The 71,252-nt window shown below is 34.9% G+C and overlaps 8 protein-coding genes and 1 long non-coding RNA gene across 11 annotated transcripts; 8 read left to right on the top strand and 1 right to left on the bottom strand.

Moving 5' to 3' along the window:
• Positions 1–15,705: 15,705 nt before the first annotated feature.
• LOC18035896 (F-box/LRR-repeat protein At4g14103) lies at positions 15,706–17,936 on the top strand. The gene is made up of 3 exons (XM_006426468.2): positions 15,706–16,659; positions 17,410–17,556; positions 17,640–17,936. Exons 1-3 carry the CDS (start codon positions 15,706–15,708, stop codon positions 17,934–17,936), a joined length of 1,398 nt encoding a protein of 465 aa, XP_006426531.2.
• Positions 17,937–22,823: 4,887 nt separating this feature from the next.
• Positions 22,824–25,451, top strand: LOC112096780 (protein FAR1-RELATED SEQUENCE 5-like). Its single transcript, XM_024180469.1, has one exon. The coding sequence runs from the start codon at positions 22,824–22,826 to the stop codon at positions 25,449–25,451; it is 2,628 nt and encodes an 875-aa protein (XP_024036237.1).
• A 7,711-nt stretch (positions 25,452–33,162) lies between these two features.
• On the top strand, positions 33,163–38,315 carry LOC18036123 (general transcription factor 3C polypeptide 3). Its single transcript, XM_024180720.1, is given in 14 exon segments — positions 33,163–33,390; positions 33,478–33,585; positions 33,672–33,853; positions 34,407–34,602; positions 35,022–35,279; positions 35,432–35,578; positions 35,778–35,859; positions 36,114–36,227; positions 36,338–36,531; positions 36,754–36,877; positions 37,082–37,196; positions 37,437–37,627; positions 37,718–37,830; positions 38,054–38,315. Coding segments are annotated over 14 exon segments (2,277 nt in total). The 5' UTR covers positions 33,163–33,192; the 3' UTR covers positions 38,309–38,315.
• A 1,929-nt stretch (positions 38,316–40,244) lies between these two features.
• LOC18036012 lies at positions 40,245–43,201 on the bottom strand. The gene is made up of 6 exons (XM_006426466.2): positions 42,895–43,201; positions 42,250–42,380; positions 41,793–41,882; positions 41,274–41,326; positions 40,943–41,045; positions 40,245–40,729 (listed from the first exon to the last, which is right to left on the bottom strand). Exons 1-6 carry the CDS (start codon positions 43,154–43,156, stop codon positions 40,604–40,606), a joined length of 765 nt encoding a protein of 254 aa, XP_006426529.1. The 5' UTR covers positions 43,157–43,201; the 3' UTR covers positions 40,245–40,603.
• Positions 43,202–43,467: 266 nt separating this feature from the next.
• On the top strand, positions 43,468–48,233 carry LOC18036011 (DEAD-box ATP-dependent RNA helicase 20). Of its 3 annotated transcripts, none has more exons than XM_006426461.2 (10): positions 43,468–43,688; positions 44,294–44,559; positions 45,070–45,249; positions 45,362–45,523; positions 45,694–45,848; positions 46,157–46,249; positions 46,527–46,612; positions 46,719–46,945; positions 47,412–47,642; positions 47,802–48,233. In XM_006426461.2, exons 1-10 carry the CDS (start codon positions 43,633–43,635, stop codon positions 47,858–47,860), a joined length of 1,515 nt encoding a protein of 504 aa, XP_006426524.1. In that variant the 5' UTR covers positions 43,468–43,632; the 3' UTR covers positions 47,861–48,233. The 3 variants fall into 3 exon arrangements, with proteins under 3 accessions (XP_006426524.1, XP_006426525.1, XP_024036617.1); XM_006426462.2 differs by having other exon boundaries at positions 47,799–48,233; XM_024180849.1 differs by lacking the exon at positions 46,157–46,249 and having other exon boundaries at positions 47,799–48,233.
• Positions 48,234–48,937: 704 nt separating this feature from the next.
• On the top strand, positions 48,938–52,976 carry LOC18037040. Its single transcript, XM_006426459.2, has 3 exons — positions 48,938–49,159; positions 49,342–49,557; positions 52,519–52,976. The coding sequence occupies exons 1-3, from the start codon at positions 49,117–49,119 to the stop codon at positions 52,836–52,838; spliced, it is 579 nt and encodes a 192-aa protein (XP_006426522.1). The 5' UTR covers positions 48,938–49,116; the 3' UTR covers positions 52,839–52,976.
• A 3,210-nt stretch (positions 52,977–56,186) lies between these two features.
• LOC18036987 (3-epi-6-deoxocathasterone 23-monooxygenase) lies at positions 56,187–60,258 on the top strand. Its single transcript, XM_006426457.2, has 8 exons — positions 56,187–56,659; positions 56,767–57,091; positions 57,610–57,759; positions 57,848–58,105; positions 58,650–58,739; positions 58,846–59,031; positions 59,123–59,247; positions 59,915–60,258. Exons 1-8 carry the CDS (start codon positions 56,403–56,405, stop codon positions 60,015–60,017), a joined length of 1,494 nt encoding a protein of 497 aa, XP_006426520.1. The 5' UTR covers positions 56,187–56,402; the 3' UTR covers positions 60,018–60,258.
• A 3,758-nt stretch (positions 60,259–64,016) lies between these two features.
• LOC112096779 (putative disease resistance protein RGA3) lies at positions 64,017–66,532 on the top strand. The gene is made up of 2 exons (XM_024180468.1): positions 64,017–66,411; positions 66,519–66,532. The coding sequence occupies exons 1-2, from the start codon at positions 64,017–64,019 to the stop codon at positions 66,530–66,532; spliced, it is 2,409 nt and encodes an 802-aa protein (XP_024036236.1).
• A 72-nt stretch (positions 66,533–66,604) lies between these two features.
• LOC112096833 lies at positions 66,605–67,667 on the top strand. Its single transcript, XR_002904675.1, has 3 exons — positions 66,605–66,994; positions 67,419–67,491; positions 67,602–67,667. It is a non-coding gene; the product is annotated as an uncharacterized LOC112096833 (long non-coding RNA).
• The last annotated feature ends 3,585 nt before the right edge of the window (positions 67,668–71,252 follow it).

Here is a 71,252-nt window from a genome sequence, read left to right as displayed (position 1 = left end):
AAATGTTTGTTGGATGTCAAGTCATCGGTGCCTTTGGCCGAAATTGGTTTGAGAGGCAAACTGATGGGTGGAAGCAAGGTGTGACCTGCGTCCCACTTCCAAGCATATTCTTGAGGTAATTGCATCATGCCTGGCGCATAAGTGGACATATAATTTTGTACAGACATCATACTGTCCACATAGTCTTCAATCTTGCGCCTCATATATTTGATTCCCTTACAAGCATGAGCACATGGAATTCCTGAGATCTGCCATAATCCGCAACTACATGACATCGCATCCATGTTTAGCTCATAACATGATGAACAACCATCAGTCAGTTCCAATAATGTGCCAGTCTGCTTACGTACGATGAAGCGCCGACCATCACTACAACGGTCGTGAATGATATCCTGAACTGTGGGCGTTACTTTCTCCCTATACCATTTCCAGACAACCATCCTTCTGCGTTCGAAAATTTCAGCCGCTGAGCGTGCAATGGCCGTAAATCTTCTAGTAATGCTCATCTCCAAATAGTGGTCAAAGGAAGTGCGAAGTTTCTCAGTAATCGTTAATGTCACACAGGTACACTTAACCCAATGAGGCATACAAAATAGTGCCCACCTTTCCCAATTTGAATTCTTCAACCAGTCATGGCATTCTTGACTTCCAAGAGATATCAATTCCATATAGTTATAGAACCTTGTAGCACTCGTGGTGCGGCAAGCAGACCAGAACAAGTGCTGTACAGGTGCTGTGGGGAATCTCCGGACCATTTCGTTGAAAATCCTGTGGCAGCACTGTCGGTACACAGCTCTAGGAAGGAATTCTTCAACAGCGTATTCAACACCGTTGTCTCCATCACCCAATATGCATAGACCTTTGCCATTCTCCAAACGCAGCGCGCTGTTGATATTCTTTAAAAAATAAACCCAAGAATCCAAGTCTTCGACCTGAACTTCGCAGAAGGCAACTGGTAAGATCCCATTATTTCCATCAAGTCCAGCTGCCACCAGCATGACACTGTTGCACGGATTGTTAATTTCCCAACCATCAACAGCTAGGATACCTCGGCAATGCACCTTGAATGCATAGGATGTACGTGCACAGCATACAAACACCCTCTTGAACCTTTCTTCTTCTCGTGATTCATGGGTCTCAGTTTCCACAAGCACGATGTTGTCCCTATCGATCCTTTCCATTTCTTCCTTGAACTGATGCAGCATTGCATAACCATCGTCATAATCCAGGCCCAATATCTGTTTTGCTCTGTTTGCTGCACAAAACACCTTCCACTCAGGGCATTTAATCCCATACATGGATTCAATCTCATTTCTGACCTCTGTTGTGCTGATACTTGGCTGTTCTTTCCATCGATGAAGAAACATTGCTGAAATCCACTTTGATGCAGGGTGAAATGCGTGGTCAAGTCGAGGGCAATTGTGTTTTGGTGAGAATTGTGTTATAACAAAACCCTTACCACGGACATCTCTGATTGCTGTAACCTGCCAGTCGCAAGAAAGATCAGAACACTCGCAACTGACAATGTGAGATCGGTTTTCCATAATGCACAACTTGAACTGTTCACGAATTGCATACACTTGAATAGCATTCCTAAACTGGGTCACATCTTTAAATCGCTGGCCGTGATATAATACTAGTCTACGATGTACACTGTCATCAAATATGAACCAGTCACCCACATATTCATCCAATTGGTTTTCTACCAATCCGTACAAATTGTCCTTCTCTTTTTCTGACGAGTATCCTTCTAATTGTTGTTGATCATCGTTTACGTCTGCCAACGTGTCTCGTTCATCATCCGAGTACCACCCTGTTGGCCAACGTGTTTTAAGAAACACAGGGGTTTGTTTATTCCCTTTTAGATGTTCCGTGCAACTTGGGTTACCCTTGCGAAGCACCCGGCATTGTTGATCTACCAGTTCGCCCTTGCCTTTTGTACTGGGAAATAGCTCCTTGGACACTTTTCTTTTATTTTTTTCATTCTTAAACTGTAATGCCTTTTGCAATTTCGCCGTGTCAGTATCCAATATAGCCGTTCGTCTATTTGTTGAGCTACGGGAACGAACATATTCTGGCGAACAGTTGGAGAGGCCAGCGTGATTCGTAGAACTAATAAGCCTGCGCTTCTTTGGCTCTTTTATACCTTTGACAACAGACTGCTTATCCTCTTCCATGACTAGCTTTGAATTTGGTTTATCTGTTTATTAAATCACCACAAGCATGAGCAAATGAAAAAATTGATATGCTGATGATCTTCCAAGACGGCCTAAACTGTGAAATGCGGGATAGTTTCTTCAAATAATGCACATAACTGGCCATCTTCCCAAGTAATCAATGGTGTGGCCAAATATACATTTTAAATGCAAGGTTAATATGACAAATTTAAACCAAATGCACATTGCTGTTCAACAGAGAAGTTGTAAGTAATAGCTAACGTAACAATTATTTGTAACGTAAACATGCGTCTACCGTACGATTGCAAACCTGATTCGTGCTACAATAAACTACCCATACAACAGTTTTAAAGTGATTATTACATTTCCGTCACATGCAATTTCATTGCCCAGCGGAATGAATATATGTGAGACAGACTTGTCATGAAAAAACATGAGCACGATATAATTTTGATGTTTACCTGGTGTCACTCTGTGAAGATGTATTCAGCATACTCTCCTTCTTTGTGGCGTTGTTGGCTCCCACTCCTCAGTTATTCCTTCGAATCGATATATGGGTTTCACATGTAGTATTTACAGGATCCTGTTCATGCACAGATTTATGAAACTCCCTATGATGGCATTTTGGGGAAGAAATTTCCTCTCCTGCGCAAATGTCGTCCATCATTTCAGCTTTTTTTTTTTGGATTAACCTTCCAAAGCAACGATTGCCACAAAAATAAATTAAAATGCCGGAAGTTTGCAATTTTTTTCCTTTCATTGTCAGTGGTTGCGTGGGAAACTGTACTTGGCCGGCGCATTTGTCTGCTACGAAGCTTCGATGAGCTATCCTTTTTCCCAGATTTTTACCAACACTCCCTCGCATTCGGAAAAAACCTACCATCATGGCAAATAGCTCCCCTATTCTAACCAACTAATCCCTACTAGTGGGTGGAAACCATGATATCACTTTGTCAGTAAATATCCTAATCTTCAAGGACCAACGACGTAATTGTCACATGCACGTTTATCCCGGCCCGTATCAATAATACATAATGTCAGGCCCCAGTCTCGCGCCTATGCAGTGTAATTTGTGAACTTCGGGGGTTTTATAAGCCGTGCAACATATGTTACCATCAATACACTTAGGGGAATATCACGTGAATTCCAAGTTAACAGTGGACGTAAGGATTTTGTAACAGCATTTTACTTAGTATTTGATTTGTTTTATGTTGTATTGGTCACAACAATCTCCTTACTATTCCCAGATTATGCTTTACAATTCGTTCCACAACTATGTTCAATTCCTAATAAATTGTACAACTTCTTCATATTGTTCCAAGATAAAATGAACATTAGTATTTCACATAGTGCTGTTTCAATCTTGTATATTCGAAATTTGTTGAGAGGTCTTGATTCCCCTCATTTGAATACATATAGACTTTAGATAGCATGACATTCGATAGTTAAATAATTAGAAAGAAAGCAGTGCATCAATTAAACAAATCAAGAAAAGTAAACAAACCTTACAATTTACTCATCAAACCACCATAACTATTTTGGTATGGTATTAATAAATAATATAATGTTGCCTAGTTATTTTAATGATACGATGACATGTAATAGAGAAACTTGTGATAAATAAAATATTTCATGGTAAATTGTTATTTAAATTCAGCTATTACATGAGATTCATATTGGAAATAGATATTACATTACATTCAATTAAAAATAAACATTTTGTTGAAGAATGAAATTACTTTATTCTGCAACAGTTAAGAATGTATCACTATAATTCAATAAGTTTGGGCGAAATAAATTGAGTGTACTATGTTATACCTATAATGAAGTGACAAATTTGTATGTTATTTATAACAGTAATTTTACTGTACAAGACATATTTCTTTGCGGGTACTTATTTATACTATGATCACAAAAATTAGATTCGTAATTATGTGTATTACCTCTGCGAATATAAGGTCGACTTAAAAGAAAAATCGGAAATATCAATCTATGAAACTGGCTGCTTGAAGTGATGTTATCGTTTTGTCCTATGTTTACATACAAATATAAGATGTGGGGGACCTACATCATATAATTGGAAAAAAAAATATTCCTTTCAAACTATTCTAATTATTACATCTTTACCGGGAAAACTATGGTAGCACACTGGTATCATACCACTACTGGATCCAGCCATGTGCATAATTTCCACAATAGTCACTAGAACTGGATCCAATGGCTAGATCCAGCTACCTAGCCAGTAGATCTCTAACTATAGCTTGATCCGATGGGTAGGTGCAACTCCATCCCATGGAAGCAATGTTCCACCATACCTAAGTCTCTTATAATGATAATGTTCACTACTACAATTATGTGCATGTGCCCCCATAAATTAAGTGACACAAATTATTAAATTCGCGACAACATAAAATTAGTACATTTCCATGGATGTTTAATATGGTTGATAGGCAAAGCTTATGTTACATTAGTTGTATGTTACAGTTATAAATTCTTAAACCCTTTGAAAAGATTAATAATTATTAAAAAAGTCAATAAGTTTTAATGTTTTACATTATATCCCAAATTGTTTATACTCCAGGTTGTTTGCACCCAAGCTGCAATATTTCAAGTTTTTTTGAAGTTCTTCATTTATATTTATAGCAAAGTTAGTATAAAACTGCTCAACAATTTTATCTATTTTATTTAATTGAAGATATAACTTGTTAAATTTTATATCTATTGAATTGTTATTCATTATATTAATAATCTCTTGGTTTAATATATCATGATTTTTAATGTTGAAGTATTTTATGAATTGTTTATCTTTATTACATTCTTTACTTAGTTGATCACTTGATCTCTTAACTTTTTATTTTATTTTATATTCCTTCATTGAAATTATTAATTTGTAATATTTTGTTTACCATTTCTATATCATTTATAGAAAAATTTAGAATTTGTAATTAATTTAATAAATATAGTAACAGTCAATTTAATTGATTATTTATCCACATGTTTGAATCATTGATACGATCAAAGAATTGGAATCATTTTATTAGAGGCTTTGGTAATTTATTCATTGTACCATCTTTTTAAGAATTCATTAAATTTATAAGATATTTATTACATATAATGTCTATTATAATTCATGATACTAAATATAGATTACAAAATCTGTGTGATGGCATTGCTGATATGTATTTAAGAACGAAAATAGATTGAATGTGTGTTTGTGTTAGAAGAAAATTTTAGTTTATGTCTCAAGAGAGACAAGAAATTAAAAATGTAAGCGCAAAAATATATTCAAAGTTTGTGGATCTTTATGAATATAATAAGCATATAAATCTTGGCTGAAAATATTGAAAAAAATGTATAAAGTTTAAAAATAGGACAAATCTATGGTACCACAGCTGGATCCAACCATTGGATCCAGCCCACAGTTGTCACCAGAGCTAGATCCAATGGCTGGATCCAGCTGTGGTACCATACAACTGTGGCACCATAGTTGGACCCAAATAAATAAATGTAAAAAAGATTGATGAAAAAATCATTTAGTTATAAAAAATCAATGAGGACGTATTTGAAAAAATAAGTAAATATAATATATGATTATAAAATTAAAATTTTTTTATAAATATGTATTGCACATGTATTTTGTTTTATGTTAAAAAATTTTTTCCATTGGATTTAAGGAATATCAAAAGCAATGGCCTATATTCATTGGTTGTTTGTTACATTATATGTAAGGTAAGCTTTGCCCAGTTGATAAATTACGATATTTATGTACGGTTGTGTTTACTATTAATTAAAATTTACACAAAAGTTATCTCCCTCTTTTTGCACACGTCCAAACACGGCCTAAGATGCTAGCACTCGTTGGTTATCGTCCACATATAATTTTAGTCAATGACAAGATTGTCATTGCTTTTGACAAGTTCGCCTCACTTTTCCTTCTGTTAGTTCGAAGTCATCTTCCCGGAGTTGTTGCTGTGTACAGCACGTCGCGTCTCCGGTCGAAACTCCAACTAACAGGAGCATTCACAGGTTCGGCACTTCTCTCTATGCACATGATCTTTTCAGTTCGATGCTTTCCTGCTTTGATGCTTTGTTTTTTTACAACTGTGATCAATGTATTGGGAAATATGGTAAAATGTTTCGGTGCTGATATTATGATCCCATGGCCGGTCCACTTCTCTGACCTGCGTTAACGTCCCCCCAAGCGTCCACGTGACCCTCTTCCAAACTTGTACAACCTGTTCACTTGAGCATACAACTTTTGAACGTTTGTTATATACTTAATATACATCTCCATGGTTCAACTTTGTTAATGAGGACTATTAACACATTATTTCAGTTCCCCCTATGTTATTGTACTTATGGTGAAGCTTCGGTTTAGGGGGTTATACTATCAGTCGCACCACGGTTTGATAATGGTCCACGATTAATTATAGTTCACAAAAATGTATCTTTTGAGGGACGCAGCTTCATTTGGGTGTACAAACAGTCCTTTCTCATCCCAGCACCTCCATTATCGCTTTCTAAATCAGTACCTCATTCCTCTTTTGTGGGTCATTTATAGCTTGCATCTTCGATACGGATATCTGTTATCCGGCGGTAGTTGTTTCAGTTTAAAAGGGCTGAATTGCGGTAATGTTGTCGCGATTTGCCGCTTCCAAACTCCAGGCCACATCCAATTAGGAAGTGTTGATTTTTTTTTCTTGTTATTCAAATTTTATTTTTTGTTTTGCTGTAAAATGACATTGTTTTTTACCATGGCTTTCCTCAAGGTGGAACAGATTTCTCACCCGATCATGAACTTCCACATAGCGGTCAATCTTGAATCGCGGACGTGCCAAGTGCTGTTTACGTCGTCGTTCGTTGATGTGTTTCTCACTTGGGACGGCTTTCTTTCAAATTTCACTTTTCACATCGAGGCCAACGAGGCGTCCATCATGTTCGGCTTGGCACGGTTGGTCTACAATCGCATGCGCTACCATTAACGTCCACACTGAAGATGCACATTTCTAGATGCTGCCACTTATTTGAAAAATGCTCACATAGCGAACTCATTTTCCTTTTCTCGTTAATGGTAGCGAAGGTCTTATTATTATTTTTTTTTGTCCTCGTAATCGCATATAAGGGGTAGCATCTAGATTGTCAAAAAATGAGCTGTTGGTGTTGCAGACTTGCATCAATAGCGTTTTCCTGTTTTGTCAGCTTGGTTTTTACAAATATCACCCTCCGCCCAGAACGTTGTCACCTTGTGGATTAATAAAATGACGTCTTTTTCGGCCACAATTTCAGTTTGCAACCATGCTTCGTTCTATCCTAACTAAGGGGAACTGACTTGAATTAACAGTGTATGTTTCTCAACACATTCAACACCTTAATGCGCACTAAAATAGATGCCTTCAACGATATAGTGCATGGGAGCTACTAACAATATTTTACAGGGAGGTCAAATATTTCATTTTTCTTAGCCCTAACAATCCCCTTACGAATCATATCAAACACGACGATCAGCATGATTTGTGCCTAACGTGCATAAAACAAACACTGTAGCCCCACTTTCAGGCCACGATGCACAAAAACAATGACTATATACCTTAAAAAACACAATGCAAATTTACTGGTCACACGTGTTTATTGCCGGATTAGCTCTAAATTTAAACATATACATGGAAACTATTTATACTTTAACACCCACCATACTGCTACCCATGCTGAAACTAAAACCACTGCCTCTTCACTCCTGGATCGGCCGAGGTCCTCACCGAAAACCACCATAAGTATAGCACAACCAACGCTCTTGCCAGTATATTCGCGATAATGATCCCAACAAAGCAGGCCACTACATGTAAGCGACTGAGACGGTAGGCTCCTGTCCTTTCCTGCACATACTGACGAAGACTGTGCCATTCATCGTTATCCGGAGTCCACCAATGAAAAAACTTGCAAGTGTCGCAGCAAAATAAAAGTCGTTGTGGGTTCTTTGACGATTCAGAAATCCGTATTACAGCTCGACGGCCATCATAACAGTTGCAATATCGATTTTTCAACTTAATCCACCTACGACAATGTCCACCGTCCTGGTTGTTACTCATTTTATTGGTGCTATTGGTAGACGAAGACATGCGAAAAATGGTTTTCTTGGAAGAATATTGTGCACCCTCATAGATGCAAGACGATAGAAGGCGGTATTTAAACTCCCATTCATTGCTGGGACATTTCCACGTAATGGTGCACAACGGGAAGATATTAACGGTCACTTTAGCTAATAAGCAAATGCTTCTGTCTCATCACAAACAATTCAAATAAATTCGATATTCCGTCAATACCCTTCTCGTTTTCCACTGCTGTAGTCAATGAACCTGATGTGTGCAAGGCCACAGGAAGCTTCCCAATTGAGAGATTACTTCCCATAAACCAGTTTGAACTGTTGGCTGTGGATGTAAATGCCGTGATAACTTTTGAACGTGTGGATTTAAGTCATGGGTCTTCCAACTATGCACCCTGTGTATGCATGGTTCATTATGGCATGACATAAAGTCAATTAAATTCTGACATGTGTGCAATAAGCATTGCAAAGTAACCGGTTATTCCGGTTGAATTTACAATTGCCCTTGTTTCTGTGTTTGTGTTCCAAGTTGCGTACACCATGTCACTAGTTCTCTAGTTACTCTCTTATTTTCACAACTGTTGCTCAATAATGTGACAGATTATATGCTGCATGTCACAAGTACTGTAATCTAAATTATATTCAGTAGAATACAACCCTTTAATATTATACATTAGTATATGTTAATTAATTTTATTATAATTTATGATGTTTTTATAAAAAAATTCTTAAAAATTACGAAGCTCAATAATTTTAATTAAAAAAATAAAAAGATAAAAATAATAATATATTATCACAAGTTATAGAAATAGGTAATAATGTTATATATTAAATTTGATTTATGTAGAGATAAATAAAAATTAATTAAAGATATGGATATTTTATAAAATATCCATATATGATATTAGGTAAAAAAATTAGCTTAATAACTTAATAATGAATGAAAATTTTCATCAAGTTGAACAAACAAATGTACAGCCCAACTTAACTGATTGAAATTAGTCAATTAAGTCATTAAATAAAAGAAAATTACTCTTTACACTAATATAATCCTAATTCCAATGTACGGTTGTTTTTTTCCAAGTGATACATTTTTTTCAATGGATGGCAACTGAATTGAAATCAACGGAGATAAATATGTTTTGAATTATAAGACCTCTTTATAGACTCAAAGTCATTAGGGGAAGGTCATGAACAATAAAATGGAGGACCCATGACTTTAGATTAGTGGAAACTTTGTTCAATATTGTAATATAACATAATCTTGCAAAAATTGATAAAATATATTCTAAAAAGATTAAATGTAGTTGTTTAGATTCAAACCAAGCTCTCCATAATTACTATATTATAGCCATCATGTTTTATTTCAAATATGGTTACATTTATTTTAATGTCTCTTTTAGAAGGATCGTGAGGTATGCTTAAAAGAAAAATTAATGGCCTGAAATGGGAATTTGGCCAGATCTATTTAGATTTTAAATAAATTTTAAAAAAATGCTTAAAAATTGTATATCGCAAGTTCCAAAATGCAATGTCCCAAATCTTTCATACTTAATATTGAGATGAAAATTATGAATAAGTTGGTAGCCGCGACACAAGAGTCTGCATGATGACGATGATGGTAACAACAATCTATCATCATTAGAAATGAAATTTTTTCGTAAAAAAAACTAGGTGGGTAGTTTTGGCCCCAAAAGGATGATAAATGAAACTTTTCCTAAGAGTTAAGATGGTAGATTACCTACCTAAATGTTAATTATAGTGTTTTTATATGAATATTATTAAAGAAATAATATAAATACATAACATATTTATTTCAAACGCAATATTAATATTAAAATTAAAATAATATTAACATGGTTTATGTACATCAATCTAATTAGTCAATGGTTATAATTATGATTTAATTGAAATTGTAATGGTAATGGGAATTGTAATTGTAGTTGGAATTGAAGTTAAACTTATAATTGTGTCTTAGTGGAATTGCAATTGTAATTGAAATTGAAATCATAATAATAATTGTAATTGGGATTAATTTGTGACTGGAATTGTAATCACAAATCTATTTTGAGTTAAAGATGGTAAATATTTAGAATTATCCATAATATCCACATTCATCCATATCCAATTTTAGCTGCTTAATATGGATATGGATAACTATCGATATTTGTGGATTTTTTTTTTCAAATTGACAAATCATACAAGATATTAATAAGTGCCCAATGTTATTATTAATTTGGGAATAAATTATGTCATTGGATTTATGTGTATTTCCTAAACTCATTAATATTAAAAGCTAATTACATTTATATTTTATAAAACAATAATAAATTAACATCACCAGTGTTACTGTTCTGCCACGGTTTGCTACAGTGGTGCCGTCACAAACAGAGCTAATGGTGGTAATTGGTAAAACAATCTGACAACCCTTGTTAGATAAGGCCCACGCTTAACTTCTCTCCCGTTGTCTGCTTCTTCTTTTTCGATTATCTAACCATTGATTTACTTTGAATTTGCATCGAACGGTGTAAATTTTTTTATTATTTTTTATTCACCTGATCTATTAATGCACCTGAACCATTGTAGTCGTGGCCTTAAGTCATACCACGTGTTGGGGGTATCGAAGAAAGAGGCACGAACATATAATTATTGTGGACCTGTCTATGGTACAGATTCCGTAACAAACGTCTCCCCTCATCCCACCATCCCATTTGATAGTTTTGTTTGTCACTCCACATCCAACCATATCCAACGGCTGATGCTGCAGTCGTCGCCACGTGGGTGAAGCGATGTTCTTCGTGTCGTGTCCTTTCACCGGTGCGACGGACGGGCTCGCTCAACGGCGGCCACTACATAAATGCATGGCCATCCACAGGAAACAACCCGCCGCCTCATGTTCGTTCATCAAGAAGACACTGACTGGAACTATATCCCTGACAGAATGCAACTGCTGTGAATATTGGCAATTAATAACATTCAGCGCATTTCACCCCACAGGAAGCTTCATTATCGTGAGTCACCATAAAAGCACTGCAGACAGGATAGTAGTTGTCACTGTCAGTTTGTCAGTGGAAAATCTTCAACGGCAAGCTATCTAAATAGTAGGAAGGTTTTTTGTCGCCCATAACCAACCTCTTTCAAAGGCGGGAGTTAATTGAAGGTTGGAATTTTTAAACGAAACAACAGAAACAATTACCTTCTTATGTCTCACTGGCCTTATAAAATACCCATATATTTATGGATTACTGACATTAGTGAAGTGACGATATTACGTTGGTTAAGAATTCCCCCTAAATTCAAAATAGTTGGATGAATTTTATATCTGTAATGTGTATTATTATCAACGAAGGTGTATATTGCCACCATTGACGAATGACCTTAACATAACCACATAGTACGAACATCGCAGTTGATCGTCATTTTTTTTAGTTCGCACCTACATCTCAGTTTCCCCAATACATGGCGACGGTAACGCCAACAACGCCTCCACCATTCACCTTTGTCTTGGAGTACATGGGGTCAGCAATGATGATTAAATCCATCAGGCCCATGCACTACACTCTTCTCAGATTGTGCAATATTGCAGCTCTCGTGCTGCAGACTAGAGAGTCTCCTGCGGTTCATTATTTCCATCCTAAAGTCGTTCTCCCGTGGGATGGTCGGATGGTGGACGTCAACACAGACGATGCGTTGAAAAACATTATCCGCTTGTCCATCATAAAGGGATGCTGCAGTCTCCATGTTGTAGTTCGGTTTTCCGTTAACACTGCTCACCCTCCAACACTTGGGCCCCCCTCAAAGTTGTGCCATACTAGAGAGGATGTCCCGGTGGTCAGGGATGCGGTGGGCCATTCTGACCAAAACCCTGCAGCAACCACGGCTGTACAACCCATTATACCACGTGCCGAAGTTGTGGGCGTGAAGCGAAGGTACAGGTGTACGGTGTGCAAGGCCGACGGACATGGGAAGCGCACATGCAAGCTAGTAAATCCAACTCCGGCCACGGTAAAAAATTTCTTCGAACCAGTTCTGTGATTGCAAAGCTTTGAATTAATTGGCTGTCGTTATTATCGTACTTTTGCATAGGTTTTTTTTACCCACGTGTTGGGGTAATCAATTCATCATTTTTTAACATGTATAGTGGCATTGATCTTTTCTTTTTTGTCTGTATAAACGCTGTTGACTTCTAGCAGGGAGGCGATCAGTGCCATGGATCCCAATCTAACGGCGTTGGAACTACGGTGGAGACTGCTGATGGAACTGCCCAATGCGCCACTTGAGTTCATCACCTGATTCTGCTGCATAGGGAAGCGTTACATTAAGCAACTTCATTTGGGGTGTGCCTCTTTGGTTGGTAGGATATGTGAACATAGGGAAAATGTGGACTTATATATTTTGTACTGTATTGTTGCCTTTTTTTGGTCGACCAATGAAGCATACGTACAAGATATCCCTTGGATGTTGCCACTATCGTTTTTGTAGTGATTAGAACAAGTTCTTGTGTTGCGTTAAAAATCACGTTATTTGCGTTAAGTACATTGGTCCACTTACAAATTTGTCAATTGTTCAATGCGTGCATCGATTTGTCTTTCGGGACGCGTGGCTCTTGCTATATATAATCGTATCATGCACCTTAATCATAATATTACTATCAAAAGTATCATAGTATTCCATGGTGAGGTAATTGGTGGAGCCATTCATACGAAAGCAGGTTTAGACATGAGTTATTTGCATGTTGCTGAAAAGTTTTTAACCACAAGCTGTAAATGTTGTGTTCTACTGTTTTATTACATATTTTTTAAAAAATTGCAGATGCATGTTGTGAATTAGGTTTTTGTAAGTAATTTAAATTTTGTAACATAATATATTTTTTAATTAATTTCGAAGCTCTCAAACAAATGCATAAATTACAAACTACAAAACAGGTAACATATAATGAAAATAATTCCACTTCAGTCATTGAATAACATTATAGTATTACATATAAATTATTTTTTACAATACAAAATAAACAAAATGTCAACAACTTCATCTAAACTCTTCTTAAGTTGAAGCTCTATTGTGTAGTGTCCTCAGAATAACATAAAGAAGTATGCTGCAAAAATAAAATAAATCAAATCAGAAGTCTTGAAAGAAGAAGTATAAATAAAATGTTAAAGATCTATAAAAACAAAAGATCACTTGATCAAAAGCACATGTGCGAATTATTAGAAACCATGTTCAAAGAGTTAAATAATAATAACATAAAAAAGTTTCTCAATTTTCACCAAGTTCATACTTGCATTAAGAAGGTCATGTGCATAATTCTTTCGTCCCTAGATTCGCTTATCTCAATGCACATGAAGTTCTCGAAATTCCTTTGCTTCTTTTGTCTGTCCGCAAATGTCCTCTGAAGGACAAGTAGTTAATAAGTAATTGGGTATAATGTATAAATAAATAAAAAAAACACACGAACGAAACTAAAGTTAAATAGAATCGTCATAATAATACCTTGAGATCAAGATTAAAAAAGCAGGGACAAATGTACAAAGAGAAACATATAAAATTTATATATCAATAAATATGTACAAAGAGAATCATAGAGTTTAATATAAATATTAATGCGCATATATATTAACACGTATAAACTCGCAGCAAAAAAAATGTCAAATATGAACATTCGGACTTGGCCATTGCACCTACATGACTAAATTAAAATAAAATGAGGTTTTTTATTTAAATATATATATATATATATATATATATATATATATAATATGTAACACACTATTAACATTTAGTTTTATTTAGGTATCACATAAGCTAATTTATAATTGTAAGCCTATGGGTAAATTACAATTATCATTTTATTTGTTAACTATGGGTAAATAAAATTATCATTTTATTTGTTAACACTGTTACTAATGATTTTTTTATTATTTTGCAATAATAAGCTTATGGTTAAATAATATTAAATGGATAAAATTGTAGTGCAACTGTGGTACCGTGCCACAGTTGCACCCAACCATATTAGATTTCCACTTATTTAAGTGAACCCCACTCATTTTAGTGGATCCAACGGTTGGTGCAACTGTGGTACGGTACCACAGTTGCACTGTAGACTGACCCATATTAAATAAAAAAGGACATAATTGGAAAATGGAAAAATTTGTAGTCACATTGCGCACATGCCGAACGAAGTCATCATACTTCCATGGCCCCAGGCAATCTAAAAAATGATTTTTGTGTGTCCGGCCGAGTATGGAAGGATCTAAAGTTGACAAGCACTACAAGAGACAAATGAGGCAATGAAAAAGGTTGAACTGAAAGACCATCCAAACGTGTTCAATCCAGAAAGACAAGGGAAGTGAGAAACCGACTGACCTAAACAATGGGCCCACAATATTATTGTTTCAAGCACCGAGTAATTGTCTGAAGCAAATATTTCAATTTCACATGGCAGTTGCCAGTTGCCACAACGGCACAAGGATTCATAACGGATTGCACTCAAGCCGTAATCTCGAGACTGACAATGATCAATATAGTCACACATCCCGGGAATGTACAGCCCAGTGGCCAATAACATAACCACCAAACAAAAGAAGCATTAACTCACTACATAACGACGACAGTTCCCAGTACAAATGTATAAATTTTTTTTGTGTTTTTTTTCCCCATTGTTGCCCCTAACATTACGTTAGACAGCTGAACCCTTCTAGTTTGACATCAACAGAAGGTCGTGGTGGACTTGATTACAGGACACGACGACTTTCCCTTTGCAGATTAACAAATCGACAACGCTCCTGCAAATCCACTAGACAGCCAACCGGGAAATTCCGCTGCTGGGACGATTGCTTCTTAGGTAAGGATCTTTACTTTCTATCATTTCGGTGAATTGTTTGGTTCATTCGCGAATGTGCCATATTTGTTTTATTTTCACGACGATAAGTTAACAATGGTGGATCTTTGTTAATCAGTCTGAACCTAAAGACTGAATGCTTGTGTTGGATATATGTTAGGGAAATTCATCGTGATGCTTACAAAGGATATGGTTTTAGGATATATCGTTTTAAGTTGGGGAATAATACTAAAAGGATTACCTAATTGGTGCAATGTCTGGACTTTTAGCTGTATTATTTTTTCTCTCTACACCTGATTGTAATTGATTAATCAACGACCTCAATAGATTATATAATTTTCAGGATGAGTCAATAAAAATTCCATTTTTTCTCAATCTATGCTTGAATGCAATTCATACTGTAACTGCTTAATTAAACCTTTAAATTATTTATAAATGTTAACTATGACCATGTGTGTGCAACTGTTATTTTAACAACCTGCATTGTACATCTAAATAACGTCTGTGTAAATAGTTTGATTTTTGTAGCAAATTATTATGAATTTAAATGTATTTAATGGTCCCACAGGCCAGGGTGAGTTGCCTTCAGGATGAGGAGATCAACTGGTTCGGTTCCGCGGATCAGACGGGGAAGAGTGCTAAAAAAAGTACCCGAAGACAGGATCAGTGCATTGCCTGATTCTGTGCTGTCCAATATCCTAACTTTTCTGCCACTCGAAGATGCAGTGGCCACTTCAAGTCTTTCGCAAAGATGGAGGCATGCATGGACCTCAGTTCGCAACCTCTGCTTCGACGATGGGGGTCCCATGGGGGCTGCTGCCGACAATCCTGACCTGGTGGATGAATTTAACAACTTCATAGAATCAGTGATGGCTGGAACAGACCCCGTATCAATACATACGTTCTCGCTTCGGAGTGTCAACGCTATACGTAGGGATCGGTTTCCTTTGTGGGTATCTCAGGCAATAATGCGGAATGTTCGGGAGATGGAAATCGATATTATCCAATACGCACCCATGCAGTTGCCCGGTTGTGTTTACAGCTCGATGACGCTTGAAGTTCTTCGACTACACACTGCATTTCGCTTAGCAGATCCTCCGGATGGTGTGTGTTTTCCCCAACTGAAGATTCTTCAAATATATATTACCCATCCTGAAAACCGAGTCACAGAGAAGCTGTTTTGTAGTTGCCCTTCACTGACGGAACTCAGTCTGACAGTTTTGATACAACCAGATGATCCTCCAGCGAACTTCATCATTCAGTCGACAACTCTTAACACATTGACGTTTGTGGTTCTCTTCGCCTCGTTGCGAGGGATGTCATACCACCATCGTGCTGTCATTATGGCGCCAAATCTCCAACTAATCCGTATTGTTGATAACATGTTGATGGAATACGAGGTTCATGAGATGCAATCCATCCAGCAAGCAACTTTAGATCTTCAACATTGGGAATCGGATACAGTTGATCCACAACGTGCTCGCAACCTCATCGAGGGTGTCGCGACAACAGCTTGTCTGATCCTTTCCGGTGGCGTTCTTCTGGTACGCATTCTCATACTATACCAGCATCTAATTATTCATCTACAGCACCGGGTAATTTGAGGTTGTAAACTACCATATAAGGGGTAACATTTGCAATGTGACATATTGTATCAATGTAACAACGTGATCGCACACATGCAATTAGTATAAAGTTTAGTATAAGTTTGGTTTGACATTTAAACTGGGCAAGTAAGTAATTGCATGTAAATGGATTATATAGTAGTTTAAAATGTCATTATTTCCACTGTCAAATTGCGAATGTCAGAAACATGATCCTAAATTTCACCAACGTAAAACAATGGTGGTGGTTGAGTCCTTGCAGGGTAGCAAAACAATTACCACAAAAAGATGATATAAATGTTTGTGTGCTGTTTGAACTTTGTGATGTGACATGAATTATAGATTGTTAACGAAGGTTACATGTGGATGATGAATAACGACATCTATTGTCATAAATTTATACAATTTATGAAACTCTCCCTGCGCCGCTGTCCTCAATCCGAATGTGAGAGATAGGTAGACAGAGATTGATATACAATTTTTTCATCTGTTATGACTGTTAGGATTTTGTATTGATCATCCGACGGACATCTTAGGATTTTGTATTGATCATAAGGCTGAGATGTATTGTTTTGCTTGAACTGTTAAGGAATGTCAGCAAGCCTTGGACAATCGGTTAATTATTTGTTACTTGAAAGTGACAGTACGTTGTTATTGTTGTTGTTTGTCTAATAACCAATTACACCGCAGGCACTTAAGCGGGCATGCGAAAGGCAGTCCCTGAGTCGGTTTGACAACCTCACCTCTTTGGATGTTGAGGTTCGACGAAGTGGCTGGAAAGGTCTGCATACCATCCTCACTGCCACCTACAACTTGCGTACCTGTATATTAACAAAGGTCAGTAAGACAACAGTCATGTGCAGTCATCAGGAACTGGGTTCAATATGTTAACCATGGGTTTGCCTGTTTTAACTGATCAGGGAGATTGGTTCGACGTAAACGACCACGCACTTGGCTGGCTGGAGACAGAGAATGTGCCCCATTGCTTGAGTGAACGCGTGACAAAAATAAAGATGAAAGCATTTACTGACGGAAAAGATGACGTACGCCTGGTGGAGTACTTCCTGTGGCATAGTAAAGTGTTGGACAAGTTCAGATACCACTGCCACGGAAGTGTTCAAGGTGCCAGATTGCAAACACTCTGCCGTAAAATTCTCAACTTTCGAATACAGTCTCCTACTGTTAACATTCGGGTCACTAGGGAAACACTCAACTAGATGTGTTTGGTGTTATTGGGGCCGATTTATGTCATTGGATTTCGATATGCTGCGGGACTTCCATTGGAGCTGGAATTAATGTGTAATATTTCCATTGGATGAGTTTTCTGTGATATATTTATGTGCTTTTGTAACTGCGATCAAACACATTTGCAACTGCTTTCCTTGAGTTCCCTTGGGCAGACTGATTTATATTATGTAATGACCCATATCCTTTGTTGATGCACCTGAATGATTGATGATAGCTGAAACAGAAAGCCAGTTATGCGACCTGCCCGTTTGGTAATCGCTGCTGTAACGAAAATGTAATATTACTTATTGACAACCTCAAACCGTAACAGTAACTAAGTGTTAAACGTTGTATGTGACTCACGTAAAAATTTTGGAGTGTCCATGAATAGTTGTGGTTTTATAAGGAATAAAAGGAGTTCCAACTCAGGAATGCACAAGCGTAGATGAAACAAAAAATGGGTGGTGTTACAACGTGCAAAATGTTGATGAAGCATTAAACATCCGTTACCAAGTACACATTATAGCAAATGCCATCAAATAATAAGTGGCAAGCAAGTATTAATGTCACGCCTTGGATTAGTAATGCACCACTTGAAGTTAGTCCTCATATTAGGGCACATGACAAGGGTCCGCCTACCGTGTAACAGATTAACGGCACCACTGAATTTTTTCTGTTTTATACAATTACACAACACTACCCTACATTTTAAGGGTCACCCTAAAATGCTACAGTTTATTAAGGGTAATTTTTAAAAACCTCCCCTGAGGTTGGAGGTTGTTGCAAGTACATGGGTTCACATTATTTTATCTGTAAACGATCCCGTACCATAAGTTAAAAAATTTATTGACTAACTGTTGACTTTGAAAAGACAATATTACCCATGTTGATAATAATTTAGCGACTGACACAACTAAAGTACAAGGGCTGAAACGTATGATGCGTAAGGGGAACTGCCTATATTTTTTTGACATTTTCCCCCTTTACAATTCCAAATATTTACAATTTCATAAGTAATTAAAACAAATATTTTAACCAGGATCAAGTTATGATATGTCTTTAACATCTTAAAAAAAGTAAATTTAAAACTTAATATATATATATATATAAATTCCCAATATAACCATTGGTTAGCACATTAATTTAAGGCTCACAAGCGGCACACATACACACAATTTGCATTTCTTCTTCCCCTTTACTCTTAGGCTGTGTTTACTTGCTGGAGTGGGAGTGAGGAGTGTGGATTCCTCCCACTCCAGCGTTTACTTCCTTAAAATGGCCACGGATTGGGAATCCCACTCCGTGGGCCCCACTCATTTTTGGAGTGGGGAGTGGGAGTGGGACTCCCATTGGGGGAGGTGGGAGTGGGAATCCACTCCCACCTCTCCCCTTTTTACCTTTCACTTTTAATTTAATTTAATTTAATTTAATATTTTATAATTAATAAAATAAAATAAAATAATATTTATTTAAATAATAATATTATATTTAACTAAATAATAATTTGCATTGATTCTAAGTTAAAATTATTTTTAAATAATATTATTATATTAATAGAGAATTAATAAATATAATATTATGATATTTATTTTAAAAATAATAGTACTATATTTATTTAATATTAATAATAATAAATAGTTTATTCTAAGAAAATATTAATTTTGTACTAAATAATATTATATTATTATTTTATATAATAATAAATTTAATATAATTATATTAAATAAAATAAAATAAGGTTTCATTTTATATTAAAATTAAAATTAATAATTTATTGTTCATAATTAAGAATATTAATAATTATAATAAATTTACAAATATAATAAAATAAATATTATTCATTAAATATATTTTTTTATTAGTTTTGTAATTAAAAACTATAATTCTTTAAATAAGGATTTATAAGATATTTAAAACTATTTACTCCCAATCCAAGACAAAGTAAACACATAAATTGGATTCTGATATCTATTCCATACTCCCATTCTAGTGTAAGTAAACAACTTACTCCCACTCCCACTCCACACTCCAAATCCTAGGATTCCCACTCCTCATGATTCCCAATCCAATTCAAAAAGTAAACGCTACCTTAATGGATTTTGGAAGCTCAAATAACACAAGCAACTTTTACTGCCCATCCCCATCATTACCCATTCAACATGCATCATGAGCATTTTCCAACAACCTCTATAAACAAAAACATATTTGAAATAGACCTACACATGAATGGGTCCGCCTAACGTGCAACAGTTGCACGGTATCCCATTTTTTGTCTTTTTTCAACTCAGCCAATGGATCAACGGTTAAAGTGTTCAACGGCCAGGATGTGTTCAATTGGCTATTAACACTTAAGTCCCTACTGTTTATTACAAAATCATAAAAGTTAAAAGTTTTTAAATATTTACTTACATAATTTCTGTTGTTTTAAATTTTTTAAAGTTTGATCCATTGACTTAATTTGATCATAAAAATAATTGATGGTGTAAATATAATAATGTAATATCACATACAATTTTTAAACATATGAAAATTTGATAAATGTAAATAATATTTTTTGATAAATAATATATATTTAATGTAAAATAAATAAATTGAATATGTTTTAAGAATATAGGTTATTAACCTTGATACTTTAGAAAATTATAAAATAAAAAGGTGAAATTTCAAAATAAGAAACATGTAAAAAGTCTTAGGTTGTAAAATTTTATTATTTTAATATTACAAAACTTTACTCTTTTATTACATTTTTGTTTTTAGCATTAGTTGACATGTTAGTTTATTTATACATACAATATGTTAATTTACCTATAAAATATCAATATATATATAGCCCAACAAAGTTATAGAAAGATAAATAAAGAATAACATAAAAGGAAGTTAGTTTATTTTTTTAAGAATATTTCAAAAGCATTTGAGCTTCATATTTGTTGAGAATTATCATTTTTTTAAGATATTTGAGCTTGTGAATCTTGTTGTAATGATAATTTATTATTTATTCTTGATTAAAAATAATTGAATAGTAAATTTATTGATTTCCAAATGCTCTTTCAAATATAGGGTAGTTGGTTAATTTTTATTGTATTAGCCTAAACTTTGTGATGATAGCTAATCAACCATTGTAAAAGATCTACCACGATTATTTTTACTTTCTCTACATCCCTCTAGACCATCATCAATAAAAAAGTTAAAGGTCCGTTTGGCACACTATATTATGTTATATTATATTATATTATGTAATGCACATGTATTATATTATATTATATTACATTAGCAGTATATTATAATAATTATAATAAAATTATACAACATTTGGTAATTGGTATTATCCTGTACTGCATTAATTTTGTACTAAAATTAAACTAAAATTATTTAAATTTATTATTAATTATATTAAATTATTATTTGCATAATTATTTTTACATAAATATAATATGATATAATAAAATAATATTATAGTATAATTTATTTTTTTTATTTTTATTATAATTAATAAAAATTAAAAAATAATTAAAATATATGTAATGCTTAATTAAGGCAAAATAATAATAATGACAGTGGTATTATTTAATAGTCAAAACAAAAAAAAATTATAAAGTTTAATGATGATGACGACGACGACGACAACATTAATATAAATATAATAATTAGAATAATAAGATTAATAAATTTATTAATATTAATAAAATAATAATTCAATAATAATTCAGTAATAAATTTAATATATTTTAAAAATAGTGACGGTAATAAAATTAATAAATAATAATAATAATGATAACTGATAAAGCAATCATAACAATTAAAATAATAAATTTTAATAATAATAATATTATAATAATAATAATGACATTAATAAATAATAATAATAACAGTTAAAAAAAATTTCAAAAGTCATTTTATAATTTTATCCAGAGAAAAGGACCTATACTACCCTAAATTTATAACTTATAGTATCTATTCAGTTTTCTTATAAATATAGGGTAGTGTAGTGTAATTGTTGGAAAAAGACAAAATTCCGTGGTACCCTGTTGCACGGTAGGCAGACCCCACATGAATTAGTGAGTTGTCAAATGTAAAAAAATTTAAGAAATACAAACTTTTACTATCAATCCCCGTCATTACCCATTCAAAATGTTTCGTTACCGTTTTCCGGCAAGCGCCATACACAAAATCACAGCGAATTGACTGAGAAAAACCAGAAAATTTATTAGAAAAATACTAGCATAATTTTGATAAATTTGCACATATGTAATTTTTTTTTTAATATTGTAAGGAAAGATAAAAAACTTGATCATGGTGAACATAATTGTTTTATTTACTTATAAAATTGTGAATATTTGTACTTGTAAAGGACGAAAATGTTAATAAAGTCAGTGATTTACGCATCATAAGCTTCAGCCCTTGTACTTTAGTTGTGTCAGTCTATAAATTATTATTACGGGTAATATTGTCTTATCAAAGTGAACAGTTAGTCAATAAAAATAAAAACCCCAGATAAATTATGGTACGGGGTCTTTTAAAATTAAAATAAGTTTCCCCATCTACTAGCAACATCCTCAAACCTCAGGGGAAGTTTATAAAAATAACCCAGTTTATTATTTTCTTCGGGAATGATATCACGTGTCTTAGTGGCCAAGGGACGGGGCTGAACTGCTGGGCTGCGGTAAGTGAAGGGCTCCCTCGCGTTTTAAAAATCCTTGCACGCGGGAAAAGACACCAACTTGAAGCTTCTTTGTGCCGCCTACCCTATTGAAAGAAGTTTCGTAGAAGGTACTGAAAGCAGAAGAATAAACTTGCGGACAAAACATATTTTAACAGAGGAAGAAAATATCTCAACCACCTGAAATTTGACGTTATCTGATGGTGAACCTATGACCACAATGACTGATTCAGACGAAGGATTGTATGACGGAGATGATATGCAGTACCAGATTAATGTAACTTCCGACGATGAACGCAGCTCAGATGCATCAGCTCACAATGAAGTGGAGACAGACAATGAAGGGGCAGGAATGGTGGCTGAACCGCAGTTGAACATCGAAGGCGACAACCGTGGAGGAAGTGGTCAGTTGGAGAACGATACTCAACAACAGCAGTGTACTGAAGATTGTAGTGAGGCTGAGAGTGCGCTTCCGGAAATGTTAGCAAAAGAATTCGCAAGTGAAGAGGAGGCTGGCATATGCTACCAAGAATATGCAAGGACAGTTGGCTTCGGCATTCGGAAACACAATAAACGCAGAAATGTGAAGGGGAATATCACTGGCAGAACGTGGGTTTGCAGCCGACAGGGATTCAGGGCTGCAAAGCACATGGAAAACAGATGCAGAGGGCGAGAAGCCAAGGCTGTTACAAGGACGGGATGCAGAGCACAATTTCGAGTTATTTACAATGAAGATACTGGCCGATGGGCGTGTAGTTTTCTTCAACGCGTCCACAATCACAACTTAACACCGCCTCAGCTAGTGCACCACATTAGGTCTCACAGAGGAGTGACGGGTCCCGACTTGTCAGCAGCTTTATCATTACATAAAGTGGGCGTGAAGCCATCTCAAATTCACGAGTTTATGGTTGACAGATCAGGAGGTTACGACAAGGTTGGGTATAATAGGAGGGATGTTGAAAATAGGCTGGCTGCCACGAGGCATGCATCGTTGAAAGAATCAGACGCTGAGACATGCCTATCATATCTTGATGGAAGAAAAAGCTCGGATCCGTCATTCTTTTATGACTTCACAATCACTAGTTCCAATCGACTTGGGGACTTGTTTTGGTGCGATGGCGGATCATGCGCAGATTATGCATTATTTGGTGATGTTATTGCATTCGATGCAACTTACAAGACCAATGCATATCGGAAGCCTTTCGTGGTTATTTTGGGGATAAATCACCATCGGCGAACAATTGTATTCGGGTTTGCTCTGTTGTCAGATGAGACAGAACACACGTACACATGGTTGTTAGAGACATTGATGACAGCAATGAACAACAAGCATCCGAGGACAGTTGTAACCGACGGGGACAAAGCAATGCGAAATGCAATAAGCAAGACATTTCCAGAAGCTTCACACAGGTTGTGTTGCTGGCATTTGGTCCGAAATGCTCAAACAAATATTCAAAACCCTGAATTTACAACGGAATTCCGCCGCTGCATGATGAACGCTTACACAAAAGAAGAATTTGACCGAAAATGGAAATTGATGGTGGATAACCATAATGTTGCCGCAAATGAATGGGTTGTTAAGATGTTTGAAGATAGACATATGTGGGCTGAGGCTTATTTGCGTGGAAAGTTTTTTGGGGGAATGCGAAGCACTCAAAGGTCAGAAGGAATGAATGCGTATCTAAACCATTACGTGAATAGAAGGCTCCGATTGATAGAATTTGTTAAACAGATGGACCGACTAATGGATCGACAAAGGGAAGCAGAGGGGAAGGATGACTTTAACAGTTCTGATGGACGTCCTGTTTTGGTTACACATTTAAAGATGTATGAGCAGCAAGCAGCTGAAAAGTTCACAAGGGCCATGTTTCGCCTCGTACGAGAAGAAATCGACAAGGAAGCGTTGTTAACTACAGAAATGTGTGACCGGGATATAATGTCAACAACGTACAGGGTTAGGCGGTTTGGATCGGTTGGAAAAGAGGTGAAAGTAGTGATTAATGAGACCAGCAAAACCTTATCCTGCACCTGCAAGTTGCTTGAGACAATTGGAATTCCATGCTCGCATTCATTTGTTGTGTGCAAGGCTCAGAATATGACAGAAATTCCAAGTTCGATGATTCTTTCTCGATGGAGTAAAGCTGCAAAGATAAAAGCTCACACTTCGTCCGATATAAGTTGTAATAAATCACATTACATGACGGAGCAGGCTCGTATTGGCCAAATATATGCAGCATGTCGAAGTTTGCTAAGATTCGCTGGATTAAGTTTGGCCGCATACAATGTGGCAATTACAGATATTCACCAGTTGACTTTGAAGTTGCAGGCAATGTCTCACACCGAAGAACCAGCAAGGCAACCTTTAGCGAGGAGAGACACAGTAGTACAAGATCCGGAAGTTGTTCTTACCAAAGGTTCAGTTAAAAAAACGAAGATGGGACAACCACAACAACGAAAATGTAGCAGATGTGGTCAGCGAGGGCACAATGTTAGAAAGTGCAAAAAACGAGGAGGGACAAGACAGCAGCTGGATGACTGTTCAAGCCATTGCATGCAATTTTTTTGTGGTAGTAATGTAATGGGACCAAATGCGACAGACGCAGCAGACACAAACCAGGCGCCGCAACAACCCACACGATACCTTAACGTTATGTCGCGGCAGCAAATAGGAGAAAATGGTAGACAATTTTCTCCTACATCAGAGTCATGGTTCCAGCAATTTTCAGCCAGTACAGCAAGTCAATCAACCGACCCAACTCTAAACACAAGTGCCTTTGCAAGTGTATCCAACTGCATTGCAACCTCATCTTCTACACCAACTAACTACGCCCACATTTGGAATTTGTAAAAGAATATTGGCGCTACTCCAAAAAGATCTAGAGGTTGGGGATTTAATACAACTATTTTTTTGCTCCCACTGTATCCGTTAATTTTGCAACAAAAAAAAAGAATATTTAAGAGGCAGTTGAGAAACAATTTTTATACCTATGCCAAGCTTAAATAAGCACAACTTGCGTAACTTCATTCAATCCCTCGTTGAGTTCAATTACTACATAAAGCATCTTCCTCAGGACTACAACATAAAATGAATATTTCAGTAACTTGGCCAGGCCAAAGTATCAGTATCATATAATATGCAGAATTCAGAGAAGATGTTATTTCAGCTAACAGCATGTACTGATATAATACTCCAGGAACAGCCGTCTTGACAAATTAAAAATTGACGGCAATGTAAACTCATAAATGATTAAGTTCAGTAGTGAGACACTGCGGCATCCACGATGGAAACTTTATTGTTATATGCCAGCAACAAAACATAAGTTGTTTATCACTCACAATTGTCAGTGGTTGATTGTGCTTTTTGGAATGATGAACTGCAACTGTCAAACCCAGTAATTTTTTCTTTTCGGAAAGCATGGATGCACTTATACAATAGAACGTCAAATCAAATGCAGCTAATGGCGGCGACCATGCCCCATTTGGCTCGCACTCCGAAGCTGTCGTACGCGCTTCTTTTCAATCGCTTCATAAATTGAATGGGCTTCATCGTCAACACGCGATCGATGCTTCTCAGCCTTCAAACGAACATTGTCCTTCAAACAGTTGAAACTGTATGTCATGAGATCTATCAGAATGCGTGCCCTCTCACTATCTGAATCAAACTTTATCTGAATGAAATGAACAAACACAATAAGTACAAGGCAGCAAAAATTGAATGGATACATAATTAATATTAACGGCCTGGGTTATAGCATTGAACAGTTAAAAATGTTACGCACCTCTGCCTCCGAAAGGCATGACCACATTTTATGTCTCTCCATCATCAACATAACATATAGTGCACAATCAGATTCGTTACGTATACTGGCCTGCCTGGTACAAAGCTGGATTACGAACTCGCTCATGTTTAACCTTCCCGATAAACAATTTGAGCCACAATGTTGCAACGCCATCTCAATGAATTGTAGCTGCAGGAACATCCGTCAATCGATAGATTGCAGTAATAACAATAGTAATATTTGACACTTCCTTTTAAAACAAAGGAGGATTATTTACAACAACAATGGTTCATTTATAAGTAATTTTTTTTGGCAACAAAGTACACTCGATTGGCATCTACATTGGTAACTCACCGCTCGTTTGCATTCAACAACGAACATTTGTGACTTCATTGCAGTGGGCAGTGGATCCCATATCTCCACCCGCATTTCGTATATTAATACAACCAATAAGTACCAGTGTGTAAAACCATGGTTCACCGGGACAAAAATCTATTGATGATTGCAATACCAGGGTGAAATAAACTGACAGATAACATCAAAATTAACTAAAAACGAGGTTTGCTGATTGCTTAAGTAAAAAATGCTTACTTGCTTACACGAACCAATATTCGCCAGGTATAAATCACCACTGATAAATTGTTTAATACCAAAAGTAAGGTCTGTGGGGTCCCCACTGATGTTATCGTGCAACTGTACAGTTTATAGAACATCAACGCTATCACAGCCGAAACTAAAATTATAGGCAATGGAAATAGTGGGTTGCCAAACTTGAATAACAAATATTTGTAATGCTCTAGTTAAATGTAATTACAAGAACAATATCTCAACTTACATGCATAGTAAACAGATGCACCATATTGAATGAACACACGAAATTTTATGTTAAACTGTCCCTTAGGGGATAAAATTTTAATATTGCAATATAACACAAAGTCCTTACAGCAGAATACGCTGGCAGAAAAAGGCTGAAATTACTGTTTCCCACGTTTACACTCGCATTCGCAGATAACAATTCTGAGACAGCAGAAACAATCTGAAAAGTACGAGTATTAACACTTGCATGTAAGGGGTATTCACTTCATTCAACATATAAACAAATAACAAAAACGTCAAGCCCCATTAAATTCCAAGAGCAATCATTATAAAATGTGTATGTATTATTCATACAAGTACAGCACTTGACAGAAGGTGGTTGTACCTTCACATTGATTGTACTTCTAGGAGAGAGACACATAATATCATGTCTGCTGATGCAATTGAAGTTCGTCTTAAAAACTATTTCCCTGCAACGGAAAATCTATCATGCAGACATTTTTGCCATAATTATTGATTTCCTACAATTAAGTCCGTTTATTCGAAGCTCAAACACAATCAAGTAACTTTTTATATGAATGCCAGTACTAATTCAACGACATAAGTAATACGTTACCCCTTATTCAAATTTTCATCCATGCAGAAGTTAATCAACATCTCGTCATCAGTACTCAAAGGTCTTTGCATCACATATGGTCCAACCCGATAACGTGCTCTGCCAGCACCTATCTGATTAAGTGGTGACTTTGGATGGACTACATTCCCAGTCTTTTTATTCGGTTCTGAACACTTCTGCACCACAGCAGGCTCCTGCAACATATTTTCCTCATAATAATTACAAAATTATAAAACATAAATTACATTCGGTTAACCAAAAACAACTAAAAGAAGATGCAAATTTCAGATTTAACTTTTATTAGTTACAGATAACCTCAATCCTTATGTTACTATGCAAGCTTTCACTGCATGGTGGGGACGTCTGAGTCTCCATGACAAAATCTGCTACATCAATTAAATCCATATGTTGTGCATCTTCACAAACATCTTTTTCCTTGATTTCATTATTCTGGTACATACTGCCACTTGCTGCACTTTTGTACAATTGCTTACTCTCACAGTTGGTGCAAACTCCCTCTCCTTTGGTTGCATCACTCCAGTCCTTCCCCTTATCGTTATTGCCATGGTTACTGCGGCACGATCCATCCGTCTTTAAATTTTCAACATATCCTGATGGCCTACTTGATATCACTACTGCCTTATCCAATTGACTAACTGACTTTATTTTCGTCATTCCCGGGGCTGTTGTCATCTGTCTAACATCCGAGTCTCTAAAATCTTCTTCCACAGCCATACTGCATCCATCTGACCTTGAGTTCGCCTTTATTACAGATGCAGCACAGACTCGTATCTAGTAAAACAATTTTACAAGTACGAAGTTATAAGTAAAGTGCTGAACCAAATATATATGTAACATCCAACTACAATAAATGTAAAGCAAGGACATATTGAAAAGCAGTATTCATGGATCGCACGTTTTTCATTGTAAGCATATTATTTGCTTTCATAGAATCCCACAAATTTACAATTCCTTTTTCAGATTACCTCATCGCTACTATAACCACCTTTATTCTCTATCCATTTCATCAACCGCTTTATCTCATCTACGTTCCACAAGGCCAGGGGACACATAGACCTGTCTCTTTGTACTTTTCCATACACTATAGAATTAAAATAAAGCATCTGGAATAAACAAAAACAACAATGCAAATTATAGTCAGTTACTCAACTGAACAAAGTGAAGGAAAATATTGACACTATATCATTCCAAGATGCGATATCACCTCTAAGTACAAAAGACAGCCGCCTATGTATGCCAATTTCTCTTCCTTGTACCTAGTAATGCCTTCAAGAAATTTATGAAAACAAAATGTGGCCCAATTCCTCTTCTGGATACAGTTCACATCTTTCAAAGAAAATAAGAAATTACAACTTATGTGTACTCCACCAGGGGGACATAGAACAGTATATAGAGTAAACAACATAAATGTGACTTTGAACCTATCATCGGCTGCCGTCGAATTACTCAACATTTCTGCCAATTTCTTGATGTTGATTCCTGTAGATGATGCACTGAACATCTTTACATATGATTCAACTTCTTTGATGTCACCCTGTAATCTTAAAGGCATGCCCCCATCTATTAATCCCATGACATGACCAAAGCTATTAGCACTGAGCTCTACCTCATTACCATTCAAAACTACAACGCGCCTACATACATCAATCCTATCTACCAACCAACCACAAAGCTTCCTTTTCAGCCTACCACTATTCAACTCAAGCACGCTCCCCATACCCATTTCACATACAGCTGCTCTTTGTTCATCAGATAGATTTGTAACAGCTGCTGCCAATCTGTCTGGTGCACATCGTGTAAAATATGTGTTAGTTGCTTCCCCTTTGACTGCTTGTTCGACTCGGACTTTGTACTTCCATTTCATCTTTGGTGGTAAATTTTTAAATGACGTCGCAATTTCCCTTCGAACCTGCAGTTAATAGAAACACACAGACATACACCTTATTGCCAATTAAAAAGGTGTTGCGGTACACTAAATTTTATTTCCATTTAACGCACCTCTCTTGTAATGCTGGTGTTTGCATCTGTTGCCTTCATTTTACGCACAGTTGCACCACTGAAAGTAACTCAAATCATTTCCAATCCACTCGTCATTGATAAAATTTAGTTATTCGGATAGTAAACATACTTACAAATAGCTGATGAATCCATAATGGGTATTACGTTCTATTGTTCGATTGCCTTCCATATCTTCGTTCAAGCTGTTTACGTCCCTACATTTTCGCTTGCGAACCTCCCCTACCTTCATTGCTGCACTGAAATTATAAATGAGTGCTTCTAACGAACTGCGCCATTCTGATTTTACAGAATTTAATTACAGGGTATGTGTAAAACCACAACAATAAGATCACAGTCTATAAACAGACTTATCTGTAACAACCATGCCACCGTCTACAATGTTAATCAATCATTTTCATAGACTCATTTCGAGGGGCTTCACACATTAAATGCCCATCAACATTCTTGATTTTCTAAGAAACACATTCATGCTAATTGATTCCAACAATCAAATTAACAATTGAACACTAACATCTCATCCATACATTATTGGTGACCAGAAGATAAAACAAAGTTAACAATTTCATTATAAGAACATGCCATAAATGTATGTCCTCATCAATTACCCATATAACTAATTGATACTTACAAAAGATATTTACTTACTAACAAATTTCAATTCATCGTCGAACACTTTTAAGTCCCTCTTGTGCCTTCAAACCGGCAATTAGTGCAGTGAGATTCCTCAAATCAGTCCTCCCTAGTAACATCACATTCTTTGACGACCCCTGTTTACATACTTAATCGAAAATTTTCCCCATTACCACTCGTTTACTGAACTCTTCCACCAACTATTCAACTAACCCTAAAAACGTCTTTTATAAATATTCCAACTAAAACAAATTGCAAGTTTATATCGAATTACCTACTACGTTGGATCATTCGATATGCCCACACTTTCAGAATCAGAAATTCCTTCGAATGCACATGCCGGGAATTTTTTTTTTTTATTTCACCATCGCCTCCCTACAACTGCGCGGACATATTCATGTACACATCAACCGTTTGCTAATATTCCACCAATAATTGCGATCCAGGAATACCAATTTCGTGTGTTCACTTTTTGTCTACAGATTGATTTTCAAATGAAATCGCTGAAACGGTATGTCGTAGATCAAAGATCCTGAAATGCACGCTCACTATTAGATGGTATTACACTCACCCAAAACCGGCTACAAAGGTTGTCAGTTCTCGCGGCCTTTCTCCAATAATTAATTTAAACCGTTGGATTGAACGAGTAACCATCCAATGGCTTCACAGAATAAAGACAAAAAAACTGTGGCACCGTGTCACTGTGGCACCACAGGATGACCCTAATTTTAAATGGTTTTGGGGTGGAGTGTAAGACCTTTTTTTTTTTAAAGTTAATTTACTTCCACTAATACACGTGAAGAAATCTATTCTTACGGTTCGAATTCATGAATATTATTGGACTACAAGCTTAAGTGATCGATTAGAGTATATACATATAATAAATTTGGGACGCATGGAAGTTTGTCTATGAGTGATTAGGGTGAGGAGAAATTAAAATAACAATGGACGTGTTGAGTTATAATAAAAAAAGTTGATTGAATAGTGCATTAACCGTTACTTAGACGATTAATATTTATTAGGTACACATAATTTCTTATCAGTTTGCTAGGTAAAAATCATCAGTTGGTCACTGATAGTTGTTAAAATAATCAATGCTATTGATAGGTGTTTCTTCTGCAGGTGGATCAGCATCCAGCTGCAAGCGCTTGAAGTCGGGGGAACTAAACTAAACTAATCACCTTTAAGCTTCGCTCGTTCCACCATTTGGACCCGGATCGGCCTGCAAAATCCAAAACCTGACCGGGCTAAACATTTTGGACATCCCTAGGGCCTTGACAGCTAGACTAGTGGGTCTAATCCTAATGGGCTGATCAAAGGCACGCCCATTCTTACTTGCACCGACATGCCCGTTGAGCGGATTGACATTTGGGTCTACCATTCTTTCCCCTGCGCCAAGAAGTTTGTGAGTGTTAATATTCAATCTAATTATTGACATTTGCGTAATCTCTTCCCGACACCAAACCCACAAGTTTATTTGCGGCCAATATTAATTAAGAATGAAATAAACCTAAAGAAAAATAAAGTCGGGAAGCTATGACTGACGGACTAGAGCAGGGCACAAATCAGCCATACAGCCACCATGATAAAAAATCAAGATATATCAAGTAGTAGAAATTGAGTAGTGCCAACATATATATTAAAGTTTACTACGAACGCACAGTGCTAACATATATTAGAGTTTATTATGAACGGGTAAACAAAAGCCTTCCGTCAACACTTAAGAATGTGCTCAGACTTAATTTAGATGAATACCTTAATTTTATTAAGTTATTATTGTCGGGAGCTGTTAATACTTAAAACACATATCAATGTAGACATGAGCGCCAAGGAGGCTATTGTTTTGAAGAAAAATTGAGTACAGTCGTCTATTTTCAATCTCGAGAGCTTTACACAAAATGAAAGTGAGGTTTGGCTGACTCACGACTTATTATCCCTTTTATTCAAAGCTTTTGTATATGTTCTAATGGGAATGTTCTAATCAGGGATTTCTATCTATACTAAAATCAGTTAATTCCAATACAGTATATTTTATCATGTAGTGTATTAAAATATATAATTTTTGATCTTGTAACTCAACATCGACTTTAATATGACGGATCCCTTATTGGAAACCACTCATATGTCTAGCTGTATATATATGTTTGAGCACACTTTCATTATTGAAAGTTTTTAGAATATTGAAATTGGCATTGTGACATAAATTTGAGAAATGAATATGTTGATTTCGGATTAGAGAAATTTCGGTTAAGAATTTATAGTGTTTGGATGAGAAGATTTTTAGGGGAACTTATATTTATTCTAAAATTGAGAAATGAGTTTTGAATTTGAAAACGATTTTTAGAGAAACATATTTTGAATGGAACAATAAAAAGAGATTAAATGAAAAGGGGTGATTTTCTTTTAATAAAAGAAAAAGGAAATTAACATCAATATGTGTCAAATTTTTATTGGGGAAGCACCACATCAGCAGCACCCACTAGTTTTTCCTAACGACGGTAGTACTGAAAATAAAACAAAGCTTTTTTCTGTTTATCACAACGAAACGACATGTCGTAATCTTTTCCGAATGCAACTGGGACAACATTCACGTTGCTGAATTTGTGTGTCTGTGTCTACTGTCTATATATATATATATATATATATATAAATCCCGCGTTTGCTTCCCTGGAAAACAAAAGTGCTGCCGTATTGATGATGCTGTAAGAATGGAGGACGAGGAGTGTCTCGAGTACGAAGCTTTGGCTGAAAGAAAACGAAAAGCAGCACTGCAAAATCACAATGACTGCACTGAAGGGGAAGCGAAGAAGAAGAAGATGGCTATGGAATCACAAGACAATGATGATGAACGGCGGCGATTTGAAGCCATAATTTTTGGGTTTGGCTCCCGGAAAAGATCAAGAGAGGCAAGCAAGAAATACCCCTCTGTTTTCTCATGGTTAAATATACAGTAAATTCTTATATAGAAAGAAATATATTTTGAAATCATGCAGCTTAAGAAAAGAGGGAGGCCAGAGGGATCAAAGAAGAAGGTTTGCCCTGAAATTAGACGGATGCTCGGTGATGCTTCACTTCATTATGCTCTTGGTCGTTATGAAGAGGTGAACTTTTTTTTTTTGTTTTCTTATTTTTGAAGGGAGTTGTTGCCGAGAGTTCATGTGCTGACTCCTCTTGGTTTTGGTTGCAGGCCATATCTGTATTGCATGAAGTCATTAGGCTAGAAGAGGAATTGCCTAATTCATATCATATACTTGGACTCGTCCACGATGCACTTGGTAATACTGCAAAAGCCATGGGCTGCTACTGGCTTGCCGCATGCTATAAACAAAAAGATTCATCTTTGTGGAAACTCATTTTCCCCTGGCTCATGTAAGTATTCTCATGGTTGATGACGTTATCATTTAATGCATGATGATACGTATTGTGAAATGGGAATGTTCTGTTCTAGTACCATGCTAATGAGAAGTTATCATATTTAATGCACAATGGGATGCATCAGGATCAAGGTCTTTCAGGATTGAGTTGGTAATTGAACTGGCCAAGCTCACAAGGTTTAGAACTATTCTGGTTCCTATTCATATAGAAATCAGAGACACTAACTCCTATAAATTGATGTCAACAATAATTCAGGCCTGCAAATATTTTATTTGTTTGTGATCTCTGCACCTGTGCTTTAGACCATAGTAATTTTCTTAGTGTGACCAAATTGCTAGAAGAATGACAGAAGAATTTACTTTTGCCCTTTTTCTCATATTGAAACTCTCCTTTCACCGTGGACAATATACCTCATAAATGAAGCCATCATTTAAATATTTTGAACGGGTTGGAAAAGTGCCGGTACAAATGTTGAATTCAGCTTACGGCTTCTAAAGTTAATCATTGAATGGAATGAGTGAGTTAATTAATGAATTTATCCGTACAGAGAACAAGGAGACACAACTTGGGCAATGAGTTGCCTTTCTGAAGCTGTAAAAGCAGATCCTAATGACTTTAAGCTGAAGTTTCATCTTGCATCTCTATATGTTGAGCTTGGAAATTTTCAGAGAGCTGCTGATGTATATAGACAAATGGTGCAGCTCTGTCCCGAGAATATTGAAGCATTGAAGATGGGGGCAAAGGTTTTACCTTTTTCTTTATCTGTTAAAAGCCTGATTTGATTTTATGAATTTACTTCACTATTAAGCAAGACAGAGTACATCCTTAGGATGGTAGTGCCTTCTGCATGCAAAGAGCTTCTTTCACGGCTTTCCTGCTTCCATTGGCAAGGGTTTTCTTATTATGATTAAGATGATTATGGTTGTATGTGTTTTCTTATTTTTAGTGTATTAATCTTGGATAGTTTTTGAGTAAATTGGATATTTAGCTGAATTAGACTCTGATCCAGTGCCACAAAATTTCAGTCTTATTTCAATACAGCGTTGTCCACTAAATGTTTCAAGCACTTTTAAGTACTCAGATATCATTCTCATCTGTCTGGAGATTTCTTTTTTCATATGTTTGCATGCAGTAGGCATTTAATATATCCTTTCTGTTTCAGTTGTACCAAAAAAGTGGTCAGATTGAAAGTTCTGTTGACATTTTGGAGGATTATCTTAAAGGTCATCCAACTGAAGCTGACTTTGGTGTGATTGATTTGCTAGCATCCATGCTTGTGCAAATGAATGCATATGATAGAGTGCTTAAACATATTGAGCTGGTTGACTTGGTCTACTATTCTGGTAAAGAGCTACTTTTGGCTTTGAAAATCAAAGCAGGAATCTGCCACATTCAACTTGGGAATACGGATAAGGCAGAGGTTTGTTTGTGTCCTTCCCCTAATTTGGGATTGTATAAGAATTTGCGTATATAACCTACCTCGAACTTTTTCTGGATTCTGTAAGCATGCATGAAGTCACTTGTTTATATTTTGGATTTAACTTCTTGTAAATCTTTTCACTTGACTTCCAGATTCTTTTAACTGCAATTCATTGGGAGAATGTCTCAGATCATGCTGAGTCGATTAATGAAATTGCTGACTTATTTAAGAATCGCGAGCTTTATAGCACTGCATTAAAGTACTATCATATGTTGGAGGCAAATGCTGGAGTTCACAATGTAAGGAGAACTGCAAAGAAGTTCTCATGCTCTTGATCTTGATATTTGACTTGTTATATTTTATACCAAGCTTAAATCATATTTTAATCTTAAGAAGAACCAATGAAATAACCAAAATTGACTGATTACTGTTAAAAATGTTCCAAAAATTAAACAAATTACGTCCATTCTGATATGTTTGTTATCTTTTTGGCTGCAGGATGGCTGTTTACATTTGAAAATTGCCGAGTGTTCCTTGGCCTTGAAAGAAAGAGACAAAGCAATAATCTACTTCTATAAAGGTAATGGAAACTCTAAACATTAAGAGTTTTCAACTGTATTAATTTCAATATGCTAATTTTTAAAACGAGAAAAGATACAGAACATTATCTGATGAAAATCTTCCAACAGAAATATGGGAATGGTCTTCCTGGCTTTTTTTGTTGAGAAACCATACTGATGAAATGAATTTGATTTTTCAAGGTGCTTTTGATCTTTAACTTGCAATTTAGATGGTTAACTTATCGTTAAATGTCTGAGTAAAGTTTCAATTCAGCTTTGCAAACACTTGAGGACAACATTGATGCTCGATTAACTTTGGCTTCACTGCTCCTTGAAGATGCTAAGGACGAGGAAGCAATTTCCTTGTTAACTTCCCCTATGAGTTTAGGTAAATTTATTCTGCTAATTTTTCCCTTATGCTGAATTGTTCAACATATTCCACCGTGCTCAATATTATCATTTTGATTTTTGACATTCTCTTGTGGCTTATATGTACAGAGAATAAATATGTGAACTCTGATAAAACTCATGCTTGGTGGCTGAACATAAGAATTAAGATCAAGCTTTGCCGCATATATAAAGCAAAAGGGATGATTGAGGGCTTTGTTGATATGCTCTTGCCCTTGGTTTGTGAATCAAGTCATCAAGAAGAAACATTCAACCATGAAGAGCACCGTCTGCTTATTATAGATGTTTTTACTTTTCCCTTCCTCTAATTTGGTTCTTTTACGTCCTTATTCTTTTACCATCTTGGTTTAGGTTTTTAACTTCTGATTTTCTTGTTTTGTTTTGCTGAAGTTCGGGATGATATTTTCATTCTTAAAGAATTTAATCTTTTTGTGTGATTTTTTCTAAATTCTCTTCTTGTTTCACTTAGTTATGGTCCTGACTTGTAATTTTTTTTTTGTTAATAGTTGTGTAAGACATTGACATCCTTGCATAGATATGAGGATGCAATAAAGATTATTAATCTCATTCTGAAATTGGGGTACGGAAAATTTCCAGTTGAGAAGGAGGAGCTGAATTTTCTTGGAGCTCGTAAGTTTTGAACTTGGAGAATAATATTTCCTTGTTAGCTTGTTTCTAAACATGCTTCGCTCAAGCTTTTTTACCATTTTCATATTTCCAAAGAGACTTCTCTATCTTAAAACAGATTAAATATTTGCTTCTCTAGAAAGGATAAAATACGCTGACTTTTGAGGCATTACTGAGCAAAGTCATATTTTTCCTCCAATTGCACAGAAATTCCACGCAACACTACGGATCCTAAGCTTTGGTTTGATGGTGTAAGATTCATGGTGAAGCTGCATCCCCACCGCCTCACTACCTGGAACCGCTATTACAAATTAGTATCAAGGTAATGCTCCTTACTATTTTTGCATTACAAAGAGTGAAAAATGGCCTCCTATCACTTGCCACAATATGTCTTGCAAACAGTAGAAAGCACTTGTGAAATCTAAGCTTTAACTGTTTTAAATCAATCATGGGAGGGAGAATTTTGTGAGAACCAAACAGAAGCCTCTTTAAAAATTTTTAAATGTGTAATTTGGTTTGGACATCTAAGTACTCAGTGATGAGTTTTCTTATGATATTTTAGATTTGAGAAAATCTTTTCGAAGCATGCCAAGCTTCTGCGTAATGTGCGAGCCAAATACAGAGATTGCGTACCACCCATTATCATTTCTGGACATTAGTTTACTATGATCAGTCATCATCAAGATGCTGCTAGAGAATACCTTGAAGCATATAAGCTATTGCTCGAAAATCCTTTGATTAATCTCTGCGTGGGTATGTTTTCCAATTAAAAATATTTGATAGTTAACAAAGAAACTAAAAAAAGAAAAAAAAAATCCTTCTAATTTCTATTTTCTCCTACAGGAACTGCCTTGATTAACTTAGCACTTGGAGTTAGACTTCAAAACAAGCATCAATGTGTTGCACAGGGCTTGGCATTCCTCTATAATAATTTGCGGCTTGCTGAAAATAGCCAGGTTTGCTATTCCATTTTCCCGCGCACTTCATTTCATTTTATTGTCATTGACACATTGTGGCATCTGTATAGATGTCATGTTTGTTTGGTAACCTGAATATTAATGCCATTACAAGCACAGATGTTAACTCAATACAAGCGTTTGGTTAATTGCAAAAACCATATTTGAACCATGCTCATATGTTTTATGTAACAATAACTTCTGCTGTTAAAACTTTATGCAGGAGGCATTATACAATATTGCTCGTGCATATCATCATGTTGGACTTGTATCTCTTGCTGCATCATATTATGAGAAGGTGCTTGCTATGTATCAGAAGGATTGCATCATCCCTGGATTTCCAGACCACATGGAGGATTGGAAACCAGGTCACTCTGACCTTCGCAGGGAAGCAGCTTATAATTTGCACTTAATTTACAAAAAATCAGGGGCTGTTGATCTTGCCAGGCAGGTCTTGAGAGACCATTGCACTTTCTGATTAATTATTTTTCACAATGACATCAATAGCTTGTATATGATGATAGTGTATTTTATTTTATTTATATCAATTTTAAATTCATTAACCGGCTTTGATAATGCATAATGATCAAGGTTTTTCTCTTTTCGTTTTTTGATAAATTTATATATTTTGGCTTACTTGGAGAGAATTATATAATTGAAACGTAGAAAAATGTGCGTGTGGAGAATGTTAATAAGTGAAAAAAATACTCGGTGCTTGACACTGGCATATTTGTCAAGGATGGCTCCCTAACAAACGAATTAATTGTGGCTTTATATGTGGCTACTTTATTTGTTAAGTTCGAAATTTGTAAAATGCAAATATATATGCACATGAGAAATATTATATATGCATGCAAATAGAGAGTTTTGCCAAGTTCACGCAGTTATATAAAGTTGCATAGGCAGGGAGTCATACATTGTACACATTAGTAGCTACATTATACAAATTAGTAGCTGTTTTTATGTCCCAAACAAAAATAAGTGAGAAAAAAAAAAAAAACACATACTCCTCAAAGGAGAAAAGAGATTTGAGAAATTTTCAAAGAAAAGATTATGGTCCTCTATTTGCTCCAACTCGAAGCAACTTTGGTCAATTGCACCAACTTGCAGCTTGAAAATGGCTTCGATCATCCCTCTCATCATTATCACTTTGAAGTAATGAGTTTCTTGTTTTTCAATTATTTTTTTTCACAAAATATACTTTATTTATTTCTTACTTCTACGTACTAACTATTTTTTCATGATGCATCATATAGTTGGTCTGTGAGAGGCGGAGTTGTAGACGAAAGGTGAAAGCTAATGTGGCATATGATAGTTGGGTTCCATTTCCCCTTAATGAGGATGATGATTCTGACTCATTTGAAGAGTACAACTCTGACAGCTCGTTTGATGAAGATGAATATGAAGCAGAGAAACTTGAGCGCAAGGAACTTATAAACATATTATGTAAAAACATCCCTAACGTTCACTTTTCACATTCGGTAAAGAGTGTCTTCAACTAGTTACTGCTTCTAATTCTATGCACGGCAGCTCATGTTTAATTTACACTTGCTACTGATACATGCTTTGTTTGAATCTTTTTCAGTGTGAATGTGGTAACATCATGTGGGTGATCATGAAGCTTGGTTATGGTTCACCACTTAAGGTACCAAAGCAAGATGATGAAACTCCGGATATAGACCCTGGTATAAGTTATGAGCTTAACTACTACAATGGTGGCTTTGATGTTGGTGGAGCTGAACCTATCAATTACCAAATGGGTGGAGGTTGGCAAGTTGACATGGTAACATATTTAATCATCTAACAATTCTCATCAGCTAGCTTCTGTTTATACATTACGAGGGAGCATGTAAAAATATATTTAAATTGATTACTCACTGCGTTATAAGTTTGATTAGGTTGGTGGTACCGTTAGCAGAACATTTCAAGGTGTTGATCTTTTGGATGTTAATGTGAATCTTCAAGATGGTGAAGAAGCAAAGTTAGAGCGCCCTGTGCTCATCATGTCCCCCAAGGCTTCTTTCTTGCTGTTTGAGAATTAGCTGTTGTTTTTGAAAATTTTTATAGAAGCATTTTACCGAAGATAATAAGTAAACTTGTTATTGAACTGACCTTCAATAGATTCACAAAAATATTTTAATAACTTGTTCTGATAATTTATAAGCTTGCACTGGCTGTGATTGAACAATGGCGTTGTTCTGTTCAGAAGAGAACATATTTTCATTCTAAAGAAACTCTTTATCAACGAAGAGAATCTCAAATAATCTAAGCCATCCATTCACAGCATTTTAAACACAATATTTGAAAATCCAATTTCATCATTTAAGATGATCAAAGAACTTTGTTTGAAATGTTGGTTCATTTAAGACATCGACCTGACTTTTTAAGCGACAGCCATCCCACTAATCTTTTGGATGGTAAGTACCAGGCACTTGAACAAGAAATATACAAACCTTGAACCTTACCGGTCGCATTTGGCTCATTATCTTGGAGGAGATAATCTAATTATATATATGATCATATTGTTTAAATTTCAAAACTGATGTCCTGTGTAGACTCAAATGGTTGTATTATACAGATATAAACACGCAGGGAGAAAATCTCTACTTCCAGGCCTAAATTATAGAGCAAAACTTCCATATCTGGTGCAGAAAATCAGTGTCCAGTAGCCACGATGCATGACATATCAGTGGATGACTATCCATGACATAGTGTCTCCACTGGCAAGTTCAACAGGAATTCTACTGACAGACAGATAAAAATCAATCACGTTCTAGACGGTTGTTAACTTGCTATTTGCTTCCTCCAAAATCATCTGCGTAGAAGAACCGTTTGTAAATCCCAGCTTGGACATTACATCTTCCAGACGATTGGCATTTGTTAGGTAGAGATAACCAGCCTACAGCATAATTGGTCAATAGGTTAAGACAAGCAGTGAAGAAGAAGCTATGACCAGATAAAAGTAAGCAAACAGTGGAGACTGGTGTACGGAGAATAACAAGGTTTTCCTTCCCTTGATTAATTTACCATTAGTACAACCCCCAGAGTAAATCATAATGCATTTAGCAATCTGACAAGAAATGAAGGAAAAACAAGGTACAAGGATACTGACTAGTGTTTCTAATGACGAGGCTCTATTATAAACTGCAGCACCAGCACGTCTTTTTGTTCGTGTATTAGCTGAACCAACATTTTTTCCCCAGCGTACAACATCCCTGCAGTAATTAAATCAAATGCAATGAGTTAGATCGCAATTCCTATAAACAAATGAATACCATTTTAGTGTCATATTTCTCATTTTTAAAAAACATGCATTAGCAGCAAGAAGATATAGCTAAAAGTGAATTTTTTCATATCCTTCTACATATCTGAATTCTTTAAAGGCAGGTCACCCATTCCAAAAGTAGAGAAAGCTTACAAAGGGCATTATATCTGTTACTAACCTTTCCTCCGCTGATAAGTAACTGTCATTTAGAAGTTTCTGGAGCAATGCATCCTGAATGCGGCAAATACAAATGTTAGAATTTTCACTATGAATCTAGAACTCTCATTGGCACAAAAACTGGCCTTACGCTAAAGTGGACTTACGAAGAAACTTATGCGAAAAGATTTATCAATCAGTATTTTCATTTTAATAGGTATGTAAAAATTACATGAGTAGATTATGGACAGAGAAACTAACCCTAGAGCTGGAAAATACAATGCAAAGTATTTTAAAATCCTGAAAAATGGTAAGGTCAAAAAAGGAAAAAAAAAAACTGAAACATGGTGCAAAATCACTAAGAAATAATTTTGAAGCAATAAATCTTGAATTCAATTGCTAAAAACACAATGGAATGCCACAAAATGTGAAAAATGAGTTGAGATTAACAAATAACTGGTGAGACTGGAGTTCTTAATTAGACATACTATATTTTCCTATAACAAGAAACCAAAAATCAACATAACATAAACTATGATACCTGTGTTTCACAGCGTACTACTGCCATTACTCGATTGTTGTATTCTTCAATACTCAGTGGAGGAAACAAAAAGTGCCTGCGAGCATATAGCTGCATAGTACGAGAAAACCCTTGTAAGATAAGCATGAAGGTTACATTCGCAAAAAGAGACAATAAAAAGGAATATTCATGTTAGCACCACTTAACAAAAACAGTCTTATGTGCCTTGTAGCTTGCAAAAAGAGCCCGTGAAAAGTGAAAAGGTGGATTGACTTTCTAAGGAAGGCATCAAGCAGAACAAAAACAATGAATTGGTGCCTTAGCCCCCCCCCCCCCCCCTCCAAAAAAAAAATGCAAAAACAGTCCAGCATCATGGATCCCAACAAAAGGTTTGATGACAAAAGACCAATTACATTATGTAGATTAAGCACAATTTCAACAAGCATTGATCAAATGAAATAATCAACAGAAAACATACCTCGTAAATGCAATCACCGATATATGCTAGTGATGCTGCATTGAATACCGATCGAGGTTTCCCCACTTTTGGTGGATTTGGCAGCCACCTCTCATATCCCATATAAGATTCATCCAAATTTGCAACCACCCCTGCATCAAATTCCAATCAAAATTGAATCATTATCTTTTGCATTAGCTTTAAGTTCCACTGAACTATTAACCAAGTAAGACCCTAACTTTGTCAAAATTTTCAATTATTTTCTTAGCTATGAGCTGAATTATGTCAAGCTTATAAAAAAGACAACATAAACCATAGAACTCAAACCCATTTTCCTTTTCACTTTCTAAAACCTTCCCAAACACCAAACAGAGCTAAAACCACACAAAAGATACCATAAACAACATGAGAACACTTCCCAGTACACTAAACTCATCTCAAACGAACAGAATTCACACTATCGATATCACAAAAAAAAGAAAAAAAAGATAACATCTTTACTTAAATTCTCATGCTTTTCATTTCATTTTTAATAAAAAAAAAAGAACTCTCCTAAATTCTCTTGCTTATCATTTCATTTTCAATTAAAAAAAAATGTAAAACATTCATAAATTCCCTTGCTTTACGTTTCATTTTCAATCAAACAAAAGAACTTTAAGTGAATACCTTGAGTTGGGTGCTTGAGGAGGTCGAAAACTGACTGGTCTGTGCTGGTTGGGGTGACGGTTGATGTTGGAGGTTTAGCAATTGCAACGTCACTTTTGTTACTGTTACTGTTGGTATTAAGATTAAGGGTTGGCTTTTTAATTTTCCTCGGGGCGTTTGGATTATAAGAAAGTCTTTGTTGGGTGTCGAATGAAGCTCTTACTCTTGACGAAGATAATGAAAGTGGCAAGTATAGACAACTGGTACAAGTAGTCGCAGGCATTTTCTCAGGAATGACGAGGAAGAGAAAGCTGCTATTATTTGGAGGTAATGGGCTTTCCGCAAGGAAGATGGGCTGCGTTGGTTAATATCCCTATGTAGACGACGCGTCGTAAAAGTTTTACGCCGCGTGGACAAACGACAGTCGTTTATATTTTTCTCTTTTAGACGATTTGTCGTCTATATTTGACGTAAAAATTTTGACCATCATCCAAAAAATACGGCTGGAAATTTACACGTGTCAAATTCGCAGTGGACGTTCGTATCTATTCTACACAATCCCGCGCACCCTAGACCATCACGTTCGTTCTTCTTCCCATTGATTACTGTCTCTTCTTCAGAGATACAAAGCTCTCTCTCTCTCCCTCACTCAAGAAAAATTTCTCCAAAAGGGAAGCCAAATTAGTCATTTTCAAAATCATTACTAGAACAGAGCTCTAATAACCTCATCCTGTGTAGGACAGTGACAGCACTGCCGCCATGAGCCGCTATGACAGCCGCTCCGCCGACCCCAGCTCTTACCGTGACCGCCGAAGGTAACTTATTTGTTTATATTTGGCATTTTCTGTTGTTTTATTTGGAGACTTTAGTACTTGTGGGTTTTGGTTTAGGGTTTTGTTTATGTATAGAAATGTATTGGGGGCTAAATGCATCCCTTGTCTGTCAATTTCCGGACCCAGCTGCAAAATTTTGGAAATTTTGTTAAAGGAGCTGGCCTCTCAGTCAATTCTATATTTTATATGAGCTTAAAACTAGAGCTAGACGCTCTGATAACATGTAATCTTTTGAAGTTTGGTATTATTCTAGGTGCTAAGCATTTATTAATTCTAATTTAATTACTTGAACCCATAAATGGTTCTTTCTATTTATGGAATAGTAATTCATTTACTGTAGGTTTTTCGACGCCGCTTTTTCTGTGCAGTTAGCATACTTTCAATGACCCTTGTCCAGCATTGGCTAAACTAGTTAAAGTTTACGTTAATTGTATATAATGACAAAAGTCTTTTTGACGGATAAAAAGCCAAAATCTGTTTAAAAAGAACAAAATGTTAGTTAATTCTACAACAATCTTGTCTGTTGGACATCAGATTCTGATTCAGTTTTGTGTTTTTTATTGTTTGTGAATGGTGTATTTGATTAGTGATTCAGGGTTTGGTGGGGCTTCCAGCTATGGCAGCTCGGTCCGTACCTCATCGAGCAAGAGGGATTATGATGGTGCTGAGTCACCTAGGAAGTTGGATTTGGATGGATTGACTCCTTTTGAGAAGAACTTCTATGTTGAGTCACCGTCAGTGGCTGCAATGTCGGAGAGGGAAGTCGAGGAGTATCGACAGCAGAGGGAAATCACAGTTGAAGGTCGCGATGTTCCAAAACCTGTCAAGAGTTTCCGTGATGTCGGTTTTCCAGGTACTCCTTGTTGGGTTTTCAGAAATTTTTAATGCTTTCTGTTTCGGTAATTGCTTTTTTTTTTGGTCCACGTTTACTTGTGAGTTAGGAGAACCAGTCCGAATGATTTTTGTCTTTATTTGTGTCAGTAACTTGTTACTGCAATCACTGGTTCATTAGAACCAGTTGGATCGTTTATCTTTGTTGCACTAGCTAATATACTCTTAAAGGCAGTGAGTTGGAGTTCATGTTAGGTTCTCACACTTTTTATGCTATTTTACTTATTCAATAACTGATAAGATTTCAGTGCTAGTCTCTTCCTTGTAACTAAATGCTCTAAAATTAATAATTTGTTTTTTTCCTTCTAAACACTATGATGTATGTCATGTGTTTACAACATATCATCAGAAATTGCTATGGATCTGCTTATGAAACTAGTTATCCAGCAGTCCTTTGAGATATGTCTTTGTCGCTTAAAAGAATTGTTTTCTTAGAGACTTTATTCTTTGGAATGCATTTATTTGTCTGCAGATTATGTTATGCAAGAAATATCAAAAGCTGGCTTTTTTGAACCCACACCTATACAAGCTCAGGGATGGCCAATGGCTTTGAAAGGTCGTGATCTCATTGGAATTGCTGAAACAGGCTCAGGAAAAACTCTGGCTTATCTCTTGCCTGCTATTGTCCATGTTAATGCCCAGCCATTTTTAGGTAAACTTGTAATTTCTTGGATGTTTAATTATCTGGATATGAATTGTTTTTTGTTTTCATGTTTTGGGCTTGGAATAGGTGTAAGTTCAGTCATTTTGTATAATGTTTTCAGCTCCTGGAGATGGCCCAATTGTGCTAGTTCTAGCTCCAACTCGTGAACTTGCTGTTCAAATACAACAAGAATCTACTAAATTTGGTGCATCATCAAAGATTAAAAGTACTTGCATCTATGGCGGAGTTCCAAAGGGACCTCAAGTTCGTGATCTCCAGAAAGGTAGATGACTTTGTTGTTGTACCTATGTTATGATTAACATGACTTTGGCATTTATTGTAGCTTTCATACATAGGTTATCTCCTTTTTATAGCTCTTATTATTCATGGAATTGTTGTTGGCGGTGGCCGCAATGTCATTATTCTATTATTTTATTTTATTTTTTTGCTCAGGTGTTGAAATTGTCATCGCCACCCCAGGGAGGTTGATTGATATGCTGGAGTCACATAATACCAACTTGCGAAGGGTTACTTACCTTGTTTTGGATGAGGCCGATCGAATGCTGGACATGGGGTTTGAGCCTCAAATTAAAAAAATTCTCTCCCAGGTTATATGTTTTTTTCATAAGGCTTTCTTTCTGATTTTATACATTTGAGAAGTATGCTGTTGATGTTGGTATTATGTCGTGTCCATCATGGATTTAAATTTTCCTCACTCAATGTCTATTTTCACGCAGTCGTCATCCTTTCTTCAACATGTCTTTTCCCAAAATACTTTAAAATGATGAATAGAAGGACACTATAATTATCTAATTACTTTCAATGAGATGCTTGTAGTGGCACCTAAACAAGCAGACAAAATACTTCTTGTTTAGTTTGGAAAAAATATTGATCACATGATGTTTTACGTGCGCAGATCCGTCCGGATCGTCAAACTTTATATTGGAGTGCTACTTGGCCTAAGGAGGTTGAGCACCTCGCAAGGCAATATCTTTACAACCCATACAAAGTAAGATCTTAGTCCAGTTATATTTGATGGCCTTCTGTTGTCCAGTTGCATCCCTCTATAAAATTTGCTTTCATTTTTTCTGTCCCGTTAATGCACTTGCACGTGTGATATAGCATCTCTTTTCAGTGTTTGGGCTTTTTCAAGTTTGAGGCATTTAGAACTTTTTTAAAGAAAATGAATTATTATGTCTATGAATGGATAGCAACTTCTCTTCAGGAACCTTTTCTTTTTTAGGATTCCAGCGGTTATTTATTTGTCTTCTCTGACGTTGATGCAGGTGATTATAGGTTCTCCAGATTTAAAAGCTAACCATGCTATACGTCAACATGTCGACATTGTTTCTGAGAGCCAGAAATATAACAAGTATGGTACACCTTCAAGTTGTTATGGGTTGAATTTTTTCCCCTTATTACTTACACATCATAGGGCAATTGGAACTTCTTTTAATTGATTGGTCCTCAAATTCCAGGTTAGTAAAGTTGCTGGAGGATATTATGGATGGTAGCCGAATACTTATTTTCATGGATACCAAGAAAGGTTGTGATCAAATTACTAGGCAGCTCCGCATGGATGGATGGCCTGCGCTCTCAATCCATGGAGATAAAAGTCAAGCAGAAAGGGATTGGGTCCTCTCAGAGTTCAAAGCTGGGAAGAGTCCAATAATGACTGCTACAGATGTTGCTGCTCGTGGTTTAGGTAACTGTGCATGCGTAATTATTGTGCTCTGCACCTTTGTCCTTTATCTTACTCTTGGGCCATTAAGTTTTACATGACTTCAGAGTCTGGGATTTATTTGTTTCTTTTAATCATGTGATCCCACGACTCGCCAGCATTGTGTACAATTATATATATATATATATATATATATAACAGTGTCCAAACAATCAAGTTAACTTGCAATAAATATCTTCGCCTTGTTGTAATATTCAAGCCTTTTTTTATGTCATTGGATTGGTTTTATGATTCTCGATTTCTCATTTACTGCTTGCTTTGAGTTTTACATTTTTCTCTTCAGCCATATCTTCTGTTAAGAACTGGGAAACACTATAGTCTTGAAAGTTTAAGCTTCTACTTTTCGACCTCTGGAAGAATTTTAAGGGAGGAGAATTGATTGATGACTTGCTTTAACATTTGTATTACTGTTTGTTTTGGTTTGCCTTAGATGTGAAGGATGTAAAATATGTGATCAATTATGACTTTCCGGGATCTCTTGAGGATTATGTACATCGCATTGGTCGAACCGGAAGGGCTGGGGCAAAGGGAACAGCCTACACTTTCTTTACGGCTGCTAATGCTAGATTTGCAAAGGAACTGATCACCATCCTGGAAGAAGCTGGTCAGAAGGTCAGTCCCGAATTAGCAGCAATGGGGCGTGGTGCACCTCCATCATCAGGTTAGTTGATGAGCGAATCTTTTCCTGAAAAATGCGCAAATCTATGGAACTCACTTGTCCTCAATCTCCTTAAACAATTAAGATAGGATTCAAAATACATGGAGAGACACCAGAAACTTGCTCACTAAAACCATTTTATCTTTGTTTCCATTGAAGCAGGTCATGGAGGTTTCCGTGATCGAGGGAGGGGTTATGGGGGTGGTCGCCACTGGAGCTAATTGATGAATGATAACTCTGAGCTTGACGGCTGAGCGACAAAACCGACAGCATCTCAGCTCACACATTAGGGAAAACTTTGTATAATTTGAGGATAGATTTTAGGAGTTGTTTTTCTAATTTGACCTTTTCTGTTTCCTTTTTCCTTTTTCCTGTTCCATTTCCTGTTGACTGGTAAAACTGCCTTGAAGAATCATTGGCAACTAGTGTTCCTATTAGATTCTGTAATATAAACTTGTCAAATTGTTAACATCCATTACTTTGTATACAGTATGTTTGGGAAAAGAAAAGGCATTTCTCTGGATAAGGAGAGTGTTTTATCATGTTTTATTCAACAAGAAAAAAGAAACAAATAAAATCATTTTCACTTGATAATCCATCCTATTGGAGGATCCACATGGTTGATTGAATTTGTACGGAGTGTTTTTCAGTCCAAAAGTCCAATTCATTGAAAATTGAATCGACAAATAATCAAGAATACTTATACACTAGCCGAATTTAAATAGAGAAAACATTACAGTTTTTTTTTTTTTGTTAAAAATAAGAATTATAGTTTTGAATAAAAATTCTAAAAAACTGTAATGTTTTTAAAAGATTAATTTTACTCTTTAAATATCTATTTGTTTGTCTATGTGATAAAAAAAAAGAGTAAAAAAAATTTTTTTTCTCCAAATAACTTTTCAAATGAAAATAAGTTAATATTATTTTAATTAAATAAATATTTTTTAAAGAAAAAATAAATAGTAATTAAAATACTTATCTCTCTCTAATAAAAAATAATAAAATATAAATTAAAGAGGTAGAAAGTAACTCTACAAAAATGAAGAGATAAAATTATTTCTTATTTAAAATTTTTTAATTAAAATATTTTTTAGAATCTTAAATACTTATATACCTCTTAAAATAAGTAATAAAATTTTAATTTAGAGCTTTTAGAGATGCTCACAAAGTTGTAAATAAAATATTTATTTTTTAATTAGAGAAATGTTACCCTAGTGACCTTATCCAACTTAAATTAGCTATTCTTAAATACCAGATAATTTAATACATAAAAAAAAAAAAAACAAAATGATAATCAATATAAGGCAGCTGCCTCCATGTCGATAGCTGAATCTAAGAGAATTGGAATAACGTCCATCCAATCGTTCCTGTGGCAGGTCTACTTGGAGCGGTATAATTACAACAACTTGTGCTGCTTCACTACTGTTAAGTAGAAACAGAGAACTTTGAAAGAGTAGTCACAACGAGATCGTCAACAATGAGCGAAGCTCCAAAGCTCTACACCAACAAACCCAAGAAAGGTAAAATATCCAACTCATAAACAAAACCCCTCCTGTTTTCGGGTTGATTTCTGAAAAAAAAAAAAAGAACCATCCTTTCTTGTACAGCAACGCAAGAATCTTTCATTCGTATTTTATATATTTCTTGGATTCAATCATTGAAATTATTGATCTTTAATCATTTCTTTATCTTTTGTTAACAGCTCAGATGAAGCAAGTTCTAGAACAGCTGAAAGGGAAGGACTTTGCTTCGTCAACACCACCAGGGGCATCAGCATCATCAGCTGAAGCAGCAGCAGCATCATACAAAATGGGGTCCGGCTCTTCAGCTCCGCCACCTCAGCCACCAAAGGAGTCATTTGCTAGGCGTTACAAGTTCCTTTGGCCCCTTCTCTTGACTGCCAATCTTGCTGTTGGAGGTCATTTTCTGTCTTTATTGCATTTAATTTGTTTTTGCATTTGCGTGTGTGCTTGTTTATACTGAAAGGGGCTTATTCAATCTTGGCTTGAAGAGTGATGCTCTTGCTGTTGTGTGCTTTTGTTGATGCTGTGGTAGGTTGTTGATTTGTTTATAGAATGGAGTTCAGTTGTAGTTAAATCCTTTGCAATTTTTGGAACTAGGCTTATTTCAAATGGGATTGAATAGAAGGTAAAAACCCCACTTAATTTGTTTATAGTTGTCATGTTGATTTTAGTTAATATCTTACATTTTCCTTCTGGATAGTGTTTGCTTTTGCTCATTCAAAGTTGGTTATTTTGATGGGAGCGCAAGTGTTGTGCTGATGACTTTATCATGAGTCATAGGAATATTAGTGGAGAGATAGTTTAGCAGGTCGTTACTCTCTATATTACATCTGCATGACTTAAAACATTTCGTGAAGGATCCATTCGCCATCGGGGAAATATTAAAAATTGAACGATTTGTTGTCTTCTCTATGGGGAATAGAGCAGACAACAAAACTTTCTGCTTACAGGAATGCATATTCTTGCCAATTTTGAAATTAAACTGGCAGAAATATGTAAGAATTGCTTTCCCCTTGTGTCTACTCCTTCGAACTAGCACTCTTTGTGGCTGACTTAGATACCCAGGGTTGATTAACTAATCTACACGATTACATTTGTTTCTTGACCATGTGTCATTCCTGTGCTCTGACTTTACTTAATTTCATATTTAAACCAAGAATTAACATCTAGAGATCTTTCTAGTGGCCCGTATATATGTGTGATAAGCCTTCTTTTGAGTATATATAATCAATATGTCTACCAGGGAGAGCATATTATCAGTTAAATTGGAGTTAAATACATTCCTAGATACATAATTCTTGCATGTATGTAATAGTATTAAACTGTACTTATGTCCGACATACTGTGCCATGTATGCACGTCTACTGCTTCATAGTTTTAAAGCAAATGATTAACATATTATTAGAGTTCTGTTAACTTTGGTGCTAAGGTTCGGGTTTGGATGTATACAAGGGCATATCCCTCTAATTCATCTCCAGTACGTGAAACAAGTACAGATGTATACAACTATGCATGTTGCCTTTCTTATATAGATTCTTGTACAACTCAGATTTACTCAGCCTTAATTTCAGCAATATTCTACTGGCTGTTGACATGCTGTGCAATAATTCTCTATTTAGAGCAGCTCCTTGAAACTTCAGGTCCCGTTTCCACTTTCTTGTTGGAGCTGACTTTCTCTCCTATTTGTAGCTGCTGTTGGAATTCATATTCCATTTTCTTGCTTTTAGTTTTCTTCTTTATTTAAGTTGTTTGAGATATGAAAAACATGGACATCAACTAAAGTCAGGCATAATGAACAAGAAAAGGGATCTGATTTCTCTCTCTCTCTCTTTTATCTTTTTCTTTTCAGCTTTAGCTTTAGTAGGAGTGGTTAGGATGTGTCTTAAATTGAAATCTGATCCATCTACATGAGGCTAAAAGGAAAATTTTTTCATTATGAGAACTGCAGCAAAATTCAACTAAGTGTCAATCCAAACAGGTTGGGGGTGGGTTCATGAATCCTTAAATGGCTTTGTTCAGGCCATAATTACAGTTATTTTGGTAATTATTATCAATATCTTTTACCTTGTTCCATGAACATGGTAATATGGAAGTCACTAAAAATATTCCTATCACATGTGCACATCTGCACTAGTTGACCCATGAAACCCTGTTTAGAATGATTTTATTATTATTAAGTACTATTCACGAATCATGATGAACTATGGTCATGTGATTCTTATAATAGTAATAAACAGTAATAATAACAATAGTAATAAAAATAACTCGATACTCACATGATATGTGGCACTCTGACTTGTATCTAAATGGATTCATGAGTTCATGTAAAGTATGTGAGAACCCACTGAAAATTCTTACAAGCTGTCGAAAATCCTTTTCTGTCTCAGGCGTATTTGTTTTCGCTATGAGTTCTCAGATAATAGTGAAATAAAACAGATTTTAGTGAATTAGCTGAGCCTACAGTTGAGTCTTATTCTTTTTTTCCCTCCTCCTCTTCTTCTTCTTCATGTTTCTTCAAGAGGAGGGAAAAGGGGAGGGAAAGATGAGGAAGGTGGGGGGTTTTTTATAATAGTGTTTGATTTAATTTTTATGCTAGGTTATCTTCAGTAGTATTATAGAGTATTACTCCAGTGTTCTTGGAACATAATAATAGTGTTGAGTGGATATCTCCTTTATTGGTCCCCAGTTCATCACTAACGCAAATTTTGCCTAGTTTCACATAGCATGATCGTACAGTATTGAGCTGTGAAATTATTCTATTCATATTCAATGAGGTGAGAGATAAGTTCACTGGAAGTGGACATGTTTATCGATTGCATTACATTGATTGAGGAGTTGAATCAGCAGTAGTGGATAAGGTAAATTTTTTCTGTGCTGTGTTGTTGATGAGCACATCTTGAATAGTCGTGTTGGTGTCTTCCTTTGATAATTACCAAAAAGACCCAGTAATAATAACTAGTTGCGGTGCTTTATCAATGTACCTAGAGAGCCGGTGATAATAAATAGTTGCGGGGTGCTTTATCAATGTATCTAGATCTTAACTTTTTATGTCTTTATGCTGTAATAGAAGTAATCATTCTTTGTTTTGTGGTCCAAGCATCCAGCACCTGGACTTAATTTGTTTGTTTATTGCCATGTGGATATATTGACCTGTTTTAGCTTTATAATGGAGGTTTTTCATTTTGTGGTCCTAGCGTCCAACTTTTGCTTTTTGATTTTTATGAGGAATTGTTAAATTTTGCAATTGTTAAAACTTATAGAATGATTCATGTAGAAGGTTTCAATGTATTTGCTTGAAATATAGGTAATAAGAATGTTTATGTGCTATGACTGAGTTTTGTTTAAAATTTCTGCAGCTTACTTTTTTATGAGGACGAAGGGAAAAGATACAAGCATAACAGAGGAAGAAGAGACAGATGTCACCACAACTTCAGTTTCAGCTACCACTGCTACAACTGCTCCAGTCACTGAGAAACCATTACCCTCACCACCCATTACAGAGGCTGCAAAGTTGCACGAACCAATTCCTGTGAATCAGCAGCGTGAACTTTTCAAGTGGATATTGGAAGAGAAAAGAAAGGTCAAACCAAAAGATCCTGAAGAGAAGAAGCACATTGACGAAGAGAAAGCCATTCTTAAACAATTTATCCGAGCAAAATCTGTTCCAAGCATCTAACTGATTGCATGTTTACTAACTTAGGGATACCAGGAGTGGATTGCTCATATGTTGATGAAACAGTATGCTTCTCCTGTTTCTGAACATCAAATTCAGTTTTGCAATACATAATATCTGCCTTCTAGATGGAATTATTCACGTCTATCATCTGCTTAAGAAGTTTTATAATTCGTTGTTGCTTCAATTTTGGTATGATGGTAGTGTTCTTGGCATCAGCCTAAATTTTGATGATCTTCAATAAAGTTAATAAGAGGTCATATATGTATACCCCTTTAGGAAATTTGAAGTTGTTTCATCATGGTTGCGGGAGCCATTTGAAATGGCCAAAGTGAGAACAAAATATCTGACAGAATGGCCAAACCGAACATTCACTTGATACAATTTAACAAGAAACAGCAGCATTAGGTTTTCTTCTATACCAGGAAGTAGAAAACAAAAAGCCATGAGGTTGCCTTTCATCTTTAGTATTCCCTCAATGCACATGGGGTTTGAATATGATATTTGTTTTTTTCCATAAGTTTTGTTCCTTTCTCTAACATCATTTTCATTGGAAGAGAACTTCCTTCTTCGTTTGCAGGCCAATTTTATAAAATTCTAAAATGAATATATTCTGACTTTCACATGATCCTTGGGGAAACGTGCACAATTTCCAAAAAGGATGTGGACACCCAAATATTACTTAAATACAGTCCACATACAACTCGGAGGGTCTTAAAATCCAACTTATAATCTGAAGTACCGAAAGGGTGCTATTCCAATCCCCAATTGTGTTTCATGTCCCTCAAAAATCTCCTTATTATACTAAAATTTAACAACATATAATATATAGACACTCCGAGATCTCCAAAATCAAAGCTTTTGAAAGATTATATATGGAACTATATCCAGAATATCCTCTTGGATTCTTAAATACTATACAAGAGAGAGCCAAAAGGTGATCAGCCGAATAATTTGATGCAATGATGATATTTCATTAAATTATCAAAATTTTATAATGAGATGCTTAATCATAAGTTAGGTAGTTTGAACAAAGAGCAAAAAGGAGAGCTAAGTGAATGGAACTAAACAATAGAATACATTTGGGCAATCAAGAAAAATGGACCACTTGTGAGATTTACATATTATTTTGGTGACAACAGTCAAAGAATCAATTTTTGGTTTTCTTTTATTTTGAAGCTAAAAAATACTTTTTTTTTTCAAGTCTCCTTTTATCTTAACAAAGTGAAATGCAATAAATTTTGACAATTATGACAACCCATTTGGTCAAGTAGAGGTTTGTATAAATTAAGAGTATTTTTGGTTAAAGAGAGATGAAGCCATGTGGAGTCTTGTATATAAAATGAGAGAGGATGGGGAATGAAAGTAACATGAGAGGTTGGCTTAGTGTTTAATATTTTCTATGTATGTTACTAGAGAAATTGCATGTGTGGATTGGATCATAATTTGAGTGGAAAGAGAGAGAGGGACAAAGGCGCGGGCAGAGAGATGAAGATGATGATGGAGAATTGTTGTTGGATTTATTGAGTATCACGTGAATGCACGAGGCCACAACAGCTACATCTGCTGCAATGGGGTGGGGGGACTCCTCAAAGCTAATGTGACATGATACAATCATCAATCATGGACTTGTGGGGGTTTCATTGATCTCTCCTCTGAAAATGTATATAAAATTATATGCAAAAGATAACAGGCTTATCATAAACACCATAATAATTTTCTACTTCTTTGTTACAATTATTTGGTTCATGTTACTATAAACAATACTTTTCTTTTCATTTTTTTTTATTTCTTATGTTAATGACTAGATTCATGTTTACCTCCACGAGCTCAACTAAGTGATTTTCATGAAGTTTTCTTTAGTTAAGTATTCGAGTTCAAATTCTCGACAAGATAGGAAGTTAAAACTGATTTATATATTATTACAATTGATTTAGACATTATCCACTTGTGTATACGTTTCAAAAGAAAATATGATACCTTTGGTGTCAAGATATTGGTTGCACCAAAAATATACCTTGACAACAAGGCTCTTAAAAAAGATAATAATAATTTGAATACTACTTCTAATACATTAAAATTAGGGTTGTGTAAGTTCATATTATAATCGGATTCAGAAGAATCCGATTGGATTTCATATAATTCAGATTAGGAAAAAATCCATATGATTCCAATTCGAACCTCAAATCTAATTCAATCTGATCTTATCTGAATTATATCAAATTTAGATCGGATGAATATTTTAGATAAATTCAAATTCAAATCGGTTCAGATGAGTTCAAATTTTGGATAAAAGCCATCTCTCACATTTTCGACCTCATCTCTTTTCACCTCTCTTTGAGACAAAACTCATTGAAGCCAGTGGAGTACCCAGCTTAGCCGGCATCTTTCTCTTCAATATCGTTAGCTGCTAAGACACTATCCTCGAACGAGGAGGAGGACGAAGAACAAGCAGCAAAGAAAGAATAGGAAAGCCCAGTTGGTGGCTTTTCAAGGCGAAAACGAAACAGAGAAGTGGGTGATAATGATGAAGAAGGTGAAAACTTTACGTGGGTTAATGGCTAATGCTGGTTTAGAACTATATGAAATTAGGAATTTTTACGTTTGTGGCTTTATGCTTTTATATGTTCTTTTTTCTTTTTTAATAGCACTGGTGTAACTATGATCGGATTATTCAGATCGACCCGAATTTGATCAAATTTGATTAGACGACACAAATCATATCCACTCAAATTTGAAGCAAAATCCAAATCCGATCCTAATTTGTATGGATTGAATTGGATCGAATGATTCAGATCTATTCAAATCATATCCAATGCCTAGGCCTAATTAAGATTTATTGATAAAAAATTTGTTGTTCATCAAGTGCGTGCAAAATTATACTTGAAAAGTTAAATTAATTTAAGTACTAACTATTTCATGAAAAATTTACATTATCCTTAATAATTCGTTTTTATACAACTTAAAAAATTTGAACGCTAAACATTCATTTATTGTTTATTTTACCGTTAATAGCTTCAAACCACATCGCCTCAATTCCATTAGAACTTGAAATTGGTGGGTTACAATCGTGTTGTTCTTTATGTATCAAAGCGGCCCATTTTTCGGCTTTAACTAAGTACATTTCTAAAATTACCCTTTTAAACCTAATCATTTTTTGGGCGTAAAGGCAAGGTGAAAAACTTCTTTGCCGTGTAAGCTGTAAGTAACTCAAATAATGGCCATAAAAACCAAGACATTAATTATATAATTTATGCTTTTAATCATGCCACTCCGCCCGTACAATAAATAAACATTCTCTCTTTCTCATTATAAATAACACATAAACTAACTCCAAAACTTTATAAAATCATCTTCTCTCTTTCTTTCTCTCCATACCCACGCGTGCACGTACACATGCACATTCATATATAAAAAGAAAAGAAAGCTTTGTCGTCATGGCCATAGTCAGTACTTATGATGCGTGATTGATTTTGATTAAGCATCTATAAGAGTGAACAAAGAAAGAGGCCGTGCGTGCGTGCGGACAGGCAGTTTAAGATTAGTGAATTTAGCCAATTAATTATAATGGACAATTTATTGCTGATTTTGTTCCTAACAGCGGCAGCAAGCTTTTTCTCCACTTTAATTCTATATCTCAGATCATCATCACCATCATCATCAAGATCAAGAAGAAGATCATTCACAAGCCAAAGCCATAGCCATGGCCATGGGCAGCTTCCTTTAGGCACTCTTGGTTGGCCCATCGTTGGAGAATCCTTAGAGTTCATTTCTTGTGCTTTAACTGACCGCCCTGAAAGTTTCATGGACAAGCGCCGTTGCATGTAAGTGAATTAACATAAACACACCATATGTTGATTTTGTTTTTCTCTTCTTCTTAGTTTTTTTCCCCCATATTTTGATAAATAATATGTGGTTTTTAAATTATTAGGTATGGTAAGGTGTTCAAGTCACATATTTTTGGGACACCAACTATAGTATCAACAGATGCAGAAGTGAGCAAATTTGTTCTACAAAGTGATGCAAAGGCTTTTGTGCCATTTTATCCAAAATCACTCACTGAGTTAATGGGAAAGTCCTCTATTTTGCTCATCAATGGAGGCTTGCAAAGGAGAATCCATGGACTAATAGGATCTTTCTTCAAATCCGCTGACCTCAAAGCTCAAATCACTAGAGACATGGAGAAATATATTCACAAATCAATGGAGAACTGGATGCAAGATCAGCCCATTTACATTCAGGATGAATCCAAAAATGTAAAAATCTCTCTACTCTTATTATTATTATTATTAGTATTTGAAATTTGAAGATATTCAACTCTAATATAATTCTTGAAGTTTGAAATTGTTCTATCTTAGATTCCGCTGTAGAGTACGATCGGATGATAAAACAAAATATGTGTCAACTCTTTCTTTGGCTTCTTCTTTTTCATTCTAAGTTTTATGGGAAAGTAAATTAAAAGTCCCCATATAGACAAAAGATAAACGACAACTCTCTCTCTTTTCATCTCTTTTTTCCCCAGGCCCCCCATCTTGTGAAAAGAAGTCATTGAAGTTTGAATTTTATCTCTGGCTTCTACTTAGGTTTTATTTGCTATTTTATTTTCTTCCTTTTTTTTTTGGGTTAAGTAAAACAAAGGCAGTTGTCTATGGGGTTCATAATAATTTTGCATGAATCATGTTGTCTGGGAAATTTTGATCCATAATAATTATGTCACATAGTACTTTTCAAAAGTTACTGAGAAAAGAAAAATACTCTTTTTGTGCCTCTGCAGATTGCATTTCAAGTACTTGTCAAAGCATTGATTAACTTGGATCCAGGTGAACAAATGGAGATTCTCAAAAAACAGTTCCAAGAATTTATCTCTGGCCTCATGTCTTTACCTGTTAATATTCCTGGTAGCCAACTTTATAGGTCATTACAGGCAAGTCAAATTAAATGGAAATTAAATTAACTAATATGGGCGGCCATATGCACGCATATGGGTTGAAAATTTTTATTTTGATTTTCAGGCAAAGAAGAAGATGGCTAGGTTGATACAAGAGATTATTCAATCTAAGAGGGATGGTGGCATGTCTAATATTAATGTACCTAAAGATGTTATCGATGTGTTGATGATGAACAATGCAAGTGATCAGCCATTAACGGATGATTTAATAGCAGATAATATGATTGATATGATGATTCCAGGGGAGGATTCAGTGCCTGTTCTGATGACTCTTGCTGTAAAATATCTCTCCGATTACCCTGCTGCTCTTCAGCAATTGACGGTATAGTCTTGTTCTTTTCTTTTTGGACTTATTATTATTAATCGGCAGAATTATAGTTTTTTTTTTTAAATGTCAGTGTCAATGTGTCATTGATTATAAGTAAGAAGCTTCATATTTGATGCCGTGATTGGACTCAGCTAGCTACGTGGATTTTTTTGCGGCCAAACATTTACTAAATGTTTTGCTTTTGTTTGCATTTACTATCATTATGTCATTGTTGGTTTTCTTGTCATTTTACACGTGAGTAGAACAGTGAGATAAGCATTCAATTTCTAGGTTTTGCCCTCCTTTTTTAGTATAGCCACAGCGGAAAGCTATAGTATACCTCATCAAAGAAAACTAGAACAGTACAATATAAGCGGGGCCTATTTGTCAACAAAAAATGTATAGTTTTCAATTTTGGGGCAAGATGACCTATTCATATTTTGATCCTTATTGTTGCTCTTACTATGTAATATCATGTGTGGCTATCATTATTCATTGTTGTACTATTATCCATTAATTATTAACCATTCATTTTCCATTCTTTATATGATCTCATCAGGATGAGAACATCAAGTTAAAAGAACTCAAAGCTCAGCTTGGAGAGCCATTAGCTTGGAGTGATTACTTATCTTTACCTTTTACACAAAATGTAAGTTATATATATATATATATATATATATATATATATATATATATATTAGTTAATTACCTCATGTTAATTATTGTACGTATATATAACATTGATTTTTAAACAGGTGATTACAGAAACTCTAAGAATGGGAAATATTATAATTGGTGTGATGAGAAAGGCCATGAGAGACATTGAGATAAAAGGGTATCTAATACCAAAAGGATGGTGCTTTTTTGCATATTTTAGATCTGTTCATCTTGATGAAAGTAACTACGACTGGCCTTACCAATTCAATCCATGGAGGTGGCAAGTAAGTAGCCAGAATTTAACCCTCTTTATTTTTCGGGTTGTTTTAATTTGAGATTCTACTTAAATTTTGGATTAATTTGTGGAACTCACAGGACAATAAAGACATAAGCAACAGCAGCTTTACTCCATTTGGAGGTGGACAAAGACTATGCCCTGGTCTTGACTTGGCCAGGCTCGAAGCTTCCATCTTCCTGCACCACCTTGTTACTCAATTCAGGTAACCAAATTAACTAACTTATATATATTTCACATGAAAGATGTCTCAATACTTGCTTCCAAACGTGCACCTTCCTCAATATTAATGACACATGTGACCTATAAACTTGCTAGCAAGAGCTGTAGATTTCACATTTTCCTCTGTATTTCATTTTCCAAGTGGGTCAACTACTCTTATGTGTATGTGAGAAAATGCCAAATCCTAGCAACACACACCAAATGTTACCCACTTTCAGCTTGTAAGTGAAAAATTCAGACCCAGTCATAAAAAGATCCTTTCTATTTATTGCTTTAATTATTAGTATACTTAACGAGTGATGTGTACCTCATATTATAATCTTATCATTGACAGCATATTGAATGGTTCCCTGTGTATATATTCATTGTGTGCCATCTAATTTGTAGTTCACCTGTCGATTAAACTGGCATGTTCAAGGAACCTTGACTGGTCAAAATCCATTATAAAACCAGCTAGGCTAGGGTTATTATATATTATATAGATTAGCCCTATACCATTAATAATATAGAAAATTAGGGTATGCTAGGGTTTCAGAAAAAAAATTATCTGATTGGTCAAACCCTCATTATTTGACTGCTTTTTTTTTTAAATGTTGACAATTCAATATGGCGAAGATTACATGGTTTGATTTTTGTTAATTGAAATGCAGGTGGGTGGCTGAGGAAGATACAGTTGTCAACTTTCCCACTGTAAGAATGAAGAGAAGGATGCCAATTTGGGTCAAAAAGAGAGAAGATTATAAATTGACTTAGATCATTGAGCCACTTGATGAGTCAAATTACTTTGGCCAGCGTCCAAAGAAACTTCCATAAAATGATGCATCAAAAAGCAAACCAACAGGAAGAGACCAAATAAAAGACAACAAGAACTAGGGTTTTGGTCCTAGTGCACACGTGTGGCGGCATCAGAAGCTGACACGTCTACTTTGTCCTCTTTTCATATTTTATAGGTTATTGCACAAATAGCAATTGTAGTATATATATTTTTTATTGGGACCCAATAATTAAATAATATCATTATTATTATCACTCTTTGATCGAAATTTTCCATAATTGATTCTAATTACGATCTCCTCCTTTTCCTCTTTTTTTAAACCTTTTTAACATGAAAATTTTATTTTAAAACAATTTGTAATAAGATAACCATGGGAGCAACTTTCAACTTTCTAATTTTCTTTTTCATTAAAAACAAAAGATACAGTCTTTTGTTGATTATGATAATCGGTAAAATGCCACAAGGGAAAGATAGGGACTTAATTGAAATTATGCCTATTTAATTATGGATGGGGATATTTCCACCCCACTATTTTTGTAAATCCACTCAACTTCTAGAAAATAATTACAATTGGTTCACAATATTCTTAAAAAATATAAATTAATAAAAGTTTTATACAATTAATCAATTAAATCCTTTTATTAATTTTTTTTTCTTAGGTTCTTTGACCATCTTTAATGATAAATTTTAATATAACTTTTATTTTACTGTTTTATTATTATGATATAAAAAGCAAAATTACCCTCATAAAATATGAGTTATTATATCTAATAATTTAGGTATTTAATTTTGCGACTTATAATCTAATATTTTTAAATGAAAGCTAATTATTATTTTACTATCCTTGCGTGTAAATGGCATAAATTTGATAGTCTAATGATTTACATGAGAATTGTGCTATAAAAACACTATGTTAATTTAATTAAATAATAATAATCATACTAATAAAGTAGTATTAGAAACAATGAGTTTGGTACAAATTAGAAAAAATATTGAAGTTAAAGCAAATTCTTCATAATTTTACAAAGCAATCTTTAAAATCAAATATAATAAAAAAATCTAAGTCGCAAAAAATGAGTTAACAGTTAAGATAGATTTAATTACTTAATTCTTAAAGCTCTTCTTGATTTGAGAATTTTAAAAATAATGTGCAACTTTTATAATTATTTTTTGAAATGGGGTGGATTCACAAAAAAAATGTGGGGTGGAGACTGGAGATATCATCACTCTTTAATTATACATAAATTATACATTTTGGTCCTTCAGTTTTACAAGCTTCATGTTTTGTCTTCCTCACGTTTATGATAGCCCCAATTATTAAACCACAATATTAATCATGATTGTCCATTGATCTACCAAAAGTGATATTAGTGATTCATTATTAGGGAAAAAAAGGGAAAAATAATTATAAAAGGTGAGTAAAGACAAGTTTTAATGTAGATTATTCGAATGTGGAATTCAATTAAAATTAACAAGCAATTCACAATTTTGATAATGATGGATAGAAAAAAATTTGGAGTCGCATTATTTTGAAGGAGGTCCACAATCTTTTTGCCAGTGAAGCTTCATCCATAAATGGTCCAATGATGAAGGTACTGATTGATATATCTACGAAATATGAACAGCTCATTCTTGAAGTATTGTGACTTGCAATATTTGGTTCATGCATTCTACTTTTTGGGTATTTCTTAATTTCAAACAAATCATAATATATAATCAATGCCATCTTTCTGAAATCATGAATTTCGTGGGATTTTGGAAGTTCCAGTATTTGATTACGTAAGCACTCATACAAGGAGTCGTGTTTGGTTAATTTAATTCTACACTTTAGATTATAATAATTCTCGTATTAGTTACTGATTAGTTATATAAATCACTTTCTAGAAGAAGAGGATGGAATTTGTCATTATAAGAGTATTGAAGATAATTAAGCTGCCAAACATTTCTCGACAATGACATACTATTGATTAATTAATCCAGAGATGATGAAACAAAACTGTTGACATCCTTATCGACTATCATGACTATTGTTAATTGTCATTATTGTTTTTAATGCAACAACGATCGCCATTAATTGTCTTCAATTAGAGAGATAATCAATCTTATCTTTGTTATCGCGTCTACATCTACAAGGGCATGATAAATTAACATAACAAATTTATTTTTAATCAATTAGAATTTTGTACATATTGGAAGATATAATCAGTTAGATATTGTTCAAAGTATATATATATTTGGTTTTTCTTGGGTTTGAGTGTCTGTATTTTGTAATCTTCTGCCTCCTTGTTTATTTGCAAATCATTTAGAAGGTTCGTATTTCATAAAATATATCAATCCATAAGAAATTAAATTGATAATTAGAAGCAACGAATCTCAAATAAGTATTAAAAAAAAATCAACTGTGATAAACTATGATCAAGGGATTAATAACTCTAAACAATTTAATAGGGAAACAGGCAGGAAAACATAAAAAGCTTGTATGTAGGGCTCAGTTAATTGCATGCTGGCTAGATTGAACCAACTGACTAAGCCCAGCCCGAATACAATTTGGATAAAACGTTTGAGCTCCGAAGTTATGGGCTAAAGGCGATAGTGGATCGGCCTCTTCAGAGTTCAAACCCCACCGTACCGGGGGGAAGTTGGGACATTTATTTTGGCATCCCACTTTTGTTTTTGCAAAGCTGTTGGTGGTTACGACAAACATCTCAAATTTTATATTAGATGATGCGTGACGTGTCTATTTTTCAAGTGACAAATAAATTTTAAAAATTTCTAAATGTATTAATGAACAACACATCATCTTAGGTGAGATATTAAAATATCTAACAGTACTCTTAAAAATTATCTTAGCTTCCTTTTCTATGTATTTCTTGTACTTTCCGTAATATTCATCAAGTCACAGTAACATTGCTTCAACAATATTGAAAAACAGTAGGCAAAGAGTATGAGTTATTGGTACTGCTTTATCTATTTGATTATCAATCTTTGAATAAATTAAATTTATCCCAAAAAAAAAAAAGAAATTCAAGTGAATTTAACTAATGGGTTAACTGTAAAAACAATTGGTTTGTTTGATTTTTTAAAAAAACAACTAGAACTTTATTATAATTTATCCTTTTGAGTAGGATTTTCGCACTCCTAAATTATTAATATTCAATATTAAGACAACACTTCATCATTTATAGTCAACGGACAATTTTTTTTCTTTTTCTTTTTCTTTTTTTCTGTGAAAGAACTCAACTGGCAATTTGAATTGCAGGGTATTACTCTTCTAAGACGTTTGCCGCCATTGGAATCAAGTAGGCAACAAGTAATGTTTAACATTTTCATGATTTATTAAATTAAAAGAATTTTCTTTACCTTTCAAATACTTGAGTTTGAGATCATAAGTTAAAAGCAATATTGCAAGAATATATATGAACTAAAAGTAGCATCAAAGCAAAATTTTGCTGGAAGTAAAGATAAGGAATATGGGAATGCATCGACCGGAGACTCGAGGGAAATAGCCACCTAAGATTCTTGAGGATGCGTGGCTTCTTGGATTCGAACAATAATTTTGAAGAGGAAACATCCCAAAACAAAATGAATATATACTATGCGTAACAGCAAAGAAGATGTTAATTTGCAGAAATAAAAGATTGGATCAGCGAAAATGAGATTTGGAAAGAAAAAGTACATGGAATTGCTTGAAGGAAACCACAGATATCTTCGTTAGAAACAGAATTTTGCACAAAGTAATAATGAATCTTGGAATCAGTCAGAGGAAAGCAGATACCATGACTAGCATCAAAGCAATATATTGCTTCCATCAAGCCCTTCAAGTAATTAAAGGATTCCTTAATTTCTTAATTACTGTCCTGTCTATAAATAGCCAGATGGAAGATCATGTTTAGAATTATCACAACCAAAGCAAACCACAACAAATACTTGAAATTACCAACTTTTGCTTAGATCAAATTCAATAACCATCTTTGACCATGGCTGAAGTTATCGTCTCCACAATCTTGGAGCAACTGGCTTCAATCCTTGTTGAACAAACAGCTGCAGAGGTCAGACTAATTTCGGGTGCCGAGGAGGAAGTCGAAAATCTCCACCGCCGTTTCCATTTGATTAAAGCTGTTGTTGAAGATGCAGAAAAAAGACAAATGAAGGAGAATGCAGTGAGAGTTTGGTTGGATGATCTTAAGCACGCATCCTACGACATGGAAGATGTGTTGGATGAGTGGAACACTGCTATCCGGAAGCTGCAAATGAAGAGATCATCTAGAGATACAAATGCTTCTCAGCCTGTGAGAACGGTACGTCCTTCCTTCATCATCCCTTCTTACTGGTTTTCTCCTGGGCAACTAGTCCGGCGGCATGACATTGCTACCAAGATAAAGAATGTAGATAAGAAGGTAGACAATATTGTTAGGGATATAAATGCCTACGGGTTTATTATCTCGAGGGAGCAGGGATCCGGGGAGGTCGCGCTTCGACCAAGCACTACCTCTTTTCTTGATGAATCTTATGAGGTACGTGGAAGAGAGCACCTCCAGATTAAGGTAGCAAACTTGCTAATGAGTGGTAGTGAGAGCAATACAGTTAGTACTGGTGGTTCTAGTCAAGTGCCTACCCAGCTCCCTATAATAATTTCGATTACAGGAATGGGTGGAATCGGAAAGACCACTCTTGCTAGACTAATTTTCAATGATAATGTAGTGAGTGCCCATTTCGATAAAAAGATATGGGTTTGTGTCTCTGAGCCTTTTGACGATATTAGAATTGCAAAGGCAATTCTTGAGTCTTTAGAAGGCAAAGCCCCTGATGTAGTTGAATCACAAAATGTGCTAATGCAACTACACGAATCTATTGAGGGCAAGAAATTTTTTCTTGTCCTCGATGATGTGTGGACCGAAGAACCACAAAATTGGGAGCGATTATGGGGTTGTCTTAGATGTGGTTCAAAAGGAAGTAGAATTTTAGTAACCACACGTAAGGTAAAGGTTGCTATTGCCATCGGAACCACCAAGTCCAACATAATTCCAATAGAATTATTATCTGATGAGGATTGTTGGTCAATTTTTAGTCAAGTTGCACTTTCTATAAGGTCAGATATTGAAGAGTACAAAAAATTTGAAAATATTGGTAGACAGATTATAGGTAAGTGCAAAGGCTTGCCTCTTGCAGTCAAGACTTTAGGTAGTCTCTTGCGTTTTAAACGGAAAATTGAAGAATGGCAAAGAGTTTTGGAGAGTGAATTGTGGGAATTAGAAGAAGTAGATAAAGGGCTTTTAGGGCCCTTGTTGCTAAGCTATAGAGATTTGCCTCCTCCGTTGAAAAAATGCTTTTTGTATTGTGCTATTTTTCCAAAAGACTCGATGTTAGAAAAAGATAAGTTGATTAGATTGTGGATGGCTCAAGATTATCTTAAAGTAAAAGGAAGAGAAGATATGGAAGTAGTTGGTGAAGAATATTTTGAGAGCTTAGCCATGCATTCGTTATTTCAAGATTTTGAGAGAAGTGAACACGATGGTCGCAAGATAATAAGGTGCAAGATGCACGATATAGTGCATGATTTCAGTCAGTTTCTCACAAAAACTGAATGTAGTGCTCTAGATGTTAATAAGTCCCGATTACAACTTCCTTGTTGGAAAGCTCGACATTTAATGATTATGGGGGAAATGTCTAAAGAGGTGCCGTTTCCTTCCTTTGTTTATAATGAAACAAAATTACGTAGTCTTGCGGTTCCGAGGAGGCTATATTATAAGCGGACAATAGCTTCTTCGAAATTATTTGATCGGTTGACTTGTCTGAGGTCGATCGATGGTCCACCAGTTCGAAAAATTCCAAAAGGAATAAAAAAGTTGATACATTTGAGGTATCTTGCTTTGGGTTGGAATCCATGGATAAAAGAATTGCCAGAGGCATTGTGTGAATTATGCAATTTACAAACCTTAGATGTGAGTGGTTGTGACAATCTAAAAAGATTACCTGAAAGAATCGGAGAGTTAATCAACTTGAGGCATTTAATGAACAGTCGGCAGGATGATTCAAGTTACATGCCTAGGGGAATGGAGAGATTGACTAGTCTTCGAACGTTGGGCTCATTCGTGGCGAGTCGGGGGAAGAGCAGCAAAGCATGTAGTAGGCTTAAAAGCCTGAACAAGTTGAAACACCTTGAGGGGTCTCTTACATTAAGAAGGTTGGGAAATGAGAGAGATCTTGGTGATGATAATGATGATGAGAAAGTAGATCTCAAGAGCAAGATGAGGTTGGTTGAACTGAATTTATGGTTTGATCGTACAACGGAAACAAAGGGTCATCGAGTAGTTCTTGAATGCTTACAGCCGCCTCGAAGTTTAGAGAAATTAGAAATTTTGGCATATGAAGGTGACACCATACCCCCGACCTCGAATTGGATGCTCTCATTAACCAAGCTGAGGGTGCTGACTTTACGTCATTGCTTCCTGTGTGAATGTCTGCCCTGTTTGGGAAAGTTGCCTTGTCTTGAAACACTCACTTTAGAGGGTATGACAAGTGTAAAAAGACTTGGTAATGAATTTTTGGGAATAGCAGAAGACGACCAAGCTCGAGGTGATCAAGCTGAGACAGCATCATCAATTATTAGGGACACCGCCTTTCCCAGGTTAGAAACACTCATATTCTTGCTTATGACAAATTGGGAAGAGTGGGATGATTGCGAGATTGCCGGAGGAAAAACAATTATGCCACGTCTTCGTCACTTGTCGATTTGTTGGTCCCCCGAATTAAAGGCACTGCCAGACTACATTCTCGGATCAACATCACTAGATAAGTTGTTAATATATTATTCTCGTCATCTTAACAATCGATACAACATGGAGACAGGACCAGAGTGGCCAAAAATTTCTCACGTTCCCAACATTAGTTTTACTCCTCCTGGTCCAGCTGCACAGGGAAGTTTGTAAAGATCCTCGAATCAAACAATCTTCAGGTAATTTCTAAACCATATCGTCTCCTTTATTACTTATATATGTACGTCTGTGAATAAGTTGGTTCAAGATTGGTCAGAAATTAATTTCTATTAATAATAATAAGTTACATAATATGTAAATCAGTCTTCAAGTTTTTTTTTTTTAAAAAAAAATTTCTCTTTCCTTGCAATCATGGAAAATGTATCTGCCACATTACTTATTGTGATCTGTTAAACTAAAAGAAAAGGCCACTAGGCAGATTGTATATGTACATTTAGCAAAAACTAAAAGCAAACTTAAAAAAAGAAGCTGAATGTGTTGTGCAATTGATATTGGTTCGTGGTAACTTATTATTAATATATAACTAGTACTAAATCACTGCATATGTTATGAGTAGTGTTTAATTATTATGAATTCTAAATTAATGTTGATTGCATTTTGCAGAAGCAGAAGGGGGATACTACATTACATATTTACGTTCAACATCAATATGTTCTTGGCTGATGACATGTTTCGGGTTAGTTTTAGATATTCGTTATAAAGCCCATGTTTCTCATATGATCTTGTTCTAATTTTCTACTTGTTCTAATTTAAAGCATACTAATTAAACAGTTCTTTTGATTTCAGGATATACATGCATATGGAGAATGCTACTAGCGTACAGGAGTAACTTCTTCTTCTTTTTAACTTTCGAGAAGGTTTATTATGTGTGTAATTGGAAGAATTTAAAAAATATTTTTCTTTTTTTCTGGTTAAATTCATTTATTATTAATATAAATTTATGGCCAATATTGCCCGTGGACGTAGGTCAAAAAGACCGAACCACGTAATTTTTTTGTGTCTTTTATAATTTTTTTATATTTTACGTTTTACTAATCGAATAAATAGAAATAAAAAATATATATACATGCGCAAAAATATATGAGCAGATGTTCCATGAGCAGACAATCCACGAGCAGACGATCCATGAGCAGATAACCCATGAGCAGACAATCCATGTTAATATTTTGTGTCTTTTATAATTTTTTTTATATTTTACGTTTACTAATCGAATAAATAGAAAGAAAAAAAATTATACATGCTCAAAAACAATACATCTCACTCACGACTAGTTTAATCATGACATTTAATTGCCTCAGGTTATGAAAAGAGGATATACAAAACATCAATAATGCTACTTTGACACAAAATTTAGCTATAAAATTTTGATAAAATATATGAAAAGACTAATACGTCCTTAACTTCATTGCAAATAGTTTGTTTATAACTACTTAGACTAGAGTTTAATATTTTTCATATGTTTTTTTTCAAAATTTCGCAACCCAATTTTTTTGTTACGCCAAGCAATTGCAACTTGGATTTAACAATTAATTATTACAACATATGATATACGAGGTATGCTTACATGTGTATTGCAATTAAAACTATTTCATTGAAAATTGAAATGAAGACTCAGCACTCAGCAGCAGTTTCATTCAAACATTTCAAGAAAATGAAAAACTGGATTAACGGAGAGATGTTAAAGCAAAGTATCGATCGTCGCAATTATTGCATATCGTCGTTATCGTTTTTAATATTATTAACACAATTGGCAAAGTCCTCGTGAATCAATCGTCCTCAAGAGAAATACATTTACGATTATTATTTTTCATCGACGGTCTTTGTACTCAATTTTTCTTTAATTTTGAATACCCACGTAGTAAAATCTCGTCTAAGCTAACATAAAATTAATTATAGTATGAATTATAGAATATGATCTGTGATATGTCAAATAAGTGTAGAAAATGAAATATAATCTAGGTATTAATAATTAGTAACACAAAATTTTATACAGGGAGGGAACAAGCAAGAATTGGCATTAAAAAGGCATTGAACCCGCAAATTTTGGGCTTTAATCGGACCCAATTACTCAGAATCTTTTTGAGACAGTATGGATTATTTTTTTTAAAAGGAAAATAATTTTTACATTACCTTTATTTTAAAATTTGTATCAATCAACTATTTTAAAAATATTAAAATTTTAAATAAAATGATTATTCTGACCCTAGATAAATTTAAAATTTTGAAAATAAAAGAATTATAATTATCATTTAATTAATTGATAAAATATTATTAAAAAATTAAATGTGTGAGTACCTTTTAATTAATTGATAAAATATTATTAATTTTTTAATCCTTTTGACCTAAAAAATGCGTAATACTCATCTCAAATATTTTTTTTTTTTTTTCGTAATCATACTATCACAATTATCAAACCATTTCATTGTTTAAATTAATCACTAAATAATAATAGTGTAAAGCAAATTTGAATAATAAAAAATATAATTACAAAAATTATCATTTAAAATTATAATTATAAAAATAAAAATCTTAAATTTTGAGATTTATTTGTTTTAATAAATTCAAAGGTATTCTTATAATAAAAAATTTTTATTTTAAAAAATTTTGTAACATAAAATAATTTTTTAATTTATTTAAGGGTAAAATAACTATTTAAGGGTAAAATAGTTAATTAATATAAATTTAGAAATAAAAGTGATTTATAAAACATATCAAAATTTCGTAGTGGTTATATGACAAAATAAAGGTGGAGCGGGGATAATTTTCCTTTGGTGAAAAAACAAACGACGTCGTTTAGTGACAGCAGAACGAACCACTATTACTTGTACTGTGTAAATAATTCTTCTTCACCAAAACCGCCTGAAACCAGAGGAAAACATATTACAATACCAACTACTTTTCTGTTTTCTCCTCTTTTTTTTTTTTTCAAAATATCGATCAAGCCCCTGACAAGACCCCTAATTTATAATCTAACCCCTCTTGTTAGGTCCGGTTTCTTCTTTTTCTATAATTTGTGGGGGGAAATAATTAATTCAGAAATCAATTTTTTAGTCATCGCCTTTGTTTAGGTATGCACGTGAAATTAGCGTTTTTGTTATTATATACTTGATTATTGGAATGTCTTTGAGTTGATGAGAGGATTGTTATCTAAATTTTGTTCAATTGAGTGTAAAGTTCGGTACTTGTTGGGCTTCTATTGTTTCTGTGCAGCGGAAACAGGATATTTGGGTTTATGTAAGTTTGTTTTGTGAATTTTTTGGGTGGGTTTGAGTTGACTTTTGAAAAAATAGAAAGTTAAATAAAAATGATGGGTTCGTGATTTTGTTTGATTATCTAATAGAACAATATTTTATGTATTTTATTTTTTTTGTTGCTACTAGTTGAAACAAGAATTGAAGGTATGGAATTTTGTAGGTGATGCTCTCTGGGCATGTGATGGAAGTTGAGGCTTTTGTTACTCCAGATGGAAATTTTTTCTAATAGATACCCAGTGGAATGGGAAGGTTGCAAATTTTGTATTGGGTGCAATAACTTTAACTTACCTTGATCGATGGGACCCTGTGATTCCTCCCAGTGATCATATTAATGTATTTCTAGAAAACTTCATCAATGTTAAAATATTTTGTGTATTCTTGGTATTAGTTGTTTCTAGTCTGAGTTTTGTCTTGATATTACTAATGTACCAAAAGATGCTATCGCTAACGGATGATTTAATAGCAGATAATATGATTGATATGATGATTCCAGGGGAGGATCTAGTCTGAGTTTTGTCTTGATATTAACGTTAACGTACCAAAAGATGTTATCGATGTGTTAATGATGAACAATGCAAGTTATCAACCATTAACGGATGATTTAATAGCGGATAATATGATTGATATGATGATTTCAGGGAAGGATTCCGTGCCTCTTCTTATGACTCTTGCTGTAAAATATCTCTCGAATTAGCCTGCTGCTCTTCGGCAATTGACGGTATAGTCTAGTTATTTTCCTCAGCAAAATCTTCTATGGGCTTGGGGCGTCACAGGTTATTGTACATATAGTAATTAGAGATGGCAAAATCCACCATAAATTTAAGGCTTCATGGGACTCTATTTTAAATGGGGTGAATTTTGAATAATTTTTAGGGAATGAAAGAAAAATAATTCTTAAATTCTTAATGGGATGGAGTTTAGTTTTGTACTCCTCACTCCACCCCCACCCCCAATCCCCATTATATATAAATATTTTTTAATTTTTATTTAATAATTTTTATTTTATCAATTATACTATTACAGTGTTAGTTAATAATGTTATTTATTTATTTTTACTTGATATAAATGGGTTATAAGTAAAAGAAAACTCTACAATATAATTTTTATTCAACTTTAAAACATTGTAATTTTTTTTTCTTTCTTAGGATGTTGCTCTTTTCAAATGTTTTTCAATTTTGATATC

The sequence above is a fragment of the Citrus clementina genome, unplaced genomic scaffold (assembly GCF_000493195.1).
Source record: "Citrus clementina cultivar Clemenules unplaced genomic scaffold, Citrus_clementina_v1.0 scaffold_7, whole genome shotgun sequence".
In the NCBI taxonomy this organism is placed as follows: domain Eukaryota; kingdom Viridiplantae; phylum Streptophyta; class Magnoliopsida; order Sapindales; family Rutaceae; genus Citrus; species Citrus x clementina.
Note: the sequence above shows the minus strand (reverse complement) of the source record. Positions and strands in the feature narration are given on the sequence as shown.

What these genes read in the sequence shown, in the direction of transcription:
- LOC18035896 (XM_006426468.2), top strand. Translation starts at nt 15,706, where the DNA reads ATGAGGAGATCAACTGGTTCGGTTCCGCGGATCAGACGGGGAAGAGTG. An exon ending in TTTCCGGTGGCGTTCTTCTG is followed by an intron (nt 16,660 to 17,409) that starts GTACGCATTCTC and finishes ATTACACCGCAG; the next exon opens with GCACTTAAGCGGGCATGCGA. An exon ending in GTACCTGTATATTAACAAAG is followed by an intron (nt 17,557 to 17,639) that starts GTCAGTAAGACA and finishes TTAACTGATCAG; the next exon opens with GGAGATTGGTTCGACGTAAA.
- LOC18036012 (XM_006426466.2), bottom strand. Translation starts at nt 43,156, where the DNA reads ATGCCTGCGACTACTTGTACCAGTTGTCTATACTTGCCACTTTCATTA. An exon ending in TACTTATCAGCGGAGGAAAG is followed by an intron (nt 41,046 to 41,273) that starts GTTAGTAACAGA and finishes TAATTACTGCAG; the next exon opens with GGATGTTGTACGCTGGGGAA. An exon ending in CCTCGTCATTAGAAACACTA is followed by an intron (nt 40,730 to 40,942) that starts GTCAGTATCCTT and finishes ATTATGCTGTAG; the next exon opens with GCTGGTTATCTCTACCTAAC.
- LOC18037040 (XM_006426459.2), top strand. Translation starts at nt 49,117, where the DNA reads ATGAGCGAAGCTCCAAAGCTCTACACCAACAAACCCAAGAAAG. An exon ending in CACCAACAAACCCAAGAAAG is followed by an intron (nt 49,160 to 49,341) that starts GTAAAATATCCA and finishes TTTTGTTAACAG; the next exon opens with CTCAGATGAAGCAAGTTCTA. An exon ending in TGCCAATCTTGCTGTTGGAG is followed by an intron (nt 49,558 to 52,518) that starts GTCATTTTCTGT and finishes AAATTTCTGCAG; the next exon opens with CTTACTTTTTTATGAGGACG.
- LOC18036987 (XM_006426457.2), top strand. Translation starts at nt 56,403, where the DNA reads ATGGACAATTTATTGCTGATTTTGTTCCTAACAGCGGCAGCAAGCTTT. An exon ending in TTCAGGATGAATCCAAAAAT is followed by an intron (nt 57,092 to 57,609) that starts GTAAAAATCTCT and finishes GTGCCTCTGCAG; the next exon opens with ATTGCATTTCAAGTACTTGT. An exon ending in CTGCTCTTCAGCAATTGACG is followed by an intron (nt 58,106 to 58,649) that starts GTATAGTCTTGT and finishes TGATCTCATCAG; the next exon opens with GATGAGAACATCAAGTTAAA.
- LOC18036011 (XM_006426462.2), top strand. Translation starts at nt 43,633, where the DNA reads ATGAGCCGCTATGACAGCCGCTCCGCCGACCCCAGCTCTTACCGTGAC. An exon ending in CCGTGATGTCGGTTTTCCAG is followed by an intron (nt 44,560 to 45,069) that starts GTACTCCTTGTT and finishes ATTTGTCTGCAG; the next exon opens with ATTATGTTATGCAAGAAATA. An exon ending in TGTTGCTGCTCGTGGTTTAG is followed by an intron (nt 46,946 to 47,411) that starts GTAACTGTGCAT and finishes GGTTTGCCTTAG; the next exon opens with ATGTGAAGGATGTAAAATAT.
- LOC112096780 (XM_024180469.1), top strand. Translation starts at nt 22,824, where the DNA reads ATGACTGATTCAGACGAAGGATTGTATGACGGAGATGATATGCAGTAC.
- LOC112096779 (XM_024180468.1), top strand. Translation starts at nt 64,017, where the DNA reads ATGGCTGAAGTTATCGTCTCCACAATCTTGGAGCAACTGGCTTCAATC.